At 40.8% G+C, this 72,089-nt stretch overlaps 1 protein-coding gene across 9 annotated transcripts; it reads left to right on the forward strand.

Moving 5' to 3' along the window:
- Nucleotides 1-16,755: 16,755 nt before the first annotated feature.
- FMR1 (fragile X messenger ribonucleoprotein 1) lies at nucleotides 16,756-51,568 on the forward strand (the record flags this gene model as incomplete). Of its 9 annotated transcripts, none has more annotated exons than XM_079727578.1 (17): nucleotides 16,756-16,806; nucleotides 25,195-25,247; nucleotides 29,209-29,302; nucleotides 31,902-31,973; nucleotides 32,247-32,395; nucleotides 33,471-33,564; nucleotides 33,650-33,766; nucleotides 36,067-36,237; nucleotides 36,335-36,413; nucleotides 39,786-39,895; nucleotides 40,596-40,730; nucleotides 41,237-41,299; nucleotides 44,246-44,332; nucleotides 46,858-47,053; nucleotides 48,592-48,774; nucleotides 49,266-49,348; nucleotides 51,407-51,568. In XM_079727578.1, the coding sequence occupies 17 exons, from the start codon at nucleotides 16,756-16,758 to the stop codon at nucleotides 51,566-51,568; spliced, it is 1,899 nt and encodes a 632-aa protein (XP_079583704.1). The 9 variants fall into 9 exon arrangements, with proteins under 9 accessions (XP_079583704.1, XP_079583706.1, XP_079583709.1 ...); XM_079727580.1 differs by having other exon boundaries at nucleotides 51,458-51,568; XM_079727583.1 differs by having other exon boundaries at nucleotides 48,628-48,774; nucleotides 51,458-51,568.
- Nucleotides 51,569-72,089: the final 20,521 nt, after the last annotated feature.

Below are 72,089 nucleotides of genomic sequence, written 5' to 3' on the forward strand. Positions count from 1 at the left end.
ACTCATCAACACAAAGTAAGGAACTAGTACTAATACATACAATATCAAATGCATTTTGCTAAGTGCAAAAATTCAGACTCAAAAGGCTGCATACATATTGTATGATTCCATTAATATGACATTCTGGAAAGGGTAAAACTATAGGGAAAGAAAACATGTCAGAGTGCTTGCCAGAGGCTGGGTGTGAGAGGCAGAGATTATAGTTACAGAACTGTAACCATCTGTCAAAACTCATAGAAAGAACCATACATTAAAAAGAGTAAATTGGGGCTTCCCTGGTGGTGCAGTGTTTGAGAGCCCACCTGCCGATGCAGGGGACACGGGTTCGTGCCCCAGTCCGGGAAGATCCCACATGCCGCGGAGCGGCTGGGCCCGTGAGCCATGGCCTCTGAGCCTGCGCGTCGGGAGCCTGTGCTCCGCAACGGGAGAGGCCACAGCAGTGAGAGGCCCGTGTACCTTTTATGTAAAGTAAATTCAGTAATAAAAACCCAAAGAAACAAAATAACCCAATTTTGCACTCCGTGGTTAATTCATAATGAACACAGTGATAAAGCACAAAGTTCATTCCATCCAAGTAATCTAATGAATACAACCCATAAGAGACTCAAGTATGGGATGTGGTTCTGCCAGAACCATAACAAGCCAACCAGGGATTGAAATTCTTACTCAAACTTGGGTGGGACCAGGGCCAGTAATGCATTCTTCAGGAATTTAACTGCTTGAGATTAACCCTTTTCTAGTGGTCGGTAATACCAGCAGTTCTCATTTTGCATGTCCAATCAGCACCTGCTGTCAGCAGCAATCTGACTTGGGGGCAGGGCTCAGTCAAGCTTGTCTCCCCAGAGTTCAGTTTTCAGAACAGTTTTGTTTTTCCTAATTCTACATCTTCCCTGGGCCCATGCTCAGATTCTCCTCCAAGCTCTGGAGCTGAGGAGCAGCTTCCCTTCCATCGGGTCTTATCTGACTCCTTTGCCTTTCTGACTCATGACACCTTTCACCTCGTGGCAGGATGGGAAGGTGGGGGGTCTCAGATATCTTGCTGGATATCCTCCCCCTGCCCTCCTCTCCCGTGTGCCCAGTGCTAGAACTACTATTGCACCATGAACACAACAGATTCCCATCCCATCCTATACTGTCCATTTAATACCCCTCCGATCTTTTCCAAGCTTCACTTCCCCACCTTCTATTAAAGGGATAGTCCAAATTCTCTACTCACCAGCTCAGATACCTCAGCCTCAAGCCAAGATTTTAAAACATTCTAAGAGGAAGAAAGCGAAAGAAAAGCAAACAAACTATTCCTTTCCCAAGACACCCCAGTCTCGGTTGCATGCCACTAAAGCAGGATAATCTTCTCTCTTAAATAAAGTCATGTCTGAAGTAAAAGAAAGAAAGTGCTTCATTTTAAAAAGTTATACTTATTTTAATCCTTTAGGTAAATCATCTCAAGGCCATTTCTGTTCAGTATACTTGGACAGCACAGATCATCACGGAAATGCTGAAACAGAGATCAATTGCTCACACCTATTAAAAGCCCAAACATTGACCTTCCCACCCAAGACTAAGGCATACACTCATTTGTCTTTGAAGGAAAATGCCACAGATTGTCTTTTGTACTATTAACCAATGGAAGTTTTATGTCTTATTTACATGTACGTTTTTTGGGGTGGAGGGTCACATTCCATGAAGAAAATCATTTCTGAATTCTTGTCCTCTGACCATCACTTAAAAACAAAAGAATTCACTTACATAAATCACAGAGCTCAAAGATTCCAACTGCCTTTAAAGCATTCTTTAAAAGAATTACTTCTAACAAAAAAATTTTTAACTTGAAGTCCATTTCCTCCTTAGCCACTTTTGCAGGGAAAGTTAATAAAAACAAAAATTTTTAAACTCTATTCAGTGTCCAACTAGAGGGGTGGGATAGGGACGGTGGGAGGGAGATGCAATAGGGAGGAGATACGGGGATGTATGTATATGTATAGCTGATTCACTTTGTTATACAGCAGAAACTAACACACCATTGTAAAGCAATTATACTCCAATAAAGATGTTTTAAAAAAAGATGTTAAACAAAAAACTCTACTGATATTACTATTATCCCATCCTGCATTTAAAACTTCAGATATTGATTGAAATCCCCTTGTTTTGTAATCTCTGTATTTCACAGCATTTCTACAAGGAGAGTTAGCTCCATGAAAGTTAAAGCTTTTTCTTTTCTGCTGTCACCACGTCCCACTTCTAAAAGCCCTGGTTGCTATCAAATCCCTGCCTGAAAAGTCAGCAACTGTTCATTTGTTAGGGTCTCAAGGTGGTCCTCAAGACATTCCCTAATTCCCTATCAGAACTTGGCATATCCAGTTGAGACACCTATTCAGGCCTCTGCCTGAATATCAAGGCTTTCCTTTCCTTCAGGGTTCCAACTCTCTTTTGCTGTTAAAAAAGAGAAATAAGAAAGAAAATTGACTAAAACCAAAAAAAAGAGGGCAGAAGCGTCGTTTACTACTATGTTCCCAGAACAGGAAAGAACTAGAAATATATGGTAAACAGCACTAATGGCTACTGCAGCATGGGAGCAGATGCAGCCTAAATTGCCATGGCTCTTCCCTTGCTTCTAAGTTCCAGATGCGGGTGCAGCTGCTGGCGGCACTTTCCCTGCAGGTAGGGTCCCCCAGATCAGGGAAAGTAGCTGTAAAGCTGCTACACCACTGCCCTTCTATTCTCAAGCTCACATCGCCTTCTGGACAATTTGTATAATCCGGTGCTTTCCTTTAAGGCAATGTTTACAAACGATGAGCTCTCGTGGTTCTTGACTGGAACTTGGCACCTGTCAGGAGCCCAGTCAGTGCCCCGGTGTCCCTGGGCAATACTTCATCCCCCAACTTTCTGGTGTCCTGGAAAGACAATCTCCCCTTGGTGACTCTTCCAATCACCCAGTTGGAAGCTTGGTGACCTCCTTCAATCTATGGATTCTGGTCACTCTCTCATTTCTTTACTGTGGACTCTCCTCCACCTGTTCCTTTTTCTCCTCCTAGAACTTCTAATAATTTGCACATTATATCTCCTGTATCAGGCTTCCCTGGTGGCACAGTGGTTAAGAATCCACCTGCCAATGCAGGGGACACAGGTTTGAGCCCTGGTCCGGGAAGATCCCACATGCCACGGAGCAACTAAGCCCGTGCGCTGCAACTATTGAGCCTGCGCTCTAGAGGCCATGCTCTGCAACAAGAGAAGCCACCGCAATGAGAAGCCCCCGCTCGCCGCAACTATTGAGCCTGCGCTCTAGAGGCCATGCTCTGCAACAAGAGAAGCCACCGCAATGAGAAGCCCCCGCTCACCGCAACTAGAGAAAGCCCTTGCACAGCAACGAAGACCCAACACAGCCAAACATAAATAAATAAATTAATTAATTAATTAAATTAAACTCCTGTATCTGTCCTCCAAATGTGTCTTTCTTTTCTCTCATGATTTCCATCTCTCTCTATTTTTGTGTGTTTTGAGTTGATGTTCCAGGCCACAGATTTGGATCTCAACAGGGACTGTTCCCTCCTTTAATTCACTGACTGTACTGTTTAGTTGGGAAATCAACTTGTATAGCTTCAGACTTCTCCTATGTTCTGCTCTTGAATCTCCTCAAATGCTCTTGCTATTTTCTATTCAAGTTGTCCTGTTTCCTCCAGCAGGTCTTTTACTGGGATGTGTCCTGATGGATCTTCCTCTCTGGCTGCTATGCCCCTGGGCTGGTAGTTATTTTATTGTTGTTGTCCCCTCTCTGGGGCTCAGTTCTAGATTCTAGAGAGCCTTAAATTGCAGCAGTCCTCCGGGTGGAGGCAGGTGAGAAAGACGCAGCCTCCCAGGTCAAGAATTCGGAAGCAGATAGATTGCCAGTGCCCTGCAAGCAGCCACTGGAGCTTTCTGCCTTTGGTTCTGACCACCAAGCTTCTCCCAGGATGCACAGCATCCTTCCCCTCAGCCCACGGCTCCTGGACGCTGGTCTCTAGGCATTTCTGCAGCCCATGGAGGAGAAAGTCCTATACCAGTTCTCTCCACTGGAGCTCCCACAGAGCCCAAATCTTCACTTGCACCCAAGAGCTGGTGGTCTCAGCATATGTTTACCTCAAGAAAAGTAGAGAGACATATGATCCAGCAATCTCACTCCTGGGCATATATCTGGAGAAAACCATAATTCGAAAAGATGCATGCACCCCAATGTTCACTGCAGCACTATTTACAATAGGCAAGACATGGAAGCAACCTAAATGTCCATGGAAGAGGAATGGATAAAGAAGATGGGGTACACATATACAATGGAATATTACTCAGCCATTAAAAAGAATGAAATAATGCCATTTGCAGCAACATGAGTGGACCTAGGGATTATCATTTTAAGTGAAGTAAGTCAGACAAAGACAAATATCATATGATATCACTTATATGTGGAGTCTAAAAAAATGATACCAATGAACTTATTTACAAAACAGAAATAGACGCACAGACTTAGAAGACAAACTTATGATTACCAAAGGGAAAAGGTGGGGGGAGGGATAAATTAGGAGTTTGGGACTAGCAGATACACACTACAATATATAAAATAGATAATCAACAAGGACCTACTACATAGCACAGGGAGCTCTAAAAACACTGTAATAACCTACATGGGGAAAGAAACTGAAAAAGAATGGATATATGTATATGTATAACTGAATCACTTTGCTGTACACCTGAAACTAACATAACATTGTAAATCAACTATACTCCAATATAAAATAAAAATTAAATTAAAAGAAAAAAGAGAGAAGTAGAGAGATTGGAATTGGGACCTATATTCCCAAGTCTCCCTCTCCACTCCCAGGACTTTGTAACTCCACTAATATTAGGGAATGTGTTATTTCAAGCTATAAATTGACTTTCAATTTGAAAACTCTGCCCAATTTTCTGCTAGGTTTAGTGCAAGCATATTCAGAAATTCATTATGGTAAAGAAGCTTCTGATTTTAAAAACTACAAGATTTGTAACATTTTTGGTGCTCTTCACATAGTTTTATCACAAGTCCGGTCAGTGATCAGATTTACACCAGCCCCAAACCCTAGTGCTGAAGAATTAATTTCTCCTGAATAATTAATTGGTCAGTTTCCATGAATAATAATAGTGTGCTTAAAATGTAGCTTGTTATTTTCTTTCTTACAAGACAGATCACCATTTACTTGAAGAAAGTAGCATTTTCAAATACACATCTTTCAAGCCAAACTGATTTTCATTTCCTTTTTTATCATATTGTATTTTGGTCAGCATCCATAAATCAGATTTCATGTACTAAAAGAACCCAACAAATAGCAATCAGTTCTACAGTAAGGCCTTACAAAATGCATTCTTGTATAAACTGTGATTCTCAGGTCACACCAACCTAGGTGTAAAAAGAGAATCACAATGGCAGTTGCATATTAGCATTTCTCTGACCATGCTCCTGTTCAATTATGAGAAAATGGTGGCCTCTTCAGCTTCTCAAAACTACTTCCAGTGAGTACCCTGGCTGTGCCTCCTGTGTTCTCTTAGAACTAGCCTTCTTGGCTCCTGAGGCATTCTGTATTTCCTTCTCCTGTACTTATTTCTCCTATCACTAAAACTATGCTACCACTGCCAACTGGAAACATTACTGCTATTATCTCTGCCCTCCCATTAGGCCAGTGATGCTCGGGCCCATTGCTAAAGGTCCTGTGACAAGCGAACTGAAGATGTGACTCCCATCACTGCTAAAACAGCCAGTGTTCTGTCCATCGCTTGAAAAAATCTTGGGCTCAATGCAGTTGACAGCTTTCATCCTCAGTAGTCCAGCTTTATGAGCTCTTTTACTGCTTCTCTTATATCTAGAATTCTGGCATGATGCCCAGGGTGCTAGAGCCAGGAAACTATCTGAATTACTAATACCGCACTAAGAATCAGTCCTGTCCCATGGTGGCCTCAGTCCTTGGACCACATTTGCTTGATCTCTCTACTCCAACTCTTAAGTTTTTCCTAATAGGCTTCGCATCTCTCAGGAAAAACAGACTAATGGTGGGCCTTCCTTCCATCAGTTTTCTGGACATGCCTCAATTCCAGCTGTGAAAATACCTTAGACTCATACTAGTGCATCTGGATCCCACTCATTGAATAATTACTGCTGCAACTAATGAAATGTAAATACTTTGTTTGTCATGTAACAATTTTTTCCTCCAACATTCCCTTAATTTTTCAATGAGTTTTTAATGTTGGGATAATTTTCAATTCACAGAAGAGTTACCAAGCTAATACAGAGTTCTCATATACCCTAGGGTGCCAAGTTCCCCTAGGGTGTCACAGTACCTTGTTACATTTGCCACAAGTAACAAACCAACTTCTGCACGTTACTATTAACTAAACTACAAACTTTATTCAGATTCTACTAGTTTTCCCACTCTACCTCCCTTTTTCTCTCCCAGGAGCCAATCCAGAATACCACATGGCATTTTGTTATCTTGTCTTTTTAATCTCCTTTTGTCTGTTAACATCCCTCAGTCTTTCCTTGTCCCTTTAATTTTTAAATGGTTGAAATATTTTCATGTCAGTTCTACGAAGAGTCTGAGCCCTGCTCTGCCTAGATACTAAAGGTTATGGAAAATATTTCTTCCCATTAATTCTGAAAAGGCAGGTTTGTCAAACAGAAAGGAGCAAGAAAGCTCTAGAGTGTTGCTTTATAATATAACAATCACAGATTATATTTCTGAGGTTGGGCTTTCCTCTACTCCTTCAAAACAGGCAACCTTTTCATGGAGGCCAGGAACAAAAATCTCTACACTTTACACACACCCTCTGCTTGGTTGACTAGTTTGCAACTGTGAGCCAGGGTTTCCCCAGCTATTACTGTTCCACCGTCAACACTGTGGACGCCAAGTGCGGCACTCACTGCTAGCTACATACCCAACACCACATCTTCCTCTTCCAAAAGAAACCCAGCTTTGTTTACCGCAGCAATGTGTCTGGCTAAAAAATGGCAAGCTTCAGGCTTCCTTGCAGCTCTGTGTGGCCAGGCAACATCATGCTGGCCAATGAGATGTAAGCAGAAGTGTACTAGATGGGGCTTCTGAGAAAGCTATTATTTTTCTTATTTAAAAAAAAAGGAAAAAAACGAGCAGCTGGCATATGCCTCGTGCCCTCTATTCTTCTCTCTTTTCCCTGCATAAAATGTGATCTCAAGGCCTGGAGGAGGCGCAGTCAACTTGCAAGCATGGGGACATCAAGGACAGTAAAGGGGGAAGCAGAAAGAGCTTTTGTATCAGTTCCACACGGCCTGTCTCCAGACTTTTTATTACACGTGATAATAAATAAACTAAAAATAAAACCCTTTAATTAGGTCAATATTTGTCAGGTTTAGGTGATATGTAATCTAATGTAATCATACTGATAAAGCCACGCTTGCAACACGCACTGACCCAGTACTGCAGTAGACAGTGACCCTCAGTCACCACTTTAAATCATCTCTGAGAAATCAAGAGAATGAGAAAAATGCCAGGAGATTTGAGATAGACAATCTTCCACATCTCAAAAAGGACCTACGAACCTCCAAACTTAGTCAGTTCCCGGCAGGACTCTAAACACGACTCTTACTAAGCAAATTCACACTTCTGAAGGACTTTGCTCACTGCCTTTCAGGTGAAAGTTCACTTGACTTTGGCAGCTCATTGAGCCCAAATGAATGATCAAACCAAGGTCCACTGTAGCTTAGAAATATTTCTCTGCCCTGGTATTAAAAGCCCTTCTTGGAGTGCTCTGTTGATGTCAGGAGGATAAGCCAGTCATGTATGCTGCCCTGCAGAGCGAGGCGGAGTTTGTGAGTCTGTGGCTGGCGATGGCAAAAGCACGCAGAGACCCACCATCCAGTCTTAACATCCTTGATACAACACATTGTCTGTCGACACTGGTTAAGCTCTTTACACAGATTATCTCATTTGATGCTCACAATGCCCCAATGAGCTGCATTCTATTTATTATTCCCATTTTACAAAAGGAACCTGAACAGAGATCAAGTAACTTGCCCAAGAAGACTGGCTAACAAAGAGCCTCTTCTTTGGAATTCAGAAAACTTGAGCAATCTGTCCTTTGATTGGTTCCCTGTGTGCAGCACTGGGACACTGCTACAACGCCCCCCCTCCATGAAGATTGCCTTCTTCTCCTGCTACTGGTCACTGGCACTGAACTCACACAGAATCAACCTTCCCCCCACATCTCATGTAACGTATGTATATGACAAATGGCAATCAGAAAAGCTCTAGTCCTCAGTATTTCAACATTAAGACTAATCCTTCCTTTCATTCTTTGAACAGAGTAGGTGTCAGCATCACTCTTTCACTGAAGCCAAACTTACTCCTGCTTTTCCTAGCGGTTACCTATTAGACTGATTTCTTGGTTTTGTACCTCAGATTCCATATAGGTTAGGTGCTCCATCAGTTAGAAGTGCATATGGCTGCAGGTGATAGAAAAGCCACCTTAGGAAAGCTTAATCAAATAGAGGTTTCTTTTTCTCACACAAGAAGTCTGGTGGTAGGTGGCTGCTGGCAGTGGTTCACTGACACTACTGTGATTCTCTTGGCTAGCCCCCCATGGTTTCCCTAGGTTTCCCTAGGCATCACATCCACAATCAAGGCAGGCATTACAGAGGAGGAGGCAACATCAGCCAAATTTGTCCCCCTTTCTCAAAAAAGCAAAAGCTTCCCCAGGAACTTCCCAAAAACGTATGTTTACATCTTATTTGCAAAGAAATATGTCATGTGGCCACTCTAGCTGCAGGGGGGCTGGAAACGTGCATATTTAGGTTTTCCAGCCTCTAGGGTAAAGGCAGGCAGGGGAGAATAAGGCTGGGAATGGAGGTAGAGTTAACCAGCTCAGTGTCTGCCACAGATCGCATGCTTATTGTTCTTAAAGGATAAAGAGAAAATAATGTGATTATCTCATAATGAAGTAGATACTTGAACTGACCTTGAGCATTAGTACTTCCACTTGTGCAGGCTTATTGGTGATGTTTCAGCTATGAACACGAGTCCTGACACTGAACCCCAAGCTACAAGAGAAATTCCAACCCAAACGTTTAACATCAAGCTCTGAAGTGTAGAGAGCTTAGAAGTTATCACTCCCAACCTTACAACCAGAAAAACATTAAGCCAACAGAAAAGCAATGACTTTTCTTAGACCCAGAGAATGGAGGTCACAGGGCAAACTGCCAGCCCCAAATGTGGAGAGAGGTGAATATAGATAATCACAACAGAGATCTAATTACCTGAGGCAGAAGCCACTGGAGCCAATTATTGGTAGGAATACTTAAATGCTGGTTTTGATGAATTGCTTGAGGCTGAGTGTAGACTAGCTGAAGAGTTGAAAACTCCTGGGGGATGAATCTTGGGGGAAGGCCTACATTTTCATGGGTTTTGCCTCCAGGTACCACCCCCCCTCCAGGTTCTCAGAGTGAAGTTCAGAGAAAAATTCCCTGTTGTGTGCAGGAGGATGGAAAGCATAACCATTTTGAAATACACCCAGTGTTCTCCATAACAAAGGCCTGCTCTCCAAGGGAAATTACCTTACCAGAGCCCTTCCTAACCTGGGGGAGGAGCTGTGAGCCAGTGTAGTCCCCTCTAACCTTTCTGTGTCACCTAAAGGGAGAAAAAAAAAAGCTAAGAAGTGCTTCTGAAGATCATAGCCCAGGGACTCATGAGAAACCACGCAAGCAAGAAGAATGAAGCAAAATATTTAAAGTGTTGAAAGAGGGGGGAAAAACTAGTATCCTGTATCCAGTGAAATTATCCTTCAAAGGTGATGAAGAAATAAAGACCTTTTCAGCCTAAGATTGAGAGAAATGTTTTAAAAAGTAGTTAAAAGTTCTTCAGACAGAAGGAAAATGACACAGGTCAGAAACTCAAATCTCCATTAAAAAAAGGAAGGGTTTTGGGAAGCGATAAATGAAGATAAAATAAACTTTTATTTTCTCTTAATCTTAATTGATCTAATAGACCTATCTTTTCAAATCACTAATAGCAACAATGCATTGGTGATTATGGTATATGGATAAGCGAAATTAAATGGTAGGAGAGACAGAAGTGAATGGGAACACTCTTTAATAAGGTACCTGCACTACACATAAAGCAGTATAGTGTTATTTGAAAATAAACTTAAATTAGCTGTAAATATATATTGCAAATTCTAGGGAAACCACTAAAATTTTTTAAAAGAAGTAAACTGATATCCTAAGAGAGGAGAAAACATACAATCATATAAATTGCTCAATTAAAGTCAGAGAAGACAGAAAAAGAGAGGAAGATTAAAAAAGAACAAGTGCAATGAATAGAAGAGTTACAAAATGGTATATTAATACAACTATATGAATAATCACTTTAAATGTGAATGCTCTAAATACATGAATTAAAAGATGGAGAATGACAAAGTGGATTTAAAATGAAGATACAACTATACATTGTTTAACAAAACCTCACTTTAAATATAATGACACAGCTAAGGGGACTTGCCTGGTGGTCCAGTGGTTAAGAATCTGCCTTCCAATGCAGGGGACAAGGGTTCGAGCCCTGGTAGGGGAACTAAGATCCCACATGCCACGGGGCAACTAAGCCCATGTGCCACAACTACTGAGCCTGCATGCCACAACTAGAGAGCCCATGAGCCACAACTACTGAGCCCATGCGCTCTGGAGCCCACGCACCACAACTAGAGAGAAGCCCGTGCATCGCAACAAAGAGCCCATGCACCACAACGAAAAGATCCCGTGTGCTGCAACTAACACCCAACACAGCCAAAATTAAATAAATAAATAAATAAAAGACACAACTAGATTAAAAGTAAAGGGGTGAAGAGATATATACCATGCTAACATGAATCAAAGGAAAGCTGGATTATCTATGTTAATTTCAGATAAAGCAGGCTTCAGAGCATGGAACATTATCAGAGATAAAGAAGAGCATTACATAATGATAAAGAAGTCAATTCTCCAAGAAGACATAAAATTTCTTAATGTATACGCAGCCAACAAGAGTGTCAACATATGTGAGGCAAAAGCTGACAGATCTACAAGGAGAAATAGATCCATTGTTATATTTGGAGATTTCAACACCCTTCTGTCAGTAACTGATAGATCGAGCAGGCAGAAAATCAGTAAGGATATAGTTGAACTGAACAGATCCATCAATCTACTTGATCTACTTGACAGCTATAGACTATTTCAGCCAACAGTAGGATACACATTCTTCTCAAGTTCACATGGAACATTCACCAAGAATGGTCCATAAAACATACCATAACAAATTTGAAATAGTAGAAATCATACAATGTCTTCTCTCAGACCACAGTGGAACTAAACTAGAAATCAACAACAGAAAGATAATTGTGAAATCCCCAAATATTTGGAGATTAAACAACACACCTCTAAATAACACATGGGTAAAAGGAGAAGTTTCAAGAGAAATTTTGAAATATTTTGAACTAAATTAAAAAAATACAATTTATCAAAATTTATGGGGTACAGCAAAAGCAGTGGTTAGAGGGAGATTTATATACCAGCAATGAACAATTGGAATTTGAAATTAAAAATACAACACCACTTACAGGAGCACCAAAAAAATGAGATACTTAGGCATAAATCTTACAAAATATGTACAGTATCTATATGAGGAACACTACAAAACCTTGAAGACAGAAATCAAAGAAGATCTAAGAATGATTAGACATCCATATGCATTTTATTTTATGCATATAAAAAATAAAATAAATAAGTCTAGACACAGACCTTATACATTTCACAAAAATTAACTCAAAATGGATCACAGACGTAAATGTAAAACACAAAACTATAAACTTCTAGAAGGTGACAAGGGAGAAGATCTAGGTGAACTTAGGTTTGGTGATGACTTTTGGAGTACAATACCAAAAGCATGATCCATGAAAGAAAAAAATTGATTAAGTCGGACTTTTTAATTAAAAACCTCTACTCTGTGAAAGACTGTTAGGCGAATGAAAAGACAAGCCACAGATTGGGAGAAAATATTTGCAAAACACAATCTGATAAAGAGCTGGTATCCAAAATATACAAAGGACTATTAATACTCACCAATAGGAAACAACCCAATTTTAAAATGGGCAAAAGATCTGAACAGAGACCTTCTCAAAGAATATACAGATGGCAATAAGCATATGAAAAGATGCTCAGCATCTTAAGTCATTAGGGAATTGTGAACTAAAACAACAATGAGATTCCACGGCACACCTGTTAGGATGGTCAACATCCAGAACACTGACAGCACCAAAAGTTGGGTTGGGCGAGGCTGTGGAGCAACAGGAACTCTCATTCATTGCTGGTGGGAGTGCAAAATGGTCCAGCCACTGTGGAAGACAGTTTGGAGGTTTCTTAGAAAACTAAACATACTCTTACCATGGGATCCAGCAATCACACTCCTAGGTATTTACCCATATGAGGTGAACACTTACGTCCATACAAAAACCTGCACATGGATGCTTATAGCAGATCTATTCATAATCGCCAAAACTTGGAAGCAATCAAGATGTCTTTCCGTAGGCGAATGGATAAATAAGCTGTGATACATCCAGACAATAGAATATTATTCTTCCCTAATGAGAAATGAGCTATCAAACCATGAAAAGACATGGAGGAACCTTAAATGCTAACGCTAAGTGAAAGAAACCAATATGAAAAGGCCCCATACTGGATGATTCCAACTCTATGACATTCTGGAAAAGGCAAATCTGTGGAGGCAGTAAAAAGATCAGTGGTTGCCTAGGGTTAGGGGGTCGAGCTGATGAATAAATAGGTGGAGCCCAGGGAATTTTTAGGGTGGTGGAACTAGTCTATATGATACTATAATGGGGGGTGCATGACATTATGCATTTGTCAAAACCCATACACTATACAACACAAAGAGTGAACCTTAATGTAAACTAATGTATGGACTTTGGCTAATAAAATATATCAATTTGGCTCATCAGTGATAGCAAATAAACCACAGTAATGCAAGATGTGAACAATAGAGGAAACTGGGAGGGAGATACCAGGGAACTGATATGCGAACTCTCTACTATCTGCTTGATATTCCTGTAAATCTAAAACTGTTCTAAAACGTAAAGACTATTATTTAATTATTTTTCTAATATCTAGTTCAAAGGAGACGTCAAAGTGAAGTGAGATTGTCAGAGAATGTGTCATGAAAGAAGTGAGGCTTTAGCTGGCTCCAAGCGGGTCCATAGGATTTCTAGAGTTGGAAAGGGCAAAGGGCATTTTAGTTGGGATTGAGGCATGAAAAAGATTCAAAGGGCTCAAATTTCGAAGGAGCAGGAAATAACACAGAATAAAATCAATGCAAAGACAACAGGCAACAATTTAATGGAAGCTAGGGGCCAAGGCAAGTCTAGAGGTGCTGAAGCATCATTCCAATATTGGATAAATACAAGCACGGGAACAGATTTGACCCAAGCTGCATCCTCAACACATATTCATTCATTTATTCATTCATTTCATAAATCAGTAGGCACCTGCTATGTTCCAAACACTGTGGTAGGCACTGGGGACAAGCAGTGAATAAAAGAAACAAAAATCTCTGTTCTCACTGAGCTTATATTCTAGTGATGAGACAGACAGAACTTACCTGATGTTTTCAAGAAATAGCAAAGAAGCCAGTATGGCTGGAAAGGAGTGAAGGGAGGAGGTAGAAGGTGAGATCAAGGAGATAACAGAGGCCAGTGGGTGAAGGGCACTGAGGCCAGAATTAATAAGGACTTTGGCCTTTACCCTGAGGCATTTAGGGTACAATTGGAAGGTTATGAATAGCAGAGTGACTTGATTGACACCTGAATAGGGTCTGTCTCTGTGTTGAGAATAGACAGAGGATAAGAGTGGCTGCAGGGAAACCAGTGAAATTGTTACAATAATCCAGGTAAAAGAGGATAGGGACTTGGACCATGGTTTCACCAGCACAAGTGGTGAGAAACAGATTGTGGACTCTGAAAGGATTTGTTGATGGATTCAACGTGTGAGAGAAAGAGAAGGTCAAAATGACCCAGTTTTAGGCCTGAGCAACCACCCTGAAGAAGGGGCTGCCAGTGAGAGAGAGAGAGAAGAATGTGGGAGGAACAAGCTCATGAGCGGGGCTGGGCCTGTGTCTGAATTCAGCTGAGCTGAGACTCAGAGTTAAGTGGGCAAGACTAAATCATAGTACATACAGGTAGTGAGGATAGGCATGCATTCATTCATCCAACATTTCCTAAAATCAACCACTTTGAATGTGCCAGGGACACAAAGATAAATAAGACGTCTTTCCTGCCCGTAAGGAACTAACAGTCCAACGAGGAAAACAGAAATATAAATAAGTGATGCTAGTACATTAAGCATCATGGGTGAGGTATTCAACATTTACCGAGTCCCTGCTATATGCCAAGCAGCATGGTGAGGAAGCAGGAGGTGTGTACAAAGTTCTTAAAGAGCACAAAAGAAATTCTTGCAAAGGTTTGTAAAGACATTCACAAGGATTTTCACCACAGTGTGACATCAGGGAGTTGGCAGTAACCTAGATGCCCATCACTAGGGAAATCACAGCAATGTGGATATAGCTCAAGAACGCAGTGTTGAGTGAAAACAGTGGGAAATAGAGATTTACAGTCCAGTACCGTATTTGTAAATGTAAAAGGCATACACAAAACACCGCATGTCTTAAATGATCAAGGATCTATATCAAACATATTGCAGCTTGTGTCTAGAAGAAGAATGAGAGCGGGTATTGAGAAAGACGAGGACAAATAATTTAAACAATGTAAAATAATATAAATAAGAGAGGGGCCTTGCAGGAACAGAGGATGACAATGTGCTGAGAATTGAGAAGCAAAGTTAACTCTCTGCACCTGAGATACAGATAACAAGCTAATGGGAATCCAGCCAGTAACCCTAACGAGAAGAATATTTCAGGGGGCCGAGAAGCATGGGGAGACATGAAGGCATGAAAGTGCATCAGCGGTTCAGGGAACACCACCAGGTTTAGTGCAGCTTGTAGTGGTTATGAAGAGCTGGTAATATTTGAATATTTGAACAACACCCTACACATGGAAGGTATAACCATTCTAATCAATCTGTCCCCCTTTACTACATTGGGGTTAAAGCTCATGCTCTGCTTCCATGCAGCCAACTGGTGAGATTCTCCTTCAGCCTCATTGGAATCTTTGCATCTTGTGACTACTCCAGAAACCCTAGTTCAATAGATCATCCCTGTTTACCATGACCTCAAGGAATGTGGCCCTTGATCTGAGGCTTTCATGCTGGAGTTCCACCAGCAGCAATGCTGCTGCTCTGGCTAGGAGTGGGGTGGGAAGGGAACTGGAGGCCCAAGCATGCCTCGCATTCTGGGGCACCTGCCTGGGGCGGTTCAACCCGCCTCCACCGACTCAGTGCTGCCAGTTAACTCTCACTGGTCACATTCCAGCTGGAGTCATTTCCCAGCTCTGACCAATGTCTCACTAGCACTCAGCACGGTGTCTGGCATATGGTAGGGGCTCAATAAACGTCTCAGTTGAATACAAGCCTTCCAAAGGAAACCTAGGTCAAGGTGGATACAAGCAGGATGCAGAAGCAGGAATGAGAAAGAACTGGGGTTTGCTGTACTATGGAGGGCAAAGGGAAAGAGCTGCAAGAAAACAGGTGCACAGGCCCTTGTAGACAGGTCGCCTCTGGTGCACGGTGGGCATACAGTAGGCGTGAAATAGTAGGAAAATAAACTGTAAAGAAATTAACAAGTGTTTAACACATTTTCTTTTTTACGTATGTCAAGTAAAAGTATGAAACTGAATCGAGGGAAGGGAAGTATGTGGGTCAGTGCTGGGTCTGTGGAAAGACTACCACTTCCAGAGGTCCTGACACACTCCACTGCCCCTCCGAGGACACAGAATGCATTCACAGGACGGCCCAAAATCTCTTGGGGAAGGGAGGACGTTACTCTCACCTTCAGCCTCTAAGGGTCACACAAGGCTGAGTCACCGCGGTTGCCACTGTCACTAGTTCAAAGTCTTCTTCAATCTAATTCTTCACCTTCATTCTTGTCCCCCACTCCACCTCCAGCTCAATTAGGCTCTGCCCCACTTTAAAAAAAACAAAAAACAAAACACCTCCAACCCAAGCCAGCCCGGACCTGGATAAGTGAACACACTAGTTTGCTACCGGAGGCCCTTTCCCACGCCTCGGCTCGCCCCCGCTAAAGGAATGGGCGCTCTGGTCCTCGCCAGGCGAAGCGAAGCGGTGAGACCCGTCTCCGCCCTTCCCGCCTTCCCGCCCGCCGCCGAGCCCGCGCACGCCGAGCCCGCGCGCCTTACGTCGGGCCCGGCCCCCTGGTTCGTTCCCAGCAGCGCGCAGGCGCGCGCTCCTGGGCCCGCGAGGGGAAGGAGGGCGGGGACGAGGGGCCGAACCTGTGGGGGAAGAGGCGGCGTCGGTCATGTGATGCGGTTTCACTGTTTACACGCGGAGCGGCCGGAGCGTTCGGCCTCAGTCAGGCGCTCCGCTCCGTTTCGGTTTCACTTCCGGTGAGGGGCCGCCTCAGAGCGGGCATTGAGCCGACGGCGAGCGCAGGCGGCGGCGGTGACTGCGGCGCCGCTGCCGGGGGGCGTGCAGCAGCGCGGCGGCAGCGGCGGCTGGGCCTCGATCGCCCGCAGCCCACCTCTCAGGGGCGGGCTCCCGGAGCGAGCAGGGCGGACGAGAAGATGGAGGAGCTGGTGGTGGAAGTGCGGGGCTCCAATGGCGCTTTCTACAAGGTACTTGACTCCAGGGCAGGCCCCATCTTCGCCCTTCTTTCCCTCCCTTTTCTTCTTAGCCTCGGCCGGAGGCAGGCCTGGGGCCCTCTTCCCGAACGCCGCGCCCGGGGCCAGGGCGCGCTCGGCGGGATGTTGTTTGGGAGGGAGGGAAGGACCGGACTTCGGGCCTGTAGGAAGCCCCTTGAGCCCCGCTGCCTCTCCTGTATGAGGCCCCGGCGCCTGTCGGAATGAGAAGCGGGCAAGGAAAAGAGGGTGCCCTTTCGGGGGCCGAGCCCTGGCAGGGAGAGCTGGGGATGGGCGAGGGCCGACGGCAGGTAGGAGATCCGGGCGGGAAGGGCCGGTATCCGCGCGAAGTGACGGTGACGGTTTATTTCTGTTTTCTTAAATATCCTCTCCCAGTGGGATCCGGGCCTGACGTGTGGGTAGTTGCCGAGGAGCGGGGGGCGCTTCCGTCAAGCCGCCTCCTGCCTTGCAAAGAGGGTTTGCCATCTCCTTTGGCTTCTCTTTTCCTGTCCAGCATTGGGACTTCGGAGAGCTCCACTGTTCTGGGCGAGCGGTGTGAAGAAAGAGTAGTAAGGAGCTGTAGTCGGTACCAAATCACAATGGCAACTGATTATTAGTGACCTTTCTTTGTGGATTTCAGAAAAAATTTTAGATTCAAAAGTTTCAGGAAGACCCAGACATATCCAAGTAATGGTTTAAAGAAGTTGGTAATCTTGAATATTCGTGGCTCCTCCTCCCTTGTTATAAATGTGGGCAAATTCAGGAATACAGATGCTTCAGCGTCTAAAAACATTGGCAACTCTGCTACTTAAGAAAAAAAATTAACCCTCCAAAGGCCTGGATACATGCCATGAAACTTCAGGAAATTAACTAAGTGTATCATTATTGGGGAATTTTTTTAAGTGAGTGGAAATAATTGTTCTGTGCTCCAAGGGCTTGACTATCTCCTCTGTGTAATGTTGCAGTGAACTGTATTGTTGAGGTTTTAAATAGGCATGCATGGTTTTGCTGCGGGCTTTTCTTTTTTTAAGTTACACCATTGCAGATCTTACTAATATCTTACATTTTCAAAAGGAGGCTTAAAAATATTTTCATATGTCGGTAGTGCGTCTCTTGGTCCATACTTGCTGTAGATCTAGCAGTCTATAAGTTCTCATTTCCTCTTGAATGTCTCTATATAACTTCTGCGAGTAATGTCCCACCTTACTACAGTATCTTGGCAACAGAAGGTGCATATAGAAGGAAGCATGGGAATTAAATATTGCCATTGTCCAAATGCAATTCTTAAATCTATATAGGATTACATAAACGTTTCAAACGAGGTATATAGGAAAATAAACATTGACTTAACTATATATGTGTTTACCAATTTTATGGAGATTTTGGAGATCAATATATTTAATGAGTGAGTAAAGTATGTAAACTGTTCCATACTTTTAGCAAAATGATGCAGTCAAAATTCTGGTTTCATATTTTTCAGTGATCCATAATTCTGCTGGTTAGTTTGTTTAGAATCGTTCTGCTTCCCAGATTGGTAGTTTTGCTCACTAGATTTGGGGCACTAACTGTAATAAATATGAGCAGGGGCTAATGGTTGAGCGGTATTCTAATAGATCTGTGATATTAGCTTAGATTAGATGCCACTCTTACTGTCTTTTAGTGGAGTTTGTTTGCTACAGAGGGCAAGCAGTACATCGTGGTCTTGAAGGATGTATTGTTCTGTTTGAGCAACCTGTGATTTGCTTATGTGATTTTGCTTGCAAACTGATTGGGATATAAGAAAGGCCCTCTATCTCTGCTCTTAATCCCCCCCTATTTTTGTTTTTTAACGAGATTGCTTAATTTGAAGGTGAATAAAAGGAATGGGTTGTCCCTTAGTTCCTTGAGGGGAAATATTAAACATGAACAAACGTGTGCAGAGAAATTGCTGTTATGTTTATTTAGTTAAGGTTTTGTTTTTAAGAAAACCTCAAATGGTCCGTATTGGTAGAAAAAATAGTTTCTATAATGAAAAAGGTTTAAATTCTTATAAGGCTCAATATTGATGTGAGTTATAAAAGTAAAGCAGAAGTAAACTGAGTTACTTGTCCAGTGGGATGGGCAGAAAAGATGGGAAATAAAGATGAATAAAAAATGAACTATTATGGAGAAATGTTACATTTATGAAAAAATTGGGAACCTGGGTTCATCAGATTGATTGAAAAGGCTTAAAGAACTAAACAACTCAAACAGCTTCAGTATAATTGAATTCAGACTTTGATTTGCCTAAAAGAACCACCATATTGTAAGGTACAGTTCTCCATCTTCTGAGCACATGGTCCAAATTTGCAGTATAAACTGGGTAGAGTATATGCTGGGAACAGTTGGGTTTTCCCCTCTAAAAAATTAACTCAAACTTAGGATTCAGAATTACCAGAACCATGAAACCTAAACCCTAAGGTTGTAACAGCTCATTTCTATTTTTCCCTCTGGTGTTTATTCTTAAAAACTCGAAAGTTGGATTTAGTAACTGTCAGAGCCACTACTTTTGTGCTTAGGTATTTCTTTGACTTAGAAAAAGTCATGTAATGAAAATTTTCTTCACATTTACTCTGAAGTCTTCTGTACTTCAAGGAAGTAAATTGTTCAGGTCAACCACATGTTTTTTTCTTCCCAGTCTAAATAACCTTTTTAGTGTTTAGTATATTTATGGAAGCATCAGTACTCCCCTTTTGAGTTGAGCACTTTCCAACTTCATACTCACACACTCTGAAAACCTCCAAATTATTAATTAAATGTAAAATTCAGTGGTATAATAATTGGCTTTCTGATTCCTGCCCACTATGGGAATGTGCTTCCTGAGATGACTACAATCATGATTTTAACTGTTAACAGGTGCTGAGAGCTCTTGAGGTGCCAGGCAGGGTTCTAGGTGCTTTACCTCTCTTAATTTGTTTAATCACCTCCCACAACCCCGAGTTACCATTGTTATTCCCATTTTATAGATGAGGACATAGATGTACAGAGAGATGAGGTGAGTGAGTTATTACTAGTGTCAGAGCTAGTAAGGGTCAGATCTGGGCTTTGAGATCAGGTAATCTGACTTCCTGAAATGATGAAAATTAGCTTAAAGAAATGAATTGGATTTGATTTCCCGGCCATTTTTGTAAATTTCATTGTAACTTTGTATTTGTTACTGTAAGAATGCCTTAGCCTTATTTTGTAAGTACAGTTGCAAGGATGTTACCATTTTTTTTTACCATTGATTCAAAGACATCACAAAATATTCAGCTTATGTATTAGCTTCCTTTTTATTAACTCTTGCACCTTGACACATTACACTGTAATTCTTCATATGAATGCCTATTAATGAAAGATAAAGTTAGAAATCTTTAATGCTCCTATGAAGTTTGCTCTTGTTACATTGGGAACACATAAGAACTGAAGCATTCAAAAGTTAGAATACATACACACAGGAAAATTAATAACTCATTTAATACTATTCTCTCTATATCTGTGTGTTGTCTTTGCATCAAGGTGAACCAGAAAGGATGCATTTTTCTCAGAATTTGTGGTAAATGCCCAAGTGAAGGCGAGTATTCCTAGTCATGCACTGTGGTTGGAAGAATTGTTGATGAGGTTTATTGTACTTTTCCCTTCCCATTGTTCATTCTCATACATTGTTAGTTCCCACATTCAAAGGGCGGCAAAGCAATAACTCGCTTTATATGTGAAGCCTTGGGTTTGAATCGTATTTTGTCACATTTCATGTGTCCTTATTGTCTGTCTCCTACAGATTTTCTTTAGGAGGGATATTTTGCAATGCTTTTAAGTTTTCTCTAATGAGAATTATCATTGCACAACATGTGCTGTCTTCAGTGATAATGTAGTAGTTGTGTTCATTGGTGGTCAGGGGCTTACATCGAAATTTCTGTGTACAATCTAAGGTGTGAGGTGTAGTGGGAGAGTAAGACTTCACCCAAATAGGGACGGACTTTCTTTTCGTTTCAGCAATCCCGGTGATGTAATGTTTGACTTAGATATCTCTAGTCGTAACACACTTTGGTTACTATGATTTTATGATTGCCTCTTTGGCCCAGTTGCCAGGTGGGGGATCCCATAATGATTTTTTGATTTTCTGTTTATTCTCCCTGATAAGGAGCCTGTGTCTCTTTTTTTTTTCTTTCTTTCTTTCTTTATTTTTGGTGTGTTGGTTCTTTGTTGCTGCACACGGGCTTCCTCTACTCTTCATTGCTGTGTGTGGGCTTCTCATTGCGGTGGCTTCTCTTTTTGGGGAGCGCGGGCTCTAGGCATGTGGGCTTCAGTAGTTGTGGCGCATGGGCTCAGCAGTTGTGGTTCGTGGGCTCTAGAGTGCAGGCTCAGTAGTTGTGGTGCACGGGCTTTGTTGCTCCGCAGCATGTGGGATCTTCCCGGACCAGGGATCGAACCTGTGTCCCCTGCATTGGCAGGCGGATTCTTAACCACTGCCCCACCAGGGAAGTCCCACTGTGTCTGTCTTTAACTGCACTTTTAGCACCTTTCTCAAACCCCAAAGATTTTCATCACTTTTTTTTTTCTTCTGAAAGTCTAAATAACATTTTAGTATTTAGTATCTTTGAGAAAACAGCCTTTTCTCTTTCTATCCTAATTTTTAAATCTTTTTTTAAGTGTGCTTTTGTTGAGGTGTAACTTTCTCAGATGCAAGAGTGTTTATGGTTCTGCATCTTTTATAAAATATGCCCCTCTCTGCTTAACCTCTCATTTATTTAGTGCCAACTATGTGCCAGCCATCGTGCTAGGCACTAGACATGTGTGATTTCATTATTCACAACAGTTTAGGAGGCAAGTCCAGGTCCCCTGTGTCCATTCCTCACTTACACAGACGAGGCATCTGAGGCCCAGAGACCATTTCTTGGAGAGTCCCACAGCTGTTATGTCTTAGATCCAAGATTTTGAACCTACCTCTCATTCACAGCAAAACTCTTAACCACTAAGTTTACTGACCCTTGTAAGAGCCCTAGCTCTCATCCAGTCCCATGCAGCTCCCTTCTTGTATTCATTCAAACCCATTCAGTTGCCTTCTTTGGTAACCAACCCCTCAGGACTCCCCTGAACCTATCTTCTCATCAACTTTGCTTGATGTAGATAGGTAGAGAGCACAACAAAACATAGTTTTCCCAGTTGTTGGTGGGTGGGGTGATAGAGCTCTGGGGTGGCCAGGGTATGAGTGTTGGGGTAAGGCAGGGGCAGGGCCGAAAAGGAGGGTTATTGGAGAAAGTATGATGAGAAGCAGAAAGATGGGACCTTTGTTGGAATTTTAGCAGAAGGCCTCAGGAGTCAGAGGAGACCTTTGTCCTTGGCGAGAGTGCAAGCCAGAGGCAACCTCTGAGTTTCTTTTATTCCCCTTATTACAGCAGCAACAAGAAGGTATTCCATGCTTTCTGTATTCACATAACATGCAAACAGTGGCTAAAAATGACTGGTTTGGGAACAGTCATGCCAACATCCATATACAGGTAAGCCTCATTAATTCGAGGCGGTGGCCGCAGTAAGCTGTGATGATTACTCAAACCATTTTTGACACTCTACATCCAGAATTGCTTTTAGTGTCTTTGAAAGCTTGGAAGCGTTTTTTTGTTTTGTTTTTTGGTTTTTAATAGTCACAACAGTTGCAGATCTTCCTCCTTTGAAGGGATGCTTAGTTTTAAGAAATACGCAAATGTGGTGAATAAGTGTGATTAAACTGTACAATAACTTTTTGGCAAATAGAAAAAAATTAAAATAGAGCAATGAAGTAATGAGACTAACTTTTAGAGTGCTTTCAAGTTGGATTTGAAAACAGTCCCCAACATTTGTAAATGTTTTAAATCAGTGCTATCCAATGGAACTTTCTGTGATGATGGAAGTGGTCTCACCTGCGCTGTCCTCTACGGTAGGTACTGAGCCCTGTGTGGCTTTTGAGCACTTGAAATGTGGCAAGTATGACTCAGAGACTGATTTTTAATTTTACTTAATTGTACTTAATTAAATAGAAATATGTACATATGACCAGCAGCTTCTATGGTGAGCAACAGCACGGTTTTAGACAAGGGCAATAGTATTGGAAAGGTACCTGATTTAGTGAGAACAGTTCTTCACCCAGCTGTAACAAGGTTCTCTTAGCTGACTAAAGGACTTACCATTTTCAGCATATAATATACAGTAAAGAACTAATGCTAGTTACTGCCAAGACATGCAAACATAAAATTTTAGACAAGGATGAAGACAGAGCAAAGACATTTTTCGGTAAATAAGGGATTAGCTCCTAATAGGAGTCCCACCCTCAAAAAGCAGATTGTTAATTTGGTATTCGCCATCATGTAAACACAAGGGAGAAGTTGGGGTGGGGGGGGTCTGTTTTTCCTTTCTCTGTAATTTGTGGGACTTACTTTATAAAACTAAACGTCGAATTCCTCCAACTTTAACTCAAAATCAAGCCTTTCTGTTGCTGAAGTAATAGGCAAACCCCTGAGAGCACTGGGGGCATGCGCCCTTATAAAATCTAGTATATTCTAAGATATCATGGTCAGTATTAAACTAGAGTTCTTGAAATACTCTGTAGAGAATGGGTGTGATTTAAATATGGCTAAGGAAAAATAAGCAAGATCAAAATGATAGGAAGAAAATGTGGATTTTCCCCCCACTTTAAACCAGCAACTATAAAGATACACGTACATGCTTAATTTAGAAATAATAATTTAGCCATTTTGAGTATCACGGAACACCTAGATTCCATTATAGTCCACCTTGATCTTACAAGGAAACTGTCTTCTAGCATAGCTTTGCCTTTATTCTTTTAAGCAAAATGCAGAAGTTTGTTGTCTCTGTTTAGCTGTTGCTCCAGGTCTAAGCCTTTGTTCCTGCTGCCCATTAGGCCTGCTGTGCCTCCCCATCCTCCACTCCCTAAGTTGGATAGGAACCTCATCCTCTTCTGTTTGTCTTTCCTGGCCAACATACTGCCACTGCACCACACACATACCTTTCCTCCGAGGCTAGGATAGGAACCCCTTAGGCAATGATCCATGATAATAACTATTCATTGAACCCTTAATAGGTACTCTGAAGTCCAACAGTAAATAAAAGGCCTAAATCGCCCACCCTCAGGAAGCTTACTGTTGGTAGGAAAATGGGCAAAATACTATAGTGGGATGAGTTTATAGTGAGGATACTCATAAGATGCTATAAGAATGTAGAGGATGGAATTTAACTTAGTCTTCTGGGTTTTCCCATAGCAGCTGACATCTGAACTGAAATGTAAAAGACCAGTAGGAGATAGCTAGGTGAAGAGGGGAAGAACAATAGGAAAGAAGGACCAGCAGCATGTACAGAGAGGCCCAAGTAGTTTAGCACTGCTGGATCACAGCCTACAAGGATGTGAAAGATGAAGCTTGGAGAGGTGAGCAGTGGGGCCAGGTCACAAAGGGCCTTTTTCAGGCAGAGGAGTTTGACCATAATCCTGCGGACAGGGAGAAACCACGAAAGGACAGAAACATGTACAGAACACATTGGAGTAAGAAGCTTAAATCTCTAAAGCCATTTTAAAATGAATTAAGATATAAAGCCCCTTGGGTTTCTTTATGCTTTATCCTACTCCTCTAATTGTCAAAACAAAAACAAAACCTCCTTTCCTGCACCTACTAAAAACTTATTTTTATAGAATTACGGACAGCATGCTGATTAAAGAATTCTTGATAATTAGTTAGCTATTACTTTTGTTATGTCCTTCTGCAGATTATTAGCAATTGCGTCATCAGATTTAAAAGATTTAAACCTCTGTACTTTATATTACTTTTTGTTTTTGCCAAGTGCCTGCAAGATTGAGAATTTAATTAAACTCTGGTAATTGGACTTTTTAGTGGTATTAGCAGCACATTGTTTTTAAAGAGAACTTAGTGTACTTGTGCATATATAGATTTGAGATTATATTTAGTTATTTACTATTGTATTCTCCTAAAACTGTATTAAGGAGAAAAAGATAGGTTACAACAGATCTACACTGACTGGTATATAGCTCTGGAACAAGTTTCTTAGTTCCCAGTACTTCTAGCCTGAAGTATACCTTCAGCTTTGCATTGTAATTTTCAATTTACTTGTCTGTCTTTGTCCTATGAGATGCTGAACTCTGGAGCAATTCTTTGTGTTTTATTTTAACAAATGAGTATTCCTAGGGCCTAGCACATAGTAGGTATCTAAATATAGATGTGATTCATGAATGAGTGATCCTCACAAACAGACAAACTTTCACTTGAAGCTTCATTGTGTTGTTAAACATAAAATGTTTGGTATCTCTGTAAAGTGTAACTGAAAACAAAAATGATGTTTAAGCTTAGAAGTTAGTTTAACTGTGGTGTTTTTTTTTTCTTATAGGCATTTGTAAAAGATGTTCATGAAGATTCAATAACAGTGGCATTTGAAAACAAGTAAGTGTCTTGATATAATTTTAATATTTAGGTTCTTTAATATTTTATGCTAATTTTTCCTTTTACTCCTCATTTAAAAAAATTCAAGTGTAGTCTGAGTGTTTTTCAGGAATGGATCTTCATGTTACTGACCAGGAAGTTCGTGAACAACTCAATAGTAAACCAATGGAATGACTGTTCCTGCTAATGACCTCAGAGATCCCTTTTGTATAATCTTGATCCTTACAACTCAGTCCCCTTGAATGTGAAGAAAGAAACCAGATTCTTCTGTATTAGTAACTGAGGGTTTGAATAGAAATATTTGTAAATGTTAAAAGATGAAAATGAATGGATTCACGGGTACTGGGAAAGTCGATGTGAGTTTTGTAATGTTAAATCTAAAATTGATGGTTTTAGTCATCTGGTATATTTTATTGGAAATAATTGTGTTTGCCCATTAACATTTTTATCTGTTTCATATATTTATAATCATTAATAGCAGTAACTGATCTTTTCTGCTTTCTTCTGCTAGATGAGTAAATAAAAATACTTAGAGGACTAGGAACATTAGCTATATAAAGGCATCAATAGTATAGATGTTAACATTTTATTAGGGGAGACAGGTCTCTTGACTAAATTTTTTTAATGCTGATAACGGCTATTTTCAGAGTAGCCATTCAAGATTCTAAAGTACATATAAACTCCTTAACCAGAGTATAGATGTGGTCATGATCTTAGGATTTTACTGAACTCTGAAGTCTGGTCAACAATTATAATGTTTGGCTTTTATTTACCAAGAGAAATTAATAGTGTATCAAAAGCAGATTGCAAATCTACAGAGAGAAGAAATAAATTAGTGGTTGCTTAGTGGCTGGTGGGGGATGGAGAGCCATAGCTAAAGAGTATGGGATTTCTTTTTGAAGTGATGAAAATTTTCTAAAATTGACTGGTAATGGTTGCACATATCTGTGAATATACTTAAACCCATTGACTTGTACATACACTTCAGTGGATGCTTATATGGTTACGTGAATTATATCTCACTAAATCTGTTAAAATACAGTATCTGACCCAAACATGCTATAATTAGAATGTTAGCAGAATCTTTTAGCTGCCAACAGGGCAAAGTACAGTTGACCCTTGAACAACATGAATTTGAACTGCGTAGGACCACTTATACGTGGATTTTTTTTCAGTAGTAAATACTACAGTAGTGCACAATCCAGGGTTGGTTAAATCCGTGATGCAAACCACAGATATGGAGGAACTGTGGCTACGGAGAGCTGACTATAAGTTATCCATGCTTTTTTTTTTTTTTTTTTTTTTTTTTTTTTTTTGCGGTACGCGGGCCTCTCACTGTTGTGGCCTCTCCCGTTGCAGAGCACAGGCTCCGGGCGCGCAGGCTCAGCGGCCATGGCTCACGGGCCCAGCCGCTCCGCGGCATGTGGGATCTTCCCAGACCGGGGCAAGAACCCATGTCCCCTGCATCGACAGGCGGACTCTCAATCGCTGCGCCACCAGGGAAGCCCTATCCGTGCATTTTTGACTGCACAGAGGGTCAGCATCCCTAACCTCCGAGTTATTCAAGGGTCAACTGTAGTTTTCTCGGATGCCTAAAACGCATTTAGGGAGACAGATAAAAGGATTTAGAGTATCCAGCCCAATTCTCAGCTCTAGACAAATAGTCTTGGTCCCAAATACAAGTTTGGATAATAGAATACCTTTCTCTGAATACATAGAGCCAAAAGTTCCAGAATCTGCCTCTGCATGATTATCCATGCATTATACACTAGATAACAGCATCACACCTCTAACAGAGGAATCTTTGATAACTTGGAGAGTAAATTTTTTCTTGTACTTATACTCTTATCTGCTGGCTTCCATCACTAGGTAAACACTGTTTCCCATAAAGGGAGAGTTATCTTTATTTGCTACTCTTTAAGTTTCTCCTAGAGTCCTTAATCTAAGGTATTAAGCAAACACTTATTTCCTCTATGCATTCAAGAATGTATCTATTTGTTTATACAGTGATCAGTTCTCATTTGTTTTCAACCAGATTTCTACTATAAACTTAAAATTATTCTTTCTATGGATCTCCTAATTGTCTGCTTACCGTAGCTGTGTACAAGTTTCTCTTCTAGCTGTCATCCTGAGAATTTGAAATAGATCAACTTTTTCCTTGTGTTTGTGTAGTATGTATGAGATTCAACACTGGGTTTGAGCATGTCAACAGGATTTGATAGGTCCCTACCAAAGTAGTACTTTCCTTGCATTTCCTTTTTGTTTTTCTGGTTTTTTAAAACAAACAAAAGACAAACCTGATGTTTTGTAAAACTTCAGACTATATTTACCCTCTCTTTCCTTTCAATCATAAAGAAACTCCTATAATACCACATTATTTTAGATGCTTTCTTTTTGCCTTCCATATTTTGTATTTTTTGAATAAAAAATTTGACTTTCATCTCTATACTTAAGACAAAATAATTCTTTGGAATGAAGAAACTTTATTATTATATGCTTTACAAATCAAATTTAGCAATGAATCTTTAACATGTTAAGTCACTGAATTCAGTAAGTATATTAAAAAGTTTTTCTGAAGTGAAGACTTTTGTTTGTTTGGCCACGTTGCACAGCTTGCGGGATCTTAGTTCCCTGACCAGGGATTGAACCCAGGGCCCTGGCAGTGAGAGAACCGAGTCCTAACCACTGGACCACCAGGGAATTCCCTAAAGACAATTTTTTTTAAGTTTCAGAGTTTTCAAGGGTGTATAATACAGAAAAGGGGTTCAGTGTAATATAGGCCCTAATCATATTTACACAAATTCTGACTTACCTACCCTGCTATCTTATATAATAGCTCTTCTTTTTTAAAAAAAAAAAAAAAGCACTTTTCTCAATAGGATTTTACTTAGAGAGCCCTTTAGCAGAAAACCCAGAAGTGACTGCTCTAGCAGTTGAATCCTCCAGTGTTTCTGCAAACTTTATCTTTTAATATTCTATATCATTGTAGATATAAAAGAATAATTTGGTGTTTTTCAAAATTGTTCCACATAACTTTAAATTAAAAAACATATGGGCTTCCCTGGTGGCGCAGTGGTTGAGCGTCCGCCTGCCGATGCAGGGGAAACGGGTTCGTGCCCCGGTCTGGGAGGATCCCACATGCCGCGGAGCGGCTGGGCCCGTGAGCCATGGCCGCTGGGCCTGTGCGTCCGGAGCCTGTGCTCCGCAACGGGAGAGGCCACAACAGTGAGAGGCCCACATACCGCAAAAAAAAAAAAAAAAAAACATAGACAACTTACTGAACTTTAAATTAAAAAACATAGGCAACTTACTGAACTCCTCTAGGCTGTCTCCATCCGGTTTCTGTGGTGTAGGAGACCCCACCAGGCCAGTGCATGCTGGTACGTCATGCTGATCAGCAGTCAGCTATCCATGGCAGGAACTGACCACCTCGTGGGATCTAAAATTTAAAGGGGGAAAAGTGAGTTGTGAATTGCTAATGTGCTGAGTGCCCCATTTTGCTTGGGAATTAGAGGGCATTTAGGACCAGTTTCTGTGGTCATCGGAATGTGGTTACAATTCCTTTGCAAGTGGAAGTATGGTGATGACATTACTAACACTTACTGATATTAACGTATTTTAGCATCAAAGGAAATTGCTGTTGTGGCCCTGAGTTTAGAACTCTTAGAGGTTGAAATTATCGGAAGAAAGACTTGTTTGGAAAATTGTAATGTTGATCTGTTGTGTTTAGAGAAATATTCCAAATAGAACTACGAGGCTGCTGTGCTGCATGCAGAGTTTGTTGAAATGTGTCTATATTGCCATTATGCCCCACTCAGCAAAACACTGACAGTTTTAAAGCATTTGCTTCTTTAAACTAGAAAACCAAATGGTCACACTTAACCAAAAGTTGATGGCAGCATGGTCACTGTTTCCATTAAACCAAAAAGCATGTTAAATAATTGCATTTGCTTATTTGCAGCTGGCAGCCAGAGAGGCAGATTCCATTCCATGATGTGAGATTCCCACCACCTGTAGGTTATAATAAAGATATAAATGAAAGCGATGAAGTTGAGGTAAGTTTCCCCTGCCATCAAGTTATTAAGCACTGAAGAAGGGGGAGCATTTAATTTGCCTGTGCCTTTTGTATCCCTTGTCTTTAATACTTTTCAGTCTGCATTGAGAATTACAGCTCTGATGCATATGTGCTTTTGACTGCTCCATCTTAATAATGATTGGAAATAATACATTATTGATGCTTAAGTGTGGCTGCCTGAGCAGCACTCAGGGTGCAGCTTTGAAAGTCACCACTGATCTCCTTTGCCCACTAGTATTTCTTTTCCAGCTTCCCTCATTCTCTGAATCTTTTGTTTGAATAATATATTGTTAGTTTACAACTGTGTCCCCATTTTAAGTAAAATGGGTTAGGAAAAAATCATGCCTTAATGATAGAGCAGCATCCTAGGCTTTCTTTAAGTAGCAGAAAATCCTCCTGGGGTATTTGTAAAAACTCATCTGTGAGTTTTAGTATATACACATACAGGTAAAACATCTTTTCACAGGAGATGCTATGAACCAACTGCTTATGTGCCATTGATGTCTGACCAAAAAGTGCTATGGAGATGTAGCACATTGACAAAAACATTATATTTGTGATTTCTCTAGCCACTGAAAATCGTTGTGACACTTAAAAGGCACTTGGAGTCTGCTTTATGTTGTAGTTGGTCTATATAGTATCCTTTTCTTCCTCCCCGTTCATGTACTCCATTTTAAGCTTCTTCTCTTCTCCACGATGCCTTGTTAACAGTTGCAATTTCATGAACATTTGTGGTATGATGGAAGCAGCTAAGAATCCATTTGTACAGGTCAGGTAAGGTGTACTAGGTCCTTGAATTCTTATTTCCTGTACTAGGTACAGATGGTCAGTGAAACCATGAAACCCAGCCTTGACAAGGTCACATTCTAGTGAGGATAGCTAATACTATGGAAGTTGTAAGTCCTAGGAAGAAAAAAAGAGGATGAAAGGTGATGTAGGGGCAGGAGTGCTATTTTAGAGAGTGCTCAGAGAAGGTCTCTGGATGTCCAGGCCTGTGTTCTTTTCTCTACAGCTTTATAGTGGAAATAGAATAAAGTGCTATTTATTTACCAAAAATGTACTCAGTACTTACTAGGTGAAAGGAACTGGGCTTGGTTTTGTGACGGATCCCAGTAGGGAGCACAAACAGTGTCTGTACTTGAGGACCTTTAGCTGTTCACTTCCCCAGGAGACTACGAGCTTCCTGAAGTCAAGGACCAGGACTTTTGGTCTGTCTGTATCAGAAGGCCTCATAATAGTGTTTGGATGGATAAAGGGGACTGTTTTTGCTTTTTTTCCCTCTCAACTGAGTCACATGACAGGTGGTAACCAGTGAGATGCTGTTGCTACAGTGACCTCACTAACTGAGGTTGTTGCTCTTGCTAGAGCAGAGCTGAAAGGAATTGATGGTCGCAAGAGAGAAATGTAGGTTAAATCAAGTTGTACTGAGTCACTGTATTGTATAACCATTAACTTAGGTCTTTTGGTCTGTCTGTACCACGAACGCTCGTAATAGTGATGAATAGAGGGGACTTTTTTCCCAACTTAGTCACACAACAGATGGGAACCAATGGACCACAGTTGCCAGGATGACCTCATTGTGTTACATGACAATTAACAAATAACTGAGGTTATTTCTCTGGCTAGAGCAGAGGTGATAGGAAGTGTTGGGGGCAAGAGGGAAAGGAGGTTGCGTTAAGTTGTATTTCATCTTTGTGTTGTGTAACTATTAGCTTCAGTAGTAAAAGGGAGACGAGAGTCAGAGCCTTGAGTTGCTGGTCTTCTCTTCTCTCCTATCCTCTCCTCCCCATCCTCCTTGTCCTCCCTGTGTTGTCTTTCTACTTCTGAGTATTTCTGTCTCTCTCTCCATGTGTCTCTTTTCCTATTAACCTTGATTTGCTAGTGTCTTCACAAAAGGTTCCATGCTGCACATCATAAGTGAACTGTGAAGTGGTCGCCAGAGAGATCAGTTTAGAAGAACTGATCCACAGTGTGTGAGAGCAGGAACGTGGTATCCAGAGGATTGCCAGCGTGGAGTTGTCCATTTTAGTGGAGAGGGGACAGGAGACCAGAGAGTGACCAAGGATCTGTCCATTTAGTTCCCAGGATACATGAATGCCAGGTGGTATCCTTAGTGGGCTGAGTAGTCAGTGGCCTTACCCATTTAGTGACCATGCAGCCAGGAAGTAGGCCAGGGTCAGTAACTTCCAATTTGTTATTTGCTTATTAGAGTAAAACAAAAACAAATCTGTCTTTACATTTTTTAGATACATTTTCATAGCTCACAAAGTACCCAAGGAAAGTATGCCCAGGTTTATGAATGGTCAACTTTTCTTGAGCATTCATATTCAGATTACTGATTATTACTGAGGCAGCATAGGGAAATAGGAAAGCACTTTTTACAGGACTCTCCCAGGTAATCAGGTAGTTTCTGAGTGTGTATGTCTAGAAGTAGGGGTGCAATCTGGCTTAAAGTCTACAGCTTATGGGCTTGAAAGACACCTAAGGTCATTTTAAGAAATTTTCCTTGATGTCTGATAATTTATAGATTTCTGAATGATGTTAATCATGAAATATTCTATGTTGTAATTTTTGTGTAGGTTTATTCCAGAGCAAATGAAAAAGAGCCTTGCTGTTGGTGGTTAGCTAAAGTGAGGATGATAAAGGGTGAGGTAGGAAAATGCCTATTTAAATTTTTTTTCTTATGCGATTTCCCTTTTCTAAAGCCAGGTATACTACATTTCAGTCTGGATTTCTATTTGAAAGTAATATCTAACTTGAGCATTTTATTTAAATGTTTACATGTTCAGTATATTTCATGTGTTTGTTAGTTGATCAAATAGTTTTTTTTCCTCTAGAGAATTGAAAAACAACTGAATAGGTATAGCTTCTTGTTCTTACTTTAAACACTGTGACCAGGAATGACTTTCATTTATTTCTCACAGTTTTATGTGATAGAATATGCAGCATGTGATGCTACATACAATGAAATTGTCACAATTGAACGTTTACGTTCAGTTAATCCCAACAAACCTGCCACAAAAGATACTTTCCATAAAATCAAACTGGACGTGCCAGAAGACTTACGACAAATGTAAGTTGGTATGCAAGAAAGACTGAGAACTTAGATGTGCTATGCAATTAATTTAAAAGAATATAAGTTTTCAAAGAATAGAAATCAATTTTTAAATTCAGTGAACTTTGGCAAAAATGGTTTGCAAAAGTAGTGAAAAAAACATATTTAGCTTTTTCCAGTTATATAATCAAGCCAACATTCCACTTGTTTAAACTTACTTGGTTACATACATGGCTGATGTACATTTGTTTTCTAAAATACACATTGTTCATAGAATTTTAAGATTTTGAAACTGGTTAATACAGATACTCTGTCCTAAGTCACAAATCAATTTCTAGGCAATGGAGATTTGTCCAGGTTTTTTCCCTTTTAGCTAGTATTTTCAGATAAATATGTAACAAGTAGAGCTTAAAGAAGCTTCAGAAGGTCATCTCTCTTATAAACCTTGATCTGAAGTAATGCTTAAAGACCTTTTAGAGAAGAAATTCCTTTTTAAAGATTTCATCAAGGCGTATATTAAGTTTGATTTGGACATGTCACACTTTAGATAAACAGTAACTTGTATTTCACAATACATAGAAATCCTGCTTCTTGATTATAAAGATTGCATATGTATGTTTGTGCCTTCTGATTCTTATACATTTCCTTCTCTCCCTTAAATTGGTCAGCACTTTTTCTTTAGAAAAGAAACAGCAAAACAAAATTGGGTATCCTGTAGCTATCCCCAAAAGTGTTCAACAGTTGACTCAAGAAAATTAGTGACCTACCATATGTAACTGAAATCAGGAAGCCTGCAGGGGAGAGTGGTTCCCCTAAAGATGTCACCTCTGGTCATCTACGACCACCAGTAATCCCCTAAGAACATAACTGGTTTTTTCCTTTCTCTGTAATCTCATATGCTTGATTGGCCTGAGTATATCAGAAATGTACAGCAAAGGAACTAAACTGTTAAATGGATATAGCATATTTTGCATAAATCAAGTTTAATATGAATCTACAATTCTACTAAGTGCAAATGTCTCTGCATATATTTGTACCAGTAGTTGGTAATCAGTCATCTGAACTTCACAGTGGATATTGTTTTTATTTCTAGGTGTGCCAAAGAATCGGCACATAAAGACTTTAAAAAGGCAGTTGGTGCCTTTTCTGTAACTTATGATGCAGAAAACTATCAGCTTGTCATTTTGGTGAGTGTGTTTGAGTTGTCTATTTTGGTGTATTTCATTTAGGGCATTTGCTTTGATAATAATGATGTTGATTTATATCCTTTAGTCTATCAATGAAGTCACCTCAAAGCGCGCACACATGCTGATTGACATGCACTTTCGGAGTCTGCGCACTAAGCTGTCTCTGATACTGAGAAATGAAGAAGCCAGTAAGCAGCTAGAGGTATGTGGCTTTCTTTAGGGATGGTTGTAAGATTATCTAGAAATAACTGTGTGTTTACAAAACCTGAATATGGGCAGCTTGTCCTTTATTTATTGTTTCTTAGCAATTCCTTATATTCTATATTTTGAAAAATTAAATTGTACAATGCATAATCATACTAAAATTTTTATGCCTGAGGTTTCAGAATTAAGCAGCAGTTTATGTATGCTAAGGAACTTTTGGCCAACTCACTTTTTACTAGAAGTTCATCAAAGCTGCTAATAAAATGAAGCAATGCTTCTTCCATATAACATGTTATCATTAAAGTACTAGAGAGTATTTAAATATCTAATCATATTCCTTTCATTATGTATGTTTATCTCTGTTTAAAAGGGTATAGAACTTCTTCATTCTAATTGGTTGTCACTCTTTAAAACTCCTGTCTTCAGATTCCTGCCAGAGGCTATTTCCCTAACTTACTATTTCGTCTCTTAAGGTGCATTTTATCTACTTTTATTAATCCTCCAATAATTTCCATCACCATACATTTATTTTCATTGATAACTATTTAGTACTTCCATCCATTACCATAGAAACTAAATGGATTTTAGTTTAATGTGCCAACTGAAGTATATTATTGTCAGATTCCAGAGTTCCTCATCATTATTCATTTCGTTAGAGGGAAAACACCATGCAGTTGAAATAGTAAAGAAAAAAAGGAGTTCCAAACTGCATTTTAAGAGAAAAGGTGACTACTACTAAAGGCTGTATTCTTGTAAAACCCTGTGAAACGTGCCACCTTCCAACTTAATATGTGATCGCTGAACTCTTAGCAGGAGAGGAGACATTCATATCTCCTTTTGCTACTTTGTTTTCCTTACCGCCATATGGAGGTCTATTTAATTGGGTTTTACTCTCATTCTTTCTTGATGTCCCTGTGTTCACAAGTTTGTGGTTTCTTTAGTGATTCTCTCATAGCTTTTAGGCCAGAACAGCCTCCTTACTTTCATTGTGAGTATTGTGGAAATATACTCATTTACCTCTTCTTAAACATCTAATTCTTCTTAAATGGTCTGTTATCATTCCTTTGGCTTATCATTTATCAGTGAATTATCAATTGAAAAGAATGAACCAGGTGAATGAACCAGGACTCAAAAAACATGACCTCTTGAAAAGTCCTAGGAATATTTGATACATTTTGTTGCTCTAATCTACAAAAAAGGATTTTATACTTTTAAAATTGTTTATAGTAGTTACACTCATTCATTCAAATTATCAGGTATGTTGAATAATGAGAAACTAGCGTGCATGCCTATCTTTTCTCACTACTAATATTAAAGAGATCCACATATTCAGATATGAAATTTCCATTTTTCAACATGAGCCACTAATATGTTTGGTTTTCATTAATGGCATGCTAGAACTAAACATTAAATTTTGATAATACTATCTAAAGAGAGTGATTATCCACAAGTTTGAGGTGTCAGTATAACCTAGTTCAGTCATCACTGAATATTTGAAAGAATTCATCTTACTTGTGGATCCAGATCACAAGGTCTTACAGACTCTGATCTCATTTTAGGTTGCAGGCACATACGTAAGATAAGCTGTAAATCTTTGATACTCTGTGATCATTCAATTTAATTACTATACCAAAATTTTTATGATTCCTTTACTCAGGTTGGGGGTGGGGGTGGGAGGGTGTCCTTTTAATGTCATCACTTCATCAGAGGACTATCTAGGCCCACAGTATCTAGTAATAAGTTATGTAAATGGCACTGTTTCTAGAAGAAAAAATGTATGCACACACACACACACACACACCAATATCCTTTAATAAAAGGAAGTGAAATACAACATTATAAAGCAACCATACTCCAATGAAAATGAATTTAAAAAATGAAATGAATACAATTTTCTGTAAAGATGGTATTTAAATTTTTTTTTTACTTAATTAATATTGAGTCTGTCAGACCCAGTGAGCTGGTTTTTATTTGGGAACATTTGATCTGCTTCTTAAGTATTACATTGATGTCACTGGTTAACTAAGGCAGCCTTGCAAATAGGTTTGCAAAAGTTACCTGGGAAAAGTATCAACAAGCCCTTTCCTGTTAACAAAAATATATCAAATGGCATAGACCTTTAGTGACCTAAAAAGTACTTACGCTGTGCGAAATATTTTCTTAAACCTGTTAGTTTCCGAGTGAAACTGATTTATAGGTCCCTGATATACAGGGGCAAGATAATGTACATGGCTGACCTAAATACAGTTGTCTTAATAGTCGATAAAGCATACTAATCAGATGTGTGTTTCTCTTCAGAGTTCAAGGCAACTTGCCTCAAGGTTTCACGAACAGTTTATCGTACGAGAAGATCTGATGGGTCTAGCTATTGGTACTCATGGTGCTAATATTCAGCAAGCTAGAAAGGTACCTGGGGTCACTGCTATTGATCTAGATGAAGATACCTGCACATTTCATATTTATGGGGAGGTAAATATTTTACTAAATAGTGTTTTTCTAAAATAAAAAATAGTATTTCAGCTGGCTCATCTTTTGGTGATTTAAATCTTTTCCCCATTTTTATTAGGATCAGGATGCAGTGAAAAAGGCTCGAAGCTTTCTGGAATTTGCTGAAGATGTCATACAAGTTCCAAGGAACTTAGTAGGTGAGTCGGCAATTGCTTTTGACACACACTACAAAAACAAAAGTTAGGTAAACAGTTTATTTATACCAATAGAATTCCATTTTCACTCGGGGAGTCATTTAGCTGAAGCTTAGTCTTTGAAATAGTCTGTTGCTACAGTGTACAAAAAATATTTGGTAAATGCACTCAAAGATTACATTTTCAGAAGGTGTGCAAAAGATACTGCTTTGCTAGTTCAAACCTACTGGTTGCTGGAAGGATAAATTTTGCACAGCCTCTTCACTATATGTATTGATATCTTAAATATGTTTTTTTCAAAATTTATGACATTTGGGGGCTTTTTATAATTTGGAGTAGACTGGTATTTGATCTCTCTAATGGGGCTATAAAATGATAGCACTCTTCATTATCTCAGAGTTGAAGATCTGAATATAGGTTACTTAAATCTAATAAGTTCCAAAGCTAGAAGTAATTCCGAATGTCTCTAGGGCTTTCTGCAACATCAACTGTAATTCTTCATTTTGACTTGAGTTATTTCATGATCATCACCAATCATGAGTACCAGCAAATACATAGGAACTCTTCACCAGCGCTCTTAAAAGGTGCAGTTATCTTTAGTAGAACATATCAACAAAGTGCAGTTTTATCAAAAATACTACGTATGTTTTAAATTTATAAATAAAATTGGGACACACTGCCTATACATTTAAAAAAATTTTTTAACTTGATATCTTGACTGATTATAAAAAGTAATGCATGCCCTTTGGAATGTTTAAAGGAGAAGATAAGGACTTCCTATGCATTTTTTTCACATACTTTCAGTTCTACTTAGCCTGCTCTTTTTGTCAGCATAGAATTATAAACATCTTCCTATGCCATTAAAAAACACTTGGAATAGTATTTTTCTCCCAAAGACAATTAGTGTGAAGATGAAGTATAAAATACTAGTGAAATAATGCAGAATTATTTTCTCAACTATATACTACAGACAACTGAAGAGCATGACTATGTAATGTTATTGAGGTAACTTGCACACCAGTTGTGTGTATGGGAAATGTGTGATTAGCACCATCCTGGTTACCTCAGGATAAGTGGGGTTGTGAATGATATTTATTTTCCTTTTATTTACAGTTTGTCAAGCAATTGCATACATTTTATAGTTAGAAAAGTTATTTTAAATTTAGAAATTCTTAGAAAATATAACCATTAGACAGTTTTTTCAAAAATTACTGAATAAAAACTTATGTGTCAGAGTCACGAAAGTTCATTTTGGAGATGGCTTGATGATAGGGAACGGTGTTGGGTGTAGGTGTTGGATCCAGATTTCAGCTCTACTTCACTTTTTGGTCGCTATTTGGGCTTGGGCAACTGACTTGGCCTCCTTGAGTCTACTTTCCTCACCTCTAAAACAAATGTGATCATAGTGTCTACCGTATAGGATTGTGATAATTAAATAGGAAGATATAGATAGATAGTTATAGATAAAGGTATAATTACATAAGCTCTGGATATAGTAGGGGACTCTTTAAATGTTAGTTCTCTTCCCTTCCCCTATTCAAAACAATTCCAGTTCGGTAGAGCAGAATTATAGTAACCTGTCGGTTGGGAATTGGAAATAACTATGTAATGTAGAATTTGATTATTTGCTATTAAAAGTAGATTCTACCTGTGGTTTTACCTGAACAGAAGAGGATCCCAGCAGTGACCTTTCACCAGAAAGCCTGATTTTCATTTTGTTCCTACCTAGTAAAATAGGACAGTTCTGTTTTAGAGGCTGTCTCCTCCAGCACTGGGAATGTTAGGAGTTTTCAGAAAGCGTTTTTGTATAAAATTTGGCAAGGCAGATCTATAGGGAGATGTCTAATCAGTATTGTATGAGTTTTCAAGTCCCACAATATGACTTATGATCTCTCTTATTTCCCACAAACTCTCTTTGGTACGTACACTGATTTATCTTTCTTTTCTAAAAATTTGCTTGTTCTTCACCCACTTTGACAGTGAATTGGTCTAATAAGTGTTATAGACATAAAGAAAAAAACCTTGGGAAGACTCTCTCCTCCCTCCACCCCTTTTCATTTGAAGGGAAGGAGAGCTGAAATAATTGACAGAAAGACCCAAATCCAGAGTCCTGATTTAGTGGTGTCAGTTCTTTTCCCTGACCACTGACCAGTCAAAAGAGGTTATGGGGGTGAGTGAGGCTGGCACACACAGCAAGAGTGCCAAGGCTATGCTGATTAGAAGAACCACAAGGTCATGCTTTGACAGGGCTTTTCCTGCATTCTTATTTAGGACTGGCTCAGCAAATTTTCGATTCCAGTTTTTTCCCCATCCCTACCTCAGGTGAAATGGTGGGGCAAGCACATGATGGGCGTGGCCAGTGCTGGGTGCTTTAAGAACCTTGGGAGAGCCCTTGGAATCAGATGTAATTCACACATAGATTTCTAGAATCAGTTCTTAATATTTGTAATGTCTTGCTTTACACTAATGCATGATGATGGCTGTGAAAGCAGTCATTTCCCAGTTAAGTATATGATTAAATTTTATAAAATGAGAGAGAATCGAGTGCCCATTCATTACTGGTACTTGAAGTCTTTGGAGTTTTAACAGATGATACTGATAAAGCTTAATCTTGAGCTGGTTTTAAGCTTTTTCATTGTGGTTTTAAGTTAAAAGTGTGATTTCTTAATCTTTTACCCTGACTAATCCCTTTACCTTCTAACATACTAATATAATTTGTGAGTAATGCACAAGAGTAGTAATCCACTAACACACTGGCCTGAAGAATGTGTACTTTTAGATGTACGTATAGCTGCTTAAGCCACTTTTAAACTTAGAGTACCTTTTATAAATATGCCATATAAAATTCTAAAAATATTTGCCATGGGGAAAGAAGCAGATTTAAATCAGGTACAGATAGAATTGAAATTGTCAAAGAAAGAAGCGAATGTGTTTTCTATTATCTGTCCTTTTCCTTAATTCCTTTTATAGAACTTTGCAGAAAGAATGATACACGCCACTATACCTGAACATTTAAAATATGCCCTTTTATGCCAGATAAGAGCCTATCTTTGAACTGCCTTAAAAATTCAAAATTACCCGTATCAGTTCACAGGTATTATCAGTTCACAAGTATTAATCAACTCTAACTCCTGACCAAAGGAGTTTGAACAATGATGACCTCATAAAATGGAAAGCCAGTTTGACTCTGTCTTTTTGAAAAGAGTCTCTGTTTTGGTTTTGAGATAGGTAGACAGATACAGAGGAAGAAAGAATTGAAATTATATGAAATTTTATACGTATATATAAAATGTGATAGTTTATGGTGGGGTGTGCTTACTGTTTTGAGGTATGTGTTTTTAAAACCAAACATGAATTATTCATTTCTTACCTTAGGCAAAGTAATAGGAAAAAATGGAAAACTGATTCAGGAGATTGTGGACAAGTCAGGAGTTGTGAGGGTGAGAATTGAAGCTGAAAATGAGAAAAATGTTCCACAAGAAGAGGTATGTTTCTAGTGCGTATGTTTCTGGTTTCTCTAATAAAAGTAAAAGTCTTTTATTGTCTTATTTGACATAGTAACTTAGAGGCCTCCAATATGCACATAATGTGAATGTAAAAATTCTATCAGGCATGCCAGTTAATTGCAGTTGTAGATAACGGCCTCTGTTTATTCTCTAATGCTGTGATTGCGGATTAGTCACTTTAACCCCTTTAAGCCTTATTTCTTGATCTTCAAAGTGAGTAATCACAAATGTAAAAAAAAAAAAAAGTCTGAAGCACTCTTCACATGTTATTTAATGTTCCTGACAGAGACAAAATTGGGCCACTAGTTAGGTTTTCTGGCTTTCATCCTTTGGCGTTTTTACTTTGTGTGTCTGCTTATTTTGTGTGCTTTACATTTTTTAAAGTATTTGGGGTGGGGGGGTAAGAGCGTGCTCTTCTGTACAGTGGTACTGTTTGAAATAAAATCCTTTCGAATTGCCATAATTTTCATATATTTCATAGTCTTTTGTCTAGGTTCTTTTAGATGAAGTTAAATCTTTGTGCGTTTTTACTGCATAATGTTTGCATTCTTTAAGTTTGTTTACCAAGACTGTTTATAATAGTTTCTGTTCTTAAAAATATGATACAATAATGGAGCTAAAAAAAGTCTTAAAAATTGGTCCTTTTTTTTCTCTTGTGTGTTTTGTGTTTTTCACCAAGGAAATTATGCCACCAAATTCCCTACCTTCCAGTAACTCAAGGGTTGGACCTACTCCTTCAGAAGAAAAAAAGCATATAGATGTAAAGGAAAACAGCACTCATTTTTCTCAGCCTAACAGCACAAAAGTCCAGAGGGTAAGAAATAATTGTCACTTTGAATTATACTGAAAGTAATTTCTTCAACCCAAATGTTACAGTTGGTGTTTTGGGTATTTTCTGTGGTTAGGCTCATAAGGCTACTCATGCTATATTTGTTTCAAATCTGATTGCCAGCTTATGAGATATTACAAACCAAAGTGATAACTACTTTTCAGTTTATTCACAGTGACAAATCTTATGCTGTAAACATAAAATACAGGGTTGCATTCAGTGGTCACATTTTTCTTTTGAGGGTGGACTTTTATTTTTTCATGCTGTGGCTCTTGAAATTTTACAGGTTGTAGTAGCTCAAAATGTACCCTCTGTTAGATGCATAAGTTACTACTTAAAACCATATTTTTAAAACTGACTTTCAATATTTGAACTAACCTAATTGTTTAGAAATGGATTTAGAAGTCCTACAGTGAAAGTCCTGCGTTCAGGCTTCTGTGTATCGTTTGTTATAGTTAATGACATCACTTGCATTCCTTATACTGCTTTAGGTGTTAGTGGTTTCATCAATTGTAGCAGGGGAATCCCAGAAACCTGAACTCAAGGCTTGGCAGGTAGGAAAACATTCCTTGAAAAATACATTTTAATTTTATATTTTAATGTTTATTCCCCTGGTTAAGAAAGACTACAAATGATCGTCAGAGTTGGGGGATGTGGAGGAGTGTCTGTGGGTTCGTGGACCCATTGCCCTGGGAAAAAGCTCATATTCCTTCCTGTTGCTTATAAGGCCTTTCTTTCACAGTCCCCTGACCAATATCATCTCTTACCACTCCTCTTCCTTGTACTTGAGAGAGGCTTGAGCCATACCTGAAGTACCTAGAGTTCTTGAAACACTACTCTGCTCTCTGTTGCTTCTAGACATATGCACATGTTTCCTCTGCCTGGAGCACTCTTTTTCCTCCAACCTGCCACCTTGCTTTGACCTTACTCCTTGTGCAGCTTTCCTTGTATACGTTCCATAGGTCCCCTCCCCCTGACGGGCTCAAGAGCCTTTCCCCCTTTCATGCTCCAATGTGTTCGCCCCTATCGTAGCACTTACTACATACATATTTACTAGTTATCTAGTCACATTGTTAGTTCCTTGAGGGCAGACACCCACCCTCAACCTGGCCTGTGAGAACTGTTTACAGGGAGAATATTATGACTCACAAGAGATTAAAAGCAAAAATGCCATTTTGTAAAGAGAAATATAACCGCAAGTGGATTGGGTATTCCTCTCTGCTGGGCAGGCCAGTTCTCATCCCAGAACAGGAAATCACTTTTTCCTGGTGTCTGCTCTTGCCTTTCTTTGTCGTAATTTAACCATTCTGGTCCACTAGTAATGTGCTTAAATTAGAGTGGCACTTGGGTACATCAACAGTTTGGAAATGTTGAAAGAGAATTTTTTTTCATTATTTGCTCCACAGTTGATCAACTAAATCTGTGACATAGGGTTTTCAAGCTTATTTTGGTCATATGTGATCCAGGGGGGAAGAGCGTAGCCTTTCATCATAGGGCATTTCGGAAAATAATATGGTTAACTGCTTTGTAACAAAGTTGGGGAAAAAACTCAGCCATCAGAAATGTTTTTGAGAAAAAGAGATCTGAGTCATAGGCCTGATTGTTTCCATAGTTCATATATTATTCAATCAAACAAAAATCCATATGAAGCCCATGGGTTTTCAATGGCACCTGATTCTTTAGGTGGTTGTTGTTACTAGGAAGCAGTGCCTTGCTTACCAGATGGATGTCAGTCTGCAAGCAGTATTTCCTAATTGTTTAGTTTTATACCCTATCAACAGCCATGTTCAATGTGGAAGGAAAAGAAAAAACCTATTCCAACCCCACATGCATGTAAGACTCTGTGTACTGAGTGCAAGCAAACAAAAGCAGCCCAGCGGTACCCACACCTATCAAATGAATGCTCTTATTTTTGTTTTTTGGGTTTTTTTTTTTAATGCGGTACGTGGGCCTCTCACTGCCGCAGCCTCTCCCGTCGCGGAGCACAGGCTCCAGACGCGCAGGCTCAGTAGTTGTGGCTCACGGGCCCAGCCGCTCCGTGGCATGTGGGACCCTCCCGGACCAGGGCACGAACCCGCATCCCCCGCATCGGCAGGCGGACTCTCAACCACCGCGCCACCAGGGAAGCCCTGAATGCTTTTTAAAAGAGTGATACTGGGCTTCCCTGGTGGCGCGGTGGTTGAGAATCTGCCTGCTGATGCAGGGGACATGGGTTCGAGCCCTGGTCTGGGAGGATCCCACATGCCGCGGAGCAACTAGGCCCGTGAGCCACAACTACTGAGCCTGCGCGTCTGGAGCCTGTGCTCCGCAACGAGAGGCGGTGATAGTGAGAGGCCCGTGCATCGTGATGAAGAGTGGCCCCCGCTTGCCACAACTAGAGATAGCCCTTGCACAGAAACGAAGACCCAACACAGCAAAAATAAATTAATTAATTAATAAACTCCTACCCCCAGCATCTAAAAAAGATAATAAAATAATAATAATAATAATAATGCTCAACTCAATACAGAATATGCTATAGAACCACCAACTTTAAAAAAAACAAGAGTGATACTTGTAAGCTTCTTGGTTTCTCACACCTAGAAACTTCACCTAGAGAATTCTGATGTATCTGCATCAAAGCTACTGTGTGCTTTTCTTTAGTCACTTGTGAATATCAGTAACCATTGTGAATTTCATCAGTAGCAGAATATTGAATTATTCTCAACTTTGAATGTCATAATTGCCAGCTATTAGTTTGCACAACTGGCCTAGGCTTCCCTATAATAGTGACAAGAAATAGTTTTTTTCTCACTTGTACTGATGGGCTAGAAGTATACATTTTTAGTCTACTCCTTTTTTAAAATCTGTCCTTATATTAAAGTAGTACCATAGGGAGATCAAACTTTCCTGATGATTCAGTCCTTTACTATGTTCAGAGCGCATTATGGAAGTATATTGAAATGCTAAATTTTATGCTCATGGATGTGCCTAGTTTTTTTTCCCTCACAGAATAATTACTAACTGCATTTTAATTTCTTATCCTCCTTGTTTGTGTTTTATTTGTACTCTGTTGACTCGGCTAGCAAAGTTGATTTAGTGTCTACTTTTGTACCCTGATACCTAATTTTGAATTATTTTTTAAAGAATTTGATCTAGATAAAATCTGTAGTAAATGAATTAGAGTATTTTAAAGTATTCGTTTTGTTTACGCTTCTCATGTTAAAGCTTATATAATTTTGAGTTACATAATTTATGAGTTTGCCAACATTTAATAGTAGTGTTTATATCATAGTAACCTGATGCATTTAAGGGTTGCTATACTGATCTGTCCTTATACACAGTGTAAAATATGTGTAAAATATACCAACTACTTTTGTTTTTAGGTATTGGTTTATATTTTCAACAAACTTTCATGTACCTACTGTCAGACCCTGTGCTAGGGATTTAGTCATTATTTGCATTTTTCAGATTAATTCATCATTAATTTTATAGGATTATTGTTGCCATTTCTTTTTCAGGGTATGGTACCATTTGTTTTTGTGGGAACAAAAGACAGCATCGCTAATGCCACTGTTCTTCTGGATTATCACCTGAACTATTTAAAGGTGAGAACAGGAAGAACTTTAACGTCGAAACCTTTTTGCACTAAAATATAAAAACTCCATAGTAAATCTTAAAGCAATTAAGTTTCATTCTAGCCTGTACATGATAATGAAAGACCTGTAAAAGATAATAGAAAAAAATTTTCATTTCGTTTAGCTTATTATATTCCTTCTGAAAACACAAGTCAGTTTTCCATCATTATAAATTTAAGGACCAGTATCCCAGTTCTCAAGAAAGAAACTCCCCTATTTCCCATTATTCTGCTGTTAAACCCTTATACTCACTTTAGACAATCCTGTCAAAAATACATTTCATCCCATTGATCCTTTCTAGCCCTTGTGAGTTTTTTCCAGGACAAATTTCGTGTCTGTAACACTTGCCTTTGTTGTCCCTTTTATGTCATTTATCAAGGAAATCCCAGAGTTTCATGAAGTCCTCTGTTTAAATGTTTACCCTTCGTAATTTTCTCTATACTCTGTTATTACAAAATAGAAACAATTTGTGTCTTCTTATAAATGCACATTTTAGTTAGTATTTATACGGTTATGCCTCCTCTAGCTTACAAACTGGAAAGCAGGAACCAGGAGGCTGCAAGGCGTAGCAGAAAGAGCACTGGATTGGCAATCCAGTGATTTGCTTGTGGTCTCTCTTCTGCCATGAACTAGCTCTGTGTCTATAGGCAAATCACCTCCCTAGACTAGGTGCTTTTTAAAATTTCTTTTGGCCAAATGTTCTGTAATTCGATAAAATAGAATTTCACCCATGTCACTTTTATAATTTCTTCTTTGTATCCATATGTATCAAAAATATATTGTAACTGGTACTAAATAGTATTTTTAAAGTAATCCAAGTCTCTATTTTATTTATGATGCTGTCTTAATAAGAAGTTTTTTGCTGATTTCTTAAAGAAATAAAATTAAATAATTTATAGTTATATGTAAACAAGGAAGAAAAATACAATAGCTAGGCACTTCTTATCATTCTTATGGTGGTCAGTTAATAATTGCAAGTGGGGAGGTTTCATCCAGCAAGGTTTGCATGGATAGGATACCCCATTGATTTGCTTATTCACTTTTGTTTTAAAGTGTGTTTTATGTGTAATCTGTGGTATGTGTTTTTCTTCATATTCTTAGCTTAAATAATTTTGAAGACCTGGAGAGTTAGGGTTGCATTGTATCAGTCCCTTGTTCTTTTGACTAATGTTCTTCCTTAGATCTTTTGATTTATTCTTCACAATTGAGTATCTTTTTTGGTTATCAGCAGCTGTCCTGTTGTTGCCATTCTTTCCATCACCAGATCTTCCCTCGAGTGGGCCTGGCATCTCTCACCAAAAGGTGACTGCTTTGCCCCAGTGGGATAACCTGGACTACCATTCTGTTTTGCAAGATACACCCATTCCATGAGCTCTAACTGTACTTTTGGAGTAAGCCACTCACTCAGCTGCAGTCTCTTCTTTGTTCAAGTCCTCTGTAAAACCAATTCTGGTTCAGAGCACAGATGAAGCTCATCTAGATTCTTACCTGCCCTTTTCCTGAGGCTGCCATAACTAAGATTTTAGGAACCTAGCTTTACAGAGGCTTCCCCAGTGACTGTTCATGTGGACAATCCCTATGATGGCCTCTGCGTGACTGAGACACCCAGTGCTACTCTAGTTGTGGATCCAGTTCCCTATAGCTAGTAAATAGATGCTTATGGGTAGATTGGAAGAAGAAGGGTTAGAATTGAGACTTCATCTGGATTTGACAGAACCCAACATATTGGAAGCATTGTGTGTGAGGGTCTGTTAGTGGACCCCAGGTGTATATTTTGATCAACTGACTATACTGTTCGTCATACTTGTTCTAGCAGAGTTGTAGTCTTTAAGAGGTTTTCAAGGCATGATATAAGATATCCAACTTGTTTTTGTCAATTATTAAATAGTTCCCCTATATAAGGAATATAAACATTTTCAGTTCATCGAAGATAATTGTTTCTTAATTGTATAGTCACGTCCAAAGACCCGCCATAGTATATGTTCTTTGAAAGCAGAAGATGGCCCAGACTCAATGTTTTGTTAATTAAGATATTAACTGGAAAATCTATTTCAATTAAGATTATTTACAATGTGTGATTTTTAAGGTTAGCTGGTTAAACCTTAAATGTCATTTATCTGTATTCATACGTAATAGAGTTGTTTTATTCAATATCCTATTATCAAGAGGTCCCAAAACTAGCATATTTGTGCCTTAGCAGATCTATCGGATAATAGTGCCAAATTAAATAACTTTAAATTCTATCAGTATAATTTTAATGCTCAGTATTTTTGTTATATCTCTAATTCTGGACATCAATAATATGTTATCTATAGTAATTTTATTTTTAAGGAGACCATTCAATTTCCTGATAATTCTGTGTAACAGTGTTTACTATAAATTTAGAACTGAAATTGAAATATTTCCAGTATACTTTTTATCTGATGAAAAGGAGAAAGGTATTTTTAAGTAAAATGTCAAACTATTTTTACTGTTATCTTGTATATTTTAAATAGGAAGTAGACCAGTTGCGTTTGGAGAGATTACAAATTGATGAGCAATTGCGACAGATTGGAGCTAGTTCTAGACCACCACCAAATCGTACAGATAAGGAAAAAGGCTATGTGACTGATGATGGTCAAGGAATGGGTCGAGGTAGTAGACCTTACAGAAATAGGGGGCACGGCAGACGCGGTCCTGGATATACTTCAGGTACAAACTAAGCATTTTACTCAGTAACTTTATCTGTTCCTAGACTTAATAGCTGCTAATCTCTAATACTCATTAGAACCCCATTATAACAGTTTCTCACTACATGGTTTCCAATTCACAGTGGGTCAACTTGTGTTGCAAGAGACAGAGTAAAAACCTGATAATAACACATAGAGTTCACAGGGCAGGTGCAAGTTCTGTCCACGTTCTGACTGGGGATAAATCTGCTTAAGCCCTTGTATGTTGATGACTTTCCTAAGGCCTTTCCTGATTTTATTACTGTATAGCCAAAACTTTTTTCATTTGTGTACTGTGGCTCATTTTTTGTCAGGCATGTGCTGGTCATACTTGCTGGATGGACTGTGTAAATCAGGGGTCTGCATCCTGTGGCTCGTAAGGTGATTTTGAGTAGCATGGCCAAAGTCAGCCCTAGGCACAGTCAAGAAGTAGGCGAAGTTTCTCTTTGCCTTCTCAGCTCTTCTTTCAGTGCTTCTTTCTTCTCTCCCAGTACCTTTCATTGAACGCTGTCCCACTGCCAGTGCCTACTGTCTTTCTTGCTCAACTGTGTATCTACTATGTAACTTGCTAATGATGGTATAAGGTATAATCCATCTCACAAATATTTGCATTTCAAAAAGGAACTCTTTAAGATGGAAAAGCCTTCAAGATCCACAGGAATGAAGCTATAATGGTGAAGCTATAATTGGTCATTAGCTCCAACAGAGGAAGAGAGAGAGGTAGTAGAGCTGATATTCTGGAGTGGGGGAGAGAGACACCTACTCCTAAGGCCAACCTTGAACCTAACCCCTAATCCCTCTCCCAGCAGTCTGTTCCTTATGCTGTTGAAGTCCCCCGTCACCGTGGAGCTCTTTTCCCCACTCCCATTCCTTATGTCATTAACCCAGCCCCTCAGGCATAACAAGTTTATTACAATAAATCCTTTATAATGATCAATTATTCCAGTGGGAGTGGGAGGGAAGGTTGTGGACCAAGCATCAGGCAAGCATATCCCCATTCAGCTAGGTCCAATCCCTGATCACACAAGAGACCCTTCCCTGAGATAGTAGCCATGGTGGCCACCTTTGCCACCCTCTCTGAGGTGACCAAAATGTATGCATTCCCCTCTGTCCCTGGGCCAAAGCTTGTCAAAAGGAACCCTCTTTATAGAGGTTTTGTTGATCAAGGTATTGCATTTAACTGTTGTAGGCAACTTTTCCTCCAGAGAGCACAGATGTTTAAAGGAGCACAGCTGTTTAATGATGTGGCATACTCAGGTTTGAACTTAGATGGCTAATAAAAAGTCTTTTATTTTTTTAATGAGAACCAAAAATGTTTAAAACAAAAATTACCTCAAATATTGTGGAAACCTTCATTTTGAATTTAAGATAATTTGTTTTACAAAATGGAAGGTGATAATACTCTTTGGTGGGCTTATAAATTGGGAAGAGTAATGGATTACCCCTGAAACGTCTCTGGAAGCTTCTGTTAACTTTTTTTTTTAAGTCGGACAACGGTATATAACTTTTAACTCTCGATAGGAACTAATTCTGAAGCATCAAATGCTTCTGAAACAGAATCTGACCACAGAGATGAACTCAGTGATTGGTCATTAGCTCCAACAGAGGAAGAGAGGGAGAACTTCCTGCGCAGAGGAGACGGGCGACGGCGTGGAGGTGGAGGAAGAGGACAGGGAGGAAGAGGACGCGGAGGTGGCTTCAAAGGTACAGAGGTTTTCATTTGTTAAGAAATGAAGGTCAATTGTAACAGCTGTCTGAAGTTCTATGAAGAACCTTGCTGATTCAATGATGTATTACCAAGACCCCCATTTCTCTGGTTTTGTACTGGTCACTGTGGGAAAGGCTCATGCAATTGGCAATATTAGACAGCCTTTCCTCTGGTTCACATAGAATAAATATATGAATAAACACTGATAACTAGTTTCACCTGTTTGGGTATTCTAAACATCACAATCTGATCATTAGCTCAGGTTGACCTGTAACAGTTGATGCAGAATTGTGATGCCTTAGAAATATTTTCTGTTCCTTGGTAGCATGCTAGATTATTAGCCAGTATGTAACTGGAATCACTAGGTTGTTGATTCTATGTTAGATTCTGTGGTGGATCTAAATAAATTGAGGATGTGGGAACAAAGAACTTCCAATAAGCATGTCAGAATCAGTGACCATCGAACCTTTTAAAAACGCCCCTATAGGAAATGATGATCACTCCCGAACAGATAATCGTCCACGTAATCCAAGAGAGGCTAAAGGAAGAACAGCAGATGGATCCCTCCAGGTAAACCTGTGTGCCTCTTTTCATCTAAATTGTTTGAGTTACAGTAGTTTGAGATGTATGAGTTTATTTTACTTGATTTTTAAGCATGTTCAAAGGTTGTGAATTTGGTATATTGAAATATTTTCCTTTCAACATTACATTTGTGGGGAGCCTTAGTCCTTTGTGACAAGTATACAAAGAAGATTTCTCTAGAGAATATGCAGTCTCAGTATTTCTGAAGACGTTGCAGCCACAGTGTGACTTCAGTACCACATTGGTGGTCCAACCCCCTACCCCACCCCACCCCGCCAACTGCCCAAGAAAAGAAACATCCAGGAATGTACCAAGAGAGACTTGGGTCAGCCCTGTGGGTCCCTCCTCCCCTGAGTTGCATGGATAGAGTGTCCTCTTTGAGTGGAAAGTAAGGGGAAAAAGGTGTCTGGCTCAAGGGTAATAATCTTGATACACAGGGCTGATGACACTCAGCTGGGACATGCTGAATCAGTCAGCTGCTTATTTACAGCCAGCCTCCATTCTGAGAACCCCATCTCAAGTGGTAATCACCTGTGCCAAACCCATTGTTAAGTAATTTTAAAATTACCCCTGAGCGTGTCCAGACAGACACCTTTGCTGAGTGCTTTGTGTGTGTTTTATCTTACTTAATCTTTCAGCAGCCCCCTGAAGTGTAAAAAGTTTTATTTTTCTGTTTTATAGGTGGGTAAACTGATGTTTAGAAAGATTGAATCACATAGATGGCGTACGGTAGAGTGATATTTGAATACTGGTATCTGATTCCCAGAACCCATGTTCTCTTCTGCTGCTTCTTTAATTCTGAAGACTTAATCCAAGTAGTTAGGGTTCCTTCATGGCTATGGATTGGTTTGGGACCAATACCCAAGATTAGTGAGAGATGATTTTTAAGAGCAGAAACTCCATGATGGATTATTTCTTAGAATTCATATCGGTTGTAAGTAGGTGTTAACTGTTGGCTGGTTCTTAAGGACCACCATAGAAAAGACCTTAGACGTAGATAGAGATCGATGAAATAATGCACACACATGTGCCTTACAGAGATGTAAGGCGTTTATGTACCAGTTTTATAATTCCGCTTTTCACAACCCAACAGTTAAAACAGTCACCCAGGACCAACACTTAAACGCACTTTGAAATTACAGCAAACCATTTTGGGATTATATGTCACATTTGTACTTGAAGCAGATCAATATTTGTAATTGTTTTAGGCCCATTTGTCAATATTATCTTCCTTTTGTACAGCATCTAGAAGTCTGTTAGCAGTGTTTAAGTGTTCAGTGTTGGCACGTAAAATATTACATAAATCTCAGAATATTATTTTTTTAATTGTATTCATCTCTACACTCTTCCTGGGATTCCAGTTCTTCCACACATTAGTGTCTTCAAATTTCCCTGTACCATTCTTATTCTTCAGAGTTCAAGTTGTATGATCATCTGACTTGCCTTACTGAAGGCAAGTAAGTAGCCTTACTGAAGCTACTAGAAACCAACGCTTGTATTTTTTTTATTGTAAGACAGTGGGAGCCCTCAGTGTAAGGAAACTTAATTATACTCGTGATAGACATAAAGATGTCAACTAAAGGCTAGTTAAGAAGTGAGTTAGTTAAGTTGTTACTCTGGTAACATCAGAATAGGAAGACAGTAATTTGTGTCTCTCCTGGGTTTCAGAGTCTTTGAAGAATAACCCATTTTTTTGAACTCTAGTATTATAGACATGTATATTTTGCAATCAGTAATAGTAATTCATTTTAACTATTTGTTTCTCACTGTTTTGTTCTACTTAGAAGAAGACACGGTAGGATTGTGAGCTTTTATCTAACTTTGGACACAGAGATGACCAGTGTGTTCCAGTTAAAGAAGAGTGTTTTTAAATCAGAAACCAAATAAAGATCCTACCTGACCATAATTTCTTGCACTTCTATTCTCACCCCCATATCCCCCTTTTAAGATGTGGAATTTACCCTTCGGGCTTAAATTTCTTGTCAGGCCAATTACAGATTACAGTAGGATATGGTCTGTGTATATAACAACTGTAACTTGTTTTAGATCAGAGTTGACTGCAATAATGAAAGGAGTGTCCACACTAAAACATTACAGAATACCTCCAGTGAAGGTAACCGGCTGCGTACGGGTAAAGATCGTAACCAGAAGAAGGAAAAGCCAGACAGCGTGGATGGTCAGCAACCACTTGTGAATGGAGTACCCTAAACGGCATAATTCTGGAGTTATATTCCATATACCATTTCCGTAATTCTTATTCCATATTAGAAACTTTGTTAGGCCAAAGACAAATAGTAGGCAAGGTGGCACAGGGCATGAAATGAACACCAATTCTGTTAAGAATTTTATTTTTTGTCATATTGGCCATAAGCAACAGTTTTCAGATTTGCACAAAGAAAGAGATCTTAAAATTTTGAAACTTTTTTTTTTTTTTTTTTGCGGTACGCGGGCCTCTCGCTGTTGTGTCCTCTCCCGTTGCGGAGCACAGGCTCCGGACGCACAGGCTCAGCGGCCATGGCTCACGGGCCCAGCTGCTCCGAGGCATGTGGGATCTTCCCGGACCGGGGCACGAACCCGTGTCCCCTGCATCGGCAGGTGGACTCTCAACCACTGCGCCACCAGGGAAGCCCTTGAAACATTACTTTTAAGTAATTAAGTATACTTAGCACTTCAGGACAGGATTTTCGTTTGGTTTATTTTTTAAATACCAAGCAGTGGTATTCTTTCTTAATTTGGACCGTTACCCTGCATTGGGTGATAACTCACTGGTACATTTCAGTTTTTCTGAATAAATAGCATTTATGGTAATCATATTACACTTCTGTTTTCAGTCTCATACGGAAGGCCAATGACATTTCATGTCCTGTGTCAGTTTATGTTTTGGTCCACTTTTCCAGTATTTTAGTGGACCTTGAGATGTGTGTGATGTGACGTTTGTCATTTTCATTAGCAAAAAAAAAGTTGTATGATCTGTGCCTTTTTTATATCTTGGCAGGTAGGAATATTATATTTGGATGCAGAGTTCAGGGAAGATAAGTTGGAAACACTAAATGTTAAAAGATGTAGCAAACCCTGTCAAACATTAGTACTTTATAGAAGAATGCATGCTTTCCATATTTTTTTTTCTTACATAAACATCAGGTTAGGCAGTATAAAGAATAGGACTTGTTTTTGTTTTTGTTTTGTTGCACTGAAGTTTGACAAATAGTGTTATTGAGAGGGATGTGTAATTTTTCTATATAGACAGGAGGAGAAATAACTGTCTTTTCATTTGAGAGAGGCTAAACATTTTCAGCTAGGAGCATATCTTCCTGGTCAAAAGTTAGTAGGATATGCCTGCTCTTTGGCCTGATGACCAGTTTTAAATTAGAGCTGTTTTTATTTTGTCCTCCCCAAGTTTTGTGAAGTTTTTCATATTTTAATTTCAAGCTTATTTGGGGGAGATAGGAAGGTCATTTCCATGTGTGCATAATAATCCTATGAAATACAGATACTTTGTCTAAGAAACAATGGAAGCAGGTTAAATGTTTTGTAAACTTTGAAATATTAGGTCCAAATGTATAAGCAGAATTGGAAAGCAGACTAGGATTGGTTAACAAATGATACTTTTTTTCTTTAGTTTTTTGACGTGTTGGATTTTGGGTTTGAGTCTATTTTTTTTTTGTTATGTACGAGATTTACAGAAGAAAAATATGTGAAGGACCTTCACTCTAAGATGTTATATTTTTCTTAAAAAATAACTCCAAGTAGGGGTACCACTGAATCTGTACAGAGCCGTACAAACCGAAGTTCTGCCTCTGATGTATTTTGTGAGTTTGTTTCTTTGAATTTTCATTTTACGGTTACTTTTCCTTGCATACAAATAAGCATATAAAAATGGCAACAAACTGCACATGATTTCAAGAATATTAAAAAGTCTTTTAAAAGTATTGCCAAACATTAATGTTGATTTCTAGTTATTTATTCTGGGAATGTATAGTATTTGAAAACAGAAATTGGTACCTTGCACACATCATCTGTAAGCTGTTTGGTTTAAAATACTGTAGATAATTAACCAAGGTAGAATGACCTTGTAATGTAACTGCTCTTGGGCAATATTCTCTGTACATATTAGCAACAACAGATTGGATTTTATGTTGACATTTGTTTGGTTATAGTGCAATATATTTTGTATGCAAGCAGTTTCAATAAAGTTTGATCTTCCTCTGCTAAATTGACGTTGATGCAATCCTTACAAATGATTGCTTTTAAAATTTTAAGATAGGAAAAGAAATCTATAAAGCGTTCTGTTACAAAATGTAACTGTATTACCATTGGAAATTTCACATGTCATAGGAAATTAGCCGTTATCTACCAACTTTCAAGAACTTGATCTTCTTTAATAAGGTGAAAAAAGTCAACAAAATGGTACAAAAGCACATTGTGCCATTACAATATGCACTAAGTCTCTTTTTTACAAAGGCTGAATTCAGCAAGGCGCTAACTTGCTTAAATGTGAATTACTAACTTCTAAAACTGTAATTTGAGTCACATGTTTTCAAACGGAGTTGGAGTTTATTCATATTACAATATTTGTGTGCTAAACGTGTATGTTTTTCAGTTCAAAGTCATGATGTTTTTAAAATCTTATTAAAGTTTCAAAAATCTGAAGATTGTTTATCTAGATGTAAATTTTTATTAAAAAGTTGCACTTATGAAAAAGCAAAAAATTAGTCTGACAGATGTTTGCTCCTGGTCTTAAATTTCTAAATATAACAAAAATTAACGATGGGGGAGGTATTAATCATGCAAAGCATACATTATGCCTTGCAAATAATCTTTTATGTGCCCTTAAAAAGCAGAAATGTAGATATTTGAAAATAATTCTACATATTCCCAGTTAGAGAATTTGAACACATTAATTACATAGGATGCTACTAAACCGTGTTAAACACATACTCCTGTCTGAGCACACATAAACTTACCTTGCCATTTGGAAAATATTAAATATGTCTATTTTGAAAAATGTTTTTCGATGTCGGTATCTCAGTAATAAAATACATGACAGGTTTGTAGGTAGACTGTGTCTGAATTGGCTATTGTGATCAACTTCACGGAACTCTGGCACAGCCTAGAAAATGGAGAGGTGATCCAGTGATGCAGGACAGTCTCTCTACATAAGTGTTTTTTTTGAGGAAAATCCATCTTTGTTTTCTGCTTTTCTAGTTTTTCATTCTGGTACTTTTCTGGATTTCTGTTACCCATTCTGCCTAGTTCTGGGCTCTTGCAGAGTCCATTAGAGGTGGAAAGTAGCAGCCATCCTCAAGTAACTTTGTTGGGTTTTCCTGGTTTCGCATTTTGGTGCTTGCTACACGTGAACAACCTATTGGCGGCAGCAGGCTTGAGACTCAACTTGGCTCACTCAGAGACATTTCTCCCATCTGACCATGATCTTCCCGTTCCTGGTGGTTAGGAATATAGTGCCTTTTAGAGTCAATATACTGATTTGATCACTTTTGAGCCAGTTTGGTTCATGGCCATAAATAGCATCTTTCCCTCATGACCCTCTGATGCCTCTGATAAGCAGTTATTCTGAAATAGCCATTACCAGATGCTAGTCTTGATTGCTCAGAAGGCTTAATGTGTACCAGTATTTAAATTTTGATCATCTTTCCCTCTGTGTGTTTATCTAGGGCTGTTTAAAATTTTTATTTGGGGCTATTTAGAGATTTTCTTTCCATTTCTCTCAGAACTTTCCATGAAGAAACGGGGAAATCTGTATTTTATGCTGATGAGTTTTATGTTAATGGGAGAGGCATTAAAAGTCTTTGCAAATTGCACTTGCTAAATGATTAAAGATAGGCTTCAAAACTAAGTGCCTAAAGGTCTTCCCACCAATTTCTATATACCATATGCTTGATTACAGGAGTAGGTCCAAAACTGAAAGGAATATGTAAGTGTCAACAGAAGATGGTTACATGCAATCCTGAGAACTGGGGTATATCATCATTATTCAGTATCATACAGAACATAGATGGCTTATGGTAAGAGGAGAAAAAATTCCAGTGTTATTTTTGGTAAACACTAAGGCATCTCTGTCAGATTTCCTTGGAGATCAAAACCTGTAAGGTATTACATCAAAGAACAGAGTACTAGTGCTCAAGGAATATATATCATTAAAAGTTGCAAGTGCAGCATGGATACTACGTGATAAAAAGGAACCTAAGGAATTATGCTGTGAAGAGGGAGGAATCAGGAGGTAGATCCCGCACTTGACTGGGCCGTAGACTAGCTCGGTGGTTGCTGGAAGACTCATGTCACCTCTCCAGGTTCCGATTTCTTCATGGGTTAAATAAGTGGTTGCTAAGGTATCCTAACTCCAAAGTCGTATATGCATTAAGAAGGTATCCATGTTTTATATGGAGAAAACTACAGAGTAATTGTTAATGAAGCACCCACCTGATTTCATCTGGTTCTCATTAAATATTTAGTGAACATTCACTATATAGCAGGCACTTCACAGGCTTCTTGGGGATACAGAGATAATATTTCAGGCCTTCAAGAAGCTCAGTGTCGAGTGGGAGAGCTCAGTGAGTCAGTGGGCAGTTCCAGCACATGGTACAGTAAGTACTGAGATGCACAGGGTGAGGTGGGGGCACATAGAAACAACCCAAATCGGGGTGGCGTGGGGTCAGTAAAGGGCTGCTCCGGTAAAATGAAATCTTACCTAAGGCGGAGGACAGGTTGGAGAGGTTAGCCAGGAGAAAAAGGGCTGGGGCCATTGATCGAAGCATGAAAAAGTCAGTTTGGGAAGCTTCCCGATGCTTTGGTGTGGCTAGGCCACAGAATTTGAGGTAGAGAGTGAGAGAGGTGAGACGAGAGATACGGCCAAGGAAGGCCTACGGTGCCATGTTAGAGGTTTGGCTTTCGGGTGCCTTTGAAGGGTTTTAAATGAGATAGATTTACACTTGAAGAGTGTGAAGGGACAGGCAGGATTGCCCACCACTCCAGGAGCCTCTGTCAAGTCGCCTGGTAGCCACCTAGCAGGAGGGACTGGGCCCACATCCAACTTCCTGGATGTTCCTCTGCCCCACAGCCCAAATCCAGCTTCCCAAAGGTCACGGGTGCTAGCAGGCTGTGTTCCCAGACAGCTCCCCTGACAGCTGGCATTTAAGCCCTGGTTTGATCCTCTGCCTGCAAGGCCACCACCATCAGCGTTGCCCTGTGGAAAGGTAGACTCCCAGGAAAGATACACCTTCCCCTGGAGCCCAGCCCCAGGGATGCAGCCCGCAGGGCCCCGGCCTTTGCATGTGGAGAGAGAATGGGCGTCCCCGTGCCTCTTCTTCCTGACCCTTACTGGTAATTTTCCCTCATTAAAACCTTTCCCTCTTGCATGCTGGTGTGCTGTTTGCCTTCACCCACCAAGTCACACAGATCGTGCCCCACATGAGGCAAACTCCACTTATTCCAGCTCTGGCCTTTGGGAAACAGCAAAAGGGATCAACTAAGCCATACGAGGGCTGAACAACACCCCTCCTAGGGCTAGCGGTGGGAGGCCTAGCTGAGCTGAAATCACTGGTGAACATGTTGTTTCGGCCTTGGTCTAGGGCCATACCATGTGCCGCAGAGGCTCTGGAAAGTCCTCCATGTGAGGCAGATAGAGACTGTTCCATCCCTTGGCACTCCCTACAAGTCAGTCAGTCCTGTGAGCCCTAAGGGAAAAGAAGTTGACAGAAAAGAGCCCTTGGTCTCAAGTGCCATTGGAACAGTAGATGCAGCCTAACCTCAGACATGAAACCTGGCACTGTGCAGTGTACCGCCCAGGGGCTTATTAGGCAGAGGGTGAGGGATTGAGGTCCAGACCTAGGGGCTTCAAAACGCAGGGAACTGGACTCCCAACAATAGTCACAGCAGTCCCATGACGCTTACATGATGAAGAAGCTACACCCATGAGGTAAGTGGCACTGAATTGCCAGCATTTGAGGTTTACCACCATATTTCCTTTTGCTGAATGAATTGGCTAGTCCAGCCAATGGGGAGAGAGCACATGTGCCTGCCCTGGGCTTGCATCGGATGCTCGGGGAAATCAGATTCACATAGCCACAAAGAGGAGACGTCCCTACTGAGGTCGCAGCTGCTCTGAGGCATGGTGGCACTATAGACCGATGGTATGAAAATCCTGGGCGTCAGGGATAACTTGCGAGCAAATGGCCTTAATTCAGAGAACTCTGGAGAAGCCAATGGGATCTTACATGAGCTGGACGTCCCTAACTTTGCTCCTTCTACCAGGGAGTGAGGGATGGGATAATCCTTCAGTGCTGATTTAGGCCCCACCCAAAAGAGGAAGAGGAGATAAGGGGCCAAGAGGAGATAAGGGGCCCTGTAAGTTGCCCCAGGACCCAGCAAAAATGAAAAGGCCGGAGGGGAACACTCCAAGCTTCCTTCTGAGGCTCCCTCAGGCAGCACTGTTATGGCTCTGGGCCTTGAACAAAGGGATTGCTAAGGAAGGAGGGAGATGGGAAAAACCAAGAGGGTGGTCAGCTGATAAACAACCCGACTCACTCTAAAGAGGTTGCAGAGAGAAGATAGGGGTGCAGGAAACAAAAATGACTGATTTTTGAGCGGGCATCAAGGAGACCCCTATGGAGAGCTGACGCAAGGAGATCCTGGCTGATGAAGGCCGTTAGTTTTCCCCACTACCTGGACAGCAAGTCTCCAAAGCCTCCTCCTGTGTCCTTGGAGAAGGGTGCAGGGGAGGAAGCGAAGCAGTTAAGCACATATTAACGCAGCCAGAATGAGACTCCCCAGCCCCACAGGCCTCTGTGCTACCCAGGAGACTGATGTTCTAGCCTGACTGCTAGAGGGCCCTTCAATCCAGATTTGAGTCCCTTCGAAAGCAAACTCGGCCTGTGGGCCAGTCCTCTGCCCTCTTCATAGGGATTGCTGAGTTTGTGCCCTAGCCCACGTCTTCCGGAACATAGGTGCGGGGAGGATTCTGCAGACCTGCCAGCCACTGGAGCCCAAGGAGCTGTCGTTCTTGGACCCGATGGGTCCACAGTAAGTTTCTCTGGCAGGATTTGAGACTGGTTTTACTTACACCCAGAGACTTGGCACAATTGCTGCAGATGCCAGTGGCCCCTTTGATGGGACCGTGCTCATGGTCCCTTTGTCAGACTGCAGGATTGGTACAGACATGCTGGGTTCCCTCAACCCAGCATAGTACCCTCATCTGGGTGGGTGTGGGCATCGCCATCCTTCCTGGTGACTACAGAGCCTCTTGTATTTTCAAAGCCTGCCAAGATTGTGCAGCTGAAACAGTATCAAGTACCAGTAGGTGAGAAAGACAACCCGCAAGGCTTATTCCGTTGCCAGGAGGGAGGGGTAGTGCATACTACCTTCCAACTCCCAGCCTGTGTAGCCAGTGAGTAAATCCAGTGTCTGTGGCCCCTGATTGCAGATCATTGTGGCTTTAATAGTGGCCACCATGTCACTCAAAGCACTTGATATACCAATAGGTGACTGAACTGACTGCATCCGTTACTGGCACTCAGTATGTGGCCGGCAGCTGCACTGTCCGGGCCTTCAGCCACTAGCCACATGTAGCTGCTGAGCGATCAAAGGCTAGTCTGAATTGAGATGTGCAATTCTCAGTGTATTTAGAATGCACAACGGATTTTGAAGACTTAGTTTGAGAAAAAGAATGACAAATACCTATTTTTTATATTTAAGTGCTGAAATGTTAATATTTTGGATCTATTGGGTAAACTGAGCCATGTTAGTAAAATTAGTTATACCTGTCTCTTTTTACCTTTTTTTTAATATAGTGACTACTAGGAAATTTAAAATTACACGTGTGGCTCACATTATACTACTCTTGCACAGAATTGCCCTAGACATTGCTCATGTTCCTTGCTCTAGATTTCTCCAGGAAGAAAAATAATTATTTTGTTTTCACTTGGCAGAGCAGGAAGCTCACTTTTACTGTCCTACCTCAGGCATGTTGAACTTCCCCAGCAATACTGCAATATATCTATGATACGTTGGGAAAGCCCATTCCATTCCATTGATGACAGTTTCCATAGTGGCACCCAGAGGAAACTTTTCACCATAATGCATGCTCTCTAAGCACAAGTGGCAGGGCCTTGAATGAAGATAGAAATCAGAGCCAGGCCACTGGAGTGCATAAGTTGGGGGCTATCTGAGCAGCAGCCCAAAGAGATATTCCACAACCTAATAAGGAAAAACTGCTGACCTTTCAAACACTAACTACACAGAAGGAGCCCTTATTGCCTGTTTGGCCTCTTCGGGTATTAGAGGCAGCACATCCTGTATAGGAATGTTACTCAAGAATCTGTAAGTCACCAGACTGGTAGCCAAATTCGATTGGGGACCCCAGCAGTAAGCAGCCACAGAAGCAATGAAACAATACCAGCTCCGCCCCGCCCCCAACTCATTCTGATCCCTTGAAGTTTTAATTATCTGTGACCAGTCTCGCATCTGATGTCTCTTGACAAGAAGACTCTGCCAATATTGGAGGTGGGTCATCTCACCATTACTGGATGGTACATGCGTTTTGAATGACAATTATTGGCCCTGTTGGGGACAGATTATCTCACTGAAGGGAAAAGTGTGACTTTCAGATCCAACATTCCCAACCTGCTAGTGGGGTTGTTACTGAAATCAATTCCATCAGACAGATGTCTCAGTGATGGTCCAGTTGGGAAAACAGAAATCACACCAGTGATTTTAACAGAGAATTTAATACAGGGATTGGTTAAACAGATCTTAAAGGACTGAAAATGCAAAACAGGAGCATTAAGTTTCCACAGAGGTGGGTTCTGCAGGAAGCATTTACCATCCTGAGGCCTGGGGGAACAAAGGGAGGAGGCTGGGATGGTGAGAACCCAAAGGCTCAAAAATGAGGGCCACAGAGTTAAAACCCAGATCTCAAGAAAAAGGGCACTATCGGTCGGTACAGGTACCTTGATAGCATGCAGGCAGACCCCCATGTGGCGGGGCTTAGAGCACTGAGGAGACATGATAATGCTGGTTCTGAGAGGGGTGGGGGGGGGTCGGAATCTGGAAATTCGATCCAGCAGCTGCTACTGGAGCAAACTCTTCCTGCCAGAGTGAAGAACAGTGGTCTTCCAGTCTCCTTCTAGAGCCTCTTATTGACAGACCCTAATAGGCAGCACTGGCAAAGGAGAAATGTGGTGTGCAGAATCCCAGCCCCAGCCTCACAGAGTAGAGTGTAGAAGGATAGTTTGGAACTGAGATACAATAGCTTAATAATTGACAAAGTGCAACAAGCCGAAAAAAATGCGAAATGGAAATGGTACGTCCAACTGGGGGTCAAGCCAACTGCAAGAACACGTGGCTGCCCAGCCAGTAGGTACTGAGATGGCCCTATTGCCTGCTTTGCCTGAGCTACTGGCTCGAGTGAGCCTCAACTTTGAGACTTGGTACCAGACAAGGAAGCCTGTTTCACTGATGGGTGAGCAAGTTCAGTGGAATACTGCTAAGCCATTTGTTATGTGATGATCAATGCTAACAACCCTGGCACTGGCTGCTCTGCACATTGGGTGGAAGTGCAGTGCTTTTTTGGTAATAAAGCATTCCACTCCTCAATGAATGAAATATCCCTTTACACAGACTCAGGGGCTGCTGCTAATGGCCTCACTCTTTAGTCAGGTCACTAAGCTACGCAGCACTATTAAAGTCACACCCTATAGAAACAAATACAACTCACCCACAAGCTCAGTTAATAAGTCACATATGCACTTGTCTCCTAGAAAAGAGCACATCCTGAGAAAAGCAAAGCATCTGCAATGAGAAACTCATCCAGGCCTGTGAGCCATCATAGCCATATTGACCTACGGGATCCATATCCAGACCCACCACAGTAACAAAACCACCATGAAGGGTTGTCATTTGACATACAAAGAAGCTACTGGCACCCCCAGAGCCTGCATTTGGTGGCAGCTACACAAGCATGTAATTCAGGGTTAGCTTGGTCATACCGCAAAAGACAGGACTGGCTCACACTGGCAGATATACTTCACAGCCGCCCTGCCCCTCCATAGTCTGGACACACTCTCTAGGTATAGGGTTGCCGCCCACCTCCTCCAATCACATAGCACACATAAAGTGAGGGCTCTGACGGACTACCTTTGCCACATGCCAGAGAAGGTCAATAGAGACTTCAGACCATGATGCAGATATGATATCTATGAAGGAAAAGGAAGTAAGGAGAATTGGATAAGAATGATCTTAGACTATAATGCAGTTCCAAGTATCGCAGGCAGATGGGGAGTTCTTGAGCCGAATCTGCATTAGTACCTCCACCGTGCTCAATTACTGACTGCAAGTAGTCTATAGGAAATATGGCCTTGGCACAAACACAGTGGTGGATCCTGCAGGGCATCACCATGGGGCTGTCAGGCAATCGTGCTCTCCACAACGGATTGGAGTGGCACACTTGCCTGGCTGCCATACTACAGAATAATAATTTCCCTCCTTTTTTGGACCTGCACTGACCATGCTGAGTATCTAAGAAGATTTTACTGCATGGATCACAGAAATGTGGATAAACACAAATTTGGAATGGCATCTGGTGTCCTTTGCCACTGGGCAGACAACTCTGACGTTGGGCTTGCCACACAACTCCTCTGAAAGTTGGGGGATACTTCTGTGATTTTTATGCTGATGAACAAAGTCGCCTTTGTCCCGAAGCCATCTTCCTTAATCTGAACAGACTGCCTTGGGTAAAGGAATTGTTAGCCCAGGTCTCTGTGCAGCTTTTCATTCCAGGATAGAAAATCAGGTCTGGTTCATTCCTGAGGGTAGCTCATGGGCCCTAACGGGTGAGGCACGGACAGATCCAAACCTGTGAAGCAAGGAGAACACTGGGGAGTGGATAACTTCTCCGTTTTCCTAATCCAGATATGGACAGACTGTACCTGTCTGGGGCAGTGACCATAGTGCCAACCGTCACAAAGCTAGATATGTCACCCCCAACTTCAATTGTCTGTGAGGGATCTTATCAGCATCCCACTATCAAACAATGCCTCAGGTACCACTTCGACCAGGCAGTGGCCTCAGCCACTGTTTGCCTTTGCCTTCTACACTCATGTGTCCGTATCCTGTGATGTCCATGCTAAATGAATGCAGAGGATCACCTTGGACCCAACTCAAAGCAACATAATATGCTTCCCACCCACTTCCAGGACTAGATTTTCTGTGTGCTAAGACAGCCTCCCTTGCCTCCACTGCCTCCCACTTGGACACAGGGTGACCCTCTTCGTGCGGGTAGCGACACAACTCTTCGGTAATCAAAGATCCAGTGGGCACAGTCTGTATATGCCCAGCCTCTGGTGCAATCAGTAGGCTGTCCTTGGGGGCATTATGGATGCAGTTCATCACCATTTTACATGCATTTTCCCCCATCAAGAGGGAAAGGCTAAGGCTAAGGCTCACCTGGGAGATTACCAAAGAGATAGCTGGGAGTTTCACTACCAAAGATACTCTTGCCTCCTTACCTCTGATTGTGTCGGATATCTGCATAGCTTTGGGTTATTTACTGACTAGACAGTGTGTACTGTGGCCAACTTCTGGCTGAATACCTCACTGCAAGCTGTAGGAGCTGGCCACAGGGCTCTAAACCACTCCCCATCTAAGTCCTGGGATCTTTTTCTCATGGCTTGGTCTGGAGTCCATGACTAGAGGTTTCAGAAAACTCTAGTTTTCATGATGAACTTTGTACTCTTATTTAGGACCCTCCTTGTTTCATGTCTTCTCTGCCATCCTCACCAACTTCAGAAACCCCACTGAAAAAGCCAATCAATTTCCGTCCCCAAAGGTCTCACTGTGGGATACTGACAGAACGTGAAACCACCTACCTCATCTTACTAACACTTGGGCTTGTAAGTTATCCCAATTAAACCTATTATTGTGCCCATTCTCCAATATATAGTGGTGTTTTCTTTAACTCACCTTCCAAAGATAGATTAAAGGGGGCAGGACTGGAGGCAGGGAGGCTAGGATGTTGGAATAATGAGCCAGTGCAATGGCAGTGAGAATGGAGAAAGGTGGGATTGCTATGATATTTAGGACATAGAATCAGTGGGACTCAGTGATTATTACTTGTGGGGGAAAAGGAGAGTGAAGAAACTAGCATTATGATTCACAGATTTTTGGCTTGAGTTATAGCTTTCTTTTTTATTATCTATTTTATTTATTTAATATTGGCTGCATTGGGTCTTTGTTGCTGCACACGGGCTTTCTCTAGTTGCGGAGAGCGGGGCCTACTCTTCGTTGCGGTGCGCGGGCTTCTCATTGCAGTGGCTTGTCTTGTTGCGGAGCACGGGCTGTAGGCGCGCGGGCTTCAGTAGTTGTGGCAGGTGGGCTCAGTAGTTGTGGCTCCTGGGCTCTAGAGTGCAGGCTCAGTAGTTGTGGCGCATGGGCTTAGTTGCTCCGCGGCACATGGGATCTTCCCAGACCAAGGCTCGAACCTGTGTCCCCTGAATTGGCAGGCGGATTCTTAACCACTGTGCCACCAGGGAAACCCCTATAGCTTTCTTTTAGAGGAAGGGAGATTTATTCATTCAACTAATGCTTATTAAACATATACCATGAGTCAGGCAGACTGGCATTTGATGCTGGAGATATACAAGAAAAAGACATTGGCAGACAGAAAAATTAGCATGAAAGATAATTACAGGGACAGATAGATATGTGCTTCCTCATATGATGCACAAGGGCACAACACACTTCAGTAGTGTTCCAGCTAAAAAAGTTAATAACCTGAATCTAATCATGTGGAAACATCAGACAAGCTTACAAAATGGACATTTTACAGAATAAATGGCTTGTGCTCATCACAACTATCAAGGTCATGAAAGACAAATACTGAGGAACTGTTTGCAATCAAATGACACTAAGAAGACATGACAGTTAAATGCAATATGTGATCAGGGATTGGCCCTTGAACCAGAAAATCTTGTTGTCTTTTGTTATAAGGGATATTATTGGGAAATTTGGCTATGAATAAAGTAGATTACATAGTAGGACAATGCTAATTTCCCAGTTTTGAGAATTGTACTATGATTACATAAGAAAATGTTCTTTTTTTTTTAGAACTTTTTTAAAAATAAATTTATTTTATTTATTTATTTTTGGCTGCGTTGGGTCTTCGTTGCTGTGCGCGGGTTTTGTCTACTTAATAGCGAGCGGGGGCTACTCTTCGTTGTGGTGCACGGGCTTCTCATTGCGGTGGCTTCTCTTGTTGCGGAGCACGGGCTCTAGGTGTGCAGCCTTCAGTAGTTGTGGCTCGCGGGCTCTAGAGCGCAGGCTCAGTAGTTATGGCGCACGGGTTTAGTTGCTCCACGGCATGTGGGATCTTCCTGGACCAGGGCTCGAACCCATGTTCCCTGCATTGGCAGGCGGATTCTTAACCACTGCACCACCAGGGAAGCCCAAGAGAATGTTCTTTAAAAAAAAAAACACCAAAAATCACATGAAGTGTTCAGGAGCAAAGGGCTGAGATATGAGCTGGAAGAAGCTTTGAGCAGTAGTATAGTTGCTAAGCAGGCTTAGGCTCTGGGCTTACACTTCCTGAGTCCTAATCTCAGCACAGCTCTTTACTACTTATGAGCCTTTGAGCAAGTTTTTAAACTCTATACATTAAATTTCCTCATCCATAAAAAACAGATGATGTTAATAATAGTACCTACCTTATAGAAATGGTATGAGAGTGAAATTAGTGAGTATATGTAAAGCACTTAGACCCGTGTCTGGCATGTATGTATAACCAATGTTGGCTGTATTTAAGCTATTATGCTCCTGTCCTGGGAATACAGAGAGAAATGGGACATGGTTCCCTTGTTCAAGGAGCCACAGTCTAATGGAAGAAATAAGAGGGTTAACAGATAATAATAATAAAGCCTTGTGATGAGTGTCCTGCTAGGGATGTGAGCTGAGTGCAGCTGAGCCTGGGGCAATGAATTCTGCAGGAGGAAGTCAGGAGAAGTTTCATGGAGAGATGTGGTTAGAATTGGATCACAAAGGGTGAACAGGAGTTTGCCAAAATACTCTTTTCCCACTTTTGCCAGGACAGGGGCATCAGAAGTGCCAAAGCACAGGGTTCTGGAAAGGACATTGGGTACTACAGTGTAGTATAGTCGATGCAGTAGTGGTTTGCAGAAGGGCCAGACTCACCTGCCAGGTGTGTGTGGGAAGAGGGGCAGCACTGGACTGCCAGTCAATGGACATATAGGTTCAGACCCCAGCTTAAATATCACCTGTAGCCTCAAAAAGGTCACACAATCTCTCTGAACCTCAGTTTCCCCTAAAAATGGAGATATTGACACTTACCTCAGGCCTGTAAGGAGGATGCATGTAATGCGTTTAGCAGGATGCCCAGCACATGGCTCATCCTCAGTAAAGGACAGCTGTTTGTAATGATGCTGCTGTTAGACGTTTCTAGGGGTCACCAAATTTCCTGGTTCTCGCTTCCTTCCGGGCACGTGCTTCTCTCGAGTGCTGCGTGGCCCTGTAACTTCCTTTGGCCATTGAGGTGGAAAGAGAAAGGCTATGTGTCGCTTCTGGGCCAAAACATTGAAGACCAGGGCCCTGTGATTCTCGGTGCTTGCTTTCCTGCCACGGCAATTTGGAAGCTCAAGTGGAGATGGTGGCATGACAAGGCAGTGGCACCTCTGTCAGGCCAGGTCTCAGTGATGACAATGAGCAGATTGCCCCTGCCAACCTGTGGCAGGCAGGTAGTGTAAACAAGCGATAAACCTTTGTTGTTTGAAGGCACCAAGATTGGCATTTTATTCTCTTTAGCCACCCTCAGAAACCCCAAAGGATTGGGGACTTTTCTAGACACTTTGGTGTCCCATGCCAATTCCAGATAGGGGACAACAAATTCTCCACTCTCCCGCCTTGTTGATGGGATGGTAAAATTGGATGAGAGGTTTGGAAGCATGTTTGCATAACAGATGAAATTTAACTCAATTTAAACAAAGAAAAGCCACCAGAAAGATGTCTGGCTACTTCAGTCCATCCTGTCCTGCAAGAGTGAGTGGAGGAGGCAGTAAACATAGATCAGCTCTTTCTCTGAATCAACTGTGACTTCTATTTTTCCCATTCAAGCACCAGAGGATTAATGATGTTATAACCTAACTGTCATGGTCCGAGCGTGGGTTGGAAAAGCATTTCCAGACACAAGGCAGAATGTAAGGAAGGTAGAGCTTATTAAAGGGAAGGGTGGCTGCAAGAAGAGTGGGCCGACTTGCTGGTAGCCAGGGGAAGTCGACATTGAGCATGGGTTGCTTGTCTGTTTTTATAGGCAGGGAACCTGCAAGTCATCTGCTGACTGGGCAGAGTATGTATACTTGCAGCGTGCTGAGCGGGAGAAAAACGGTGCAAATGTCTTTCCCTATATGGGATAGTAAAGGGACAGGGAATGCTGCTTGGGAGGGCTCTGGGACATTGCAATGGTCACATTGTGACAGAGTGATAGGAGTCCTGTAGCCCTTTGTTCTGGCAATATTGGCCCTTTGAGTTTATCTTGTTCTTTGTCCTTGGAGCACACTAACCTCACAGGAAAGTATCAGAAGGGGCTCTAACCTGGTCTGAGGGTCAGGAAAGTTCTCCTGAAGAAGTACAGACAAAGATGATGTGAGATACACATACACACACACACACACACACACACACACACACATTGGAGTATTATTCAGCCATAAGAAAAAAGGAAATCTGCCATTTGTGACAACATGGATGGAACTTGAGGGCATTATGCTAAGTGAAATAAGACAAATACTCTGTGGTATCACTTATATGTGGAATCTTAAAAAAAAAGTGAAAGTCAGAAACAGAAACAGAGGGTAGAAAAGTGGTTGGTGGGTAGGGGAAACAGGGAGAGGTTGGTAAACTTTCAGTTGTAAGATGAATAAGGTCTGAGGTTCTAATGTATAACATGGTGACTATAGTTGATAACACTGTATTGTATAATTGAAATTTGCTAAGAGTAGAACTTAAATGTTCTCACCAAAAAAAAGAGAGAGTTGTGAGGTAATAGATGTCTTAATTAACTAGATGGTGTGAATCTTTTCACAATGTATGTATATATCAAATCACCACGTGTACACTTTAAATATCTTACAATTTTATTTGTCAATTATACCACAAAAAAGCTGGAAAAAAAAGAAGTTGGCTTACTAGAACAATGAAATCACCTATTAAAAACCTAGTTATGGCACCACCTAGGAGAAAACACCCTATAAGTTTGTGGTGCTGTCTTGCAGGATGTGTTGTGCATTCTGAACCAGGACCAGTAATCAACATAAGGCACTGTTTGTCCCAGAACCAGAATACATGGGGCTAAGGACTAAGGGAGTGATGGTGAGAATGATGCCTAATGACATGCTTATACAGATGTTTGCACTTTGCTTCTCATTCTCTGATTTCTGCTATTTTAGAAGCTTATTATTCAAGGAGAAATATCTCTTTCAGGGAACACAACAATGGTTCCACTGAATTAGAAGCTGAAACTGCCACCTTATGCCACTAGGCAGGTCTGCCAAAAAAAAGAATTACTATGTCGGCTAAGGTGATTGATCCTAACCATCATTAAGTACTATACATTAATACCTTATAGGAATGAACAACAATTTGTTTCCATTTCCCTACTGAGACATCCTTTATGTTGCTTTCATTATAACAATGAATGCCCTTGTACATTTTGTTTTGTACACATGGGTGAGAGGATAGATACCTAAAAGTGGAATTTGTGTGACACGGAATATGTGAATAATTAACCTTTCAAGTTGTGGTCAAATTGCGTCTTAAGTGGTTGTATCCATTTGCACCTCCACCAGCAATGATTGAGTTCCCATTTCTGTACATTCTTGTGAATATTTATTAATTTTTGCCAATCCGATGAGCATAAATTATCTCATTGTTGATTAATTTGCATTCCCCTGATTACCTGATGTTGAACACCTTTTCATGTCTGCCTATAGTGATATTTAAAAAAGTGTCAATTCTCAATTTTCCACAAGAATGGTAGTTACATTCTGAGCAGTGGTATGTACCATCTTGTGAAGCAGTCCCTTGTATTCATGCTCATGCAACAGATTTTCCTTCCTAATTAGCCCTAGGTTGACTAGTATCAAATTTAGTTCCCTTGAAAATATAGGATGAAAGAGGAAATCCAGGACAGGATTTAAATCTACATCTGATAATCTACAAAGTGGATGGCTTTTTGTGCCCTGCCCCCCAATCTCGAATTAGTGTTTTGTAAACCAGGAAGTACTCGGTCTTAATCTTAGAGATTTTGTCCCCCTGAGTTTTTGTTAGTAATGTGTATTTCTAGCGGCATAATGTGGATTGCTCACGAGTATTGCACTGTTGCCATAAACTGCCATGCCTTGCCTGTTGACAGCAACCCCAAACGCTACAGTCAAGTGCGAGTCACAGGAAGCCAGAGCTGGAAAGAATCTTCACAATCAGTATGTCCACAGCCCATAATTTGCAGAAGGGAAAACTAAGGCTCAGAGAGCACAACCCATGAGGTGGTAGAGAGCTGAGTTTCCAACCCGTGCGCTCTAGCTTAATCCCTGAGCCCTCAGGGCAGCTGCGTGGTACCTGGTCATACGATCATTTTCCACGGGTTCTATGACATGAACAAGTTTGCTGTTGGGAGGCAATTGTTCATGGGTCTCTCGAGTGTCTGAATGTCTAGGGGAGCTTTTGTCCTTTGTCTCTGACCCAGTAGTCTTGCATCTTCTGCCAGCATTTACAAAACTGTGGCAGGCTGCCTTGTTACTCAGAAGAACAGTAAAATCTCCGGCACTTTCCTGTTCCTCACAGCCGAAGGCAGTAATTTCAAAAGCTGTTAATACAGCCGTCCTCTGGTCAAATTAATTTTGGAAAAGCTGAGGCCCTCCCTCCCCAAAAAAAAGATTAAGAAAAGATAAAAGGAAAGGAAAGCAGCTTCTTTTCCTGCCAGCTCCTTTAATAAACTAAAGAGCATTATGAATTGCTCTTAGATGTGGCGGTAGAGTGGAGTGCGCTAAATTTCAAGAATTATTTACATAGGAAAACTTCCTTCCTCCTTCCCTCTATGGAATGCTTATTAACATTGGGAAGAACAATAGGAACAATAGAATATGATTAGTAGAAAACCATTTGGAAAGCCAGAGTAAAATGTAGTAAGAAAGATGGAAATGCAGTTGAAGGGGGTCGTTTCACATCCCTTGAAAACTAGACGGAGGTAGATGAACAAGTGTTCCAGCATCATCTACAGAGTGCTTTTGCAGATGTGCCCACACAAAGCGAGTTAATGGGATTTTGCCCAAGGGTCAGATTTTGGAGTCAAAAGGGGACTCTGAGAAAACGCTGTCTTATTTTGCACGTGTTGCACTAAGGCACAGCAGAAGGAAGGCACTTAGGGCCACCCAGTTCACTGGTGACAAATGATGGGAATCAAATCGAAGTGTTCTGAGTCACTTTTTTGTGTTCCTCACACACTCTTTGTCCTCATATTGTCCTATTGTTTCATTTGTGACTCAACCTTAACGTGTCTGGGGTTACTGGGACTGAGGAAAAAGCGATTTCTTAATTCCATTTAATGTTAAATAACGAAAATTTACATTTAAAAAGCCACATTTATCTGGCGGTGCTGCAGTGATTGCCTGTGGTGACCGTAGAGGCTATAGTGGTGTCAGAGGACTGAATTTGAGGAGGAATTAACAGCCATGGCTGGAGTATGATTCCAGCGAGGCCATTTAGTTGATGGGTGACAAGCAGTCCCGCTACTGGCTCAGGCCTTGGGGGCTCCGTTCATTCATTCGACAACATTTGACAAACCCTAGAAGGGGCAGGCCTTGAGCGACGCATGCGCACAAGCCACTAAAGCCGGCCATTACGAAGGGGCGAGGCCTGGGCCCCGCACGTCGGCTGCACGTGCTGCGGGATTATTACGTAAGCTTCACCGCGCGGGGCTTCTAGTTAATGGGCGGCCGACGGAGCGGCAGCACGTCAGCTTACTGGGCCCTCTGAAGCATGCCTTCCAAAGGGCAGTTGATGCTGCGGAGGGCCCGGTGGAAGACCCGGGCGTTGCGAGGGTTGCACTGCAAGCTGAGCAGGTGTCGGGAGGGGGACCAAGAGAAGAACGAGGAGACGGTGTCGTCCTCCAGCACCAGTTCCCTCAAGGGCCAGCCCATCATGGCGACAAAGGCTAAGCCGGGCCCACAGGTGTCTCGGCGCGTCATCCAGGCCAAGATGTTCTACTCTCTGGTGAAGGTGTGGGCCTGCAAACACCCCAGGCTGCTCTTGTTTGGCGTCTGGGTCCTGCTGCTGCTGCTGTTCTACTACTACCTGAGTACCAGTGAGTGCCGCCCGGGGTACACCGGGCGAGGGCCCCTCGGGGGGGATGGGAGGGTGAGGGGAGGGCGCCGCAGGGTGGAGCTCTGCGCGGTAGCGCGAAGGCCATCCGTCTCTCCCACTGTGTCTGCCCTCCCATCCGTCCGATGACAAACAGCTTCCCTCCTTATCTCCCTTCAGAAGCACCTTCCCTCCCTTCCCTCCCCACTTGTCCTCACAAAACCCTACCCCCTCACCTCCCGCCTTATTTTAAAAAACGGAGGTGAAATTTTCGGAGCCTAAAATTAACTATTTGGTCGTGAACAATTCGGTGGCATTTAGATATTTAAACGTTGAGCAGCCACCACCTCTATCTCATTCATCACCCCAAATTCAAACCCACACCCACTGAGAATGTAGTTACTCCTCATTTCCCAGCCCCTGGCCCCCACCAGTCTACTTCTGTCTCTGTGGATTTGTTCTGGACATTTCCTATAAATGGGAGCATAGAATATTTGTCCTTCCTTGTGTCTGGCTTATTCTACTTGGTATAATGGTTTCGAGAGTTGGGCATGTTGTATATGTATCGGTACTTCATTCGTTTTTACCGCCGAATACTATTCTGTGGTATGAATATACAGCATTTTGTTTATGCATTGATCAGATTGATGGGCATTTGGGCTGTTTCCAGTTGTTGGCTATAATATTGTTATGAATGTTCACATACAGGTTTTTGTGTCAGTATGTTTTCAGTTCTCTTGGGCATATACCTAGGAGTGGAATTGCCAGGACGTATGGGGATTCCATGTTGAACTGTTTGAGGAAGTCCCAAACTTTTCCAGAGTGGTTGAGCCATTTTATATTCCCACGGACAGTGTATGAGGGTCTCCATTTCACCAGTGTTTGTTACCACCCCCTCTTTTTGATTATCACCATCCTAGTGTGAGTGAAGTGGTATCTTATTGTGGTTTTCATTAGTATTTCTGTAGTGACTAATGATGTTGAGCATCTTTTCATGTGCTTCTGGATATTTGTATATGTTCTTTGCAAAAATATCTATTCAGATCATTTGACCATTTTAAACTGGATTGTTTGTGGTTTTGTTATTGAGTTGTAAGAGTTCTTCATATACTCTGGATATGTGATTTGTAAATATTTTCTCTCATTCTGTAGGTTTTCTTTTCACTTTCTTGATAGCTTTTTGATGCACAAAAGTTTTCAATTTTGAGAAAGTCCAATTTTATCTGTTTTTTTTTAAATTTTGACACTTGTGCTTTTCATGTCATATCTAAGAATCCATTGCCAAATCCAAAGTCATGAAGATTTATGCCTAGGTTTTCTTTTAAGGGTTTTATGATTTTAGTCCTTATATTTAGGTCGT

Source organism: Hyperoodon ampullatus (assembly GCF_949752795.1).
Source record: "Hyperoodon ampullatus genome assembly, chromosome: X".
Lineage (NCBI taxonomy): Eukaryota > Metazoa > Chordata > Mammalia > Artiodactyla > Ziphiidae > Hyperoodon > Hyperoodon ampullatus.